At 39.0% G+C, this 61,395-nt stretch overlaps 2 protein-coding genes and 1 long non-coding RNA gene across 3 annotated transcripts; 2 read left to right on the top strand and 1 right to left on the bottom strand.

The window, feature by feature from the left end:
• Positions 1–6,361: 6,361 nt before the first annotated feature.
• barhl1b (BarH-like homeobox 1b) lies at positions 6,362–11,863 on the top strand. Its single transcript, XM_077232925.1, has 3 exons — positions 6,362–7,589; positions 9,139–9,361; positions 10,423–11,863. Exons 1-3 carry the CDS (start codon positions 7,136–7,138, stop codon positions 10,712–10,714), a joined length of 969 nt encoding a protein of 322 aa, XP_077089040.1. The 5' UTR covers positions 6,362–7,135; the 3' UTR covers positions 10,715–11,863.
• A 14,217-nt stretch (positions 11,864–26,080) lies between these two features.
• On the bottom strand, positions 26,081–28,758 carry LOC143740684 (uncharacterized). Its single transcript, XR_013204873.1, has 3 exons — positions 28,345–28,758; positions 27,999–28,139; positions 26,081–26,492 (listed from the first exon to the last, which is right to left on the bottom strand). It is a non-coding gene; the product is annotated as an uncharacterized LOC143740684 (long non-coding RNA).
• Positions 28,759–42,514: 13,756 nt separating this feature from the next.
• Positions 42,515–51,825, top strand: gtf3c4 (general transcription factor IIIC, polypeptide 4). The gene is made up of 5 exons (XM_077232912.1): positions 42,515–42,890; positions 43,915–45,657; positions 46,194–46,324; positions 47,233–47,321; positions 49,626–51,825. Exons 1-5 carry the CDS (start codon positions 42,585–42,587, stop codon positions 49,688–49,690), a joined length of 2,334 nt encoding a protein of 777 aa, XP_077089027.1. The 5' UTR covers positions 42,515–42,584; the 3' UTR covers positions 49,691–51,825.
• The last annotated feature ends 9,570 nt before the right edge of the window (positions 51,826–61,395 follow it).

The raw sequence follows: 61,395 nt of genomic DNA, 5'->3' as shown, positions 1-61,395 counted from the left end.
AAGTGGTTTTTATTTCAAGGTAGAGAAGTTGATCTTGGATGCTGCTGAGAGGAGACTCTGGGTGCTTCTTTATGGTCTCTGTTCCCACTCTGTAGATCACAGTGATAATCTCTGCTTGGTGAGTGAAAGGCGAATGTGCTCTAAAACATGTGGCGTTCACTAATGAAGCAATAAAAGTCACAGTAGGGGGTGGGTGTACTGGTGAGGGGGGCTCTGGGAACCAGTCCTAACAATGACAGGTGTGATAATTATGACGTTCTGACCTCGCATATTACCTGCACATCCGATAAGATATAAACCAGATTAAATTTGAGGACTTTGGCGTGTGGATGATGCACTGCGCTTGTACATGTGTGCATTAGTACCGGAATACATCATTATGATAACAAGACCGGCCATGCGTACAGCCATCATGTCATCTTCATGAACATGTGTCATGTCCAATGACCGAGAGATTGTCAAAGTCACAATTATGCAACCACAATGCTGACTGGGAATGAGCTCCATATAAATGTAAAATAGGTCTGCTCTAACTCCGACCTCTTCCCTGTGTCTTTGGCAGGCTGACCAGACCACCTTCACGCTACATTCCCTATGTCACTCCTGTTTCCATCCAGTTTCCCCAATGGCTTCATAATAACATTTAACAATGATTTATCGACCTGTGAAAACCCTCCCAAATGCCCTGACAGAGTGGATAAGGATGAGGGGCAGTGCACTCTGACACCCCCTGGAGGCTGGGGTATATGGGGCATTTTTACCTCTGTCCAACAGCTTGTGTGTGTCTCCCAGTGGCAGCTGGATGGGACCACCAGCCACAGCAATGCCCACCCACCCCATTATTCTGTAATGGCTGTGCAATGGTCTAACATTGAACTCTGAACCCTTAATGAAAAACCACCTTGGCTCTGTCCCTACTCTACATTTAATTGGCCTTAAAAAAAGAACTCGCCGCAACGGCAAAGAGGCAGCAATTATAAGTGATTATGATTATTTTTCTAGAGGAAAAAGCAACAAGTTAATGCTAATTGGCTTAATGCAGTATTTATTGACTATTGACTATTGAATAATTACAATTTAAAATAACTGTTTTCTATTTTAATATATGACAAAGCTGACTTTTAGCGTCATTACTCCAGTCTTCAGTGTTACGTGGTCCTTCAGAATTTTTTCTGATATGTTGATTTACTACTCAAGAAACATTTCTTATTACTATCAGTGTTAAAAACCATTAAAGTACTGCTTAATGTTTTGTTTCGTGACAGAAACATTTTCATGACTCTTTGATTAAAAGAAAGTCAAATAGAACAGTTTTTTAATAGACATCTTTTTAATATTATAAATGTCTTCACTGTCATTTTGATTAAGTTAATGCATTCTTGCGCAATAAAAGTATTATTTTTTTTACTTTTAAGTGTATCTCACTGACCCCACATTTTTTGAATGGTTACATACTGTATATTTTCTTATTGTGATCCAATGAAAATAAGTTTAAATTTTTTTCAAGTTTTTCTTTAGAAGACATATATGATAACGTATGACTTTTAAGATATGTGAAAAAGAAGATTTAAAAGCTATAGATGGCACCAAGGTGACCGACAAGCTCCTGTGCCTCTTTGTTGGCTCCTCACCACTATTTTTTTATCTCCTTCTTATAGCAGATGTCTTCCTTGAAATCTGTCAAGAGTTATAAACCACTGACCTATTGATGAACTTGGACATGGAGGGAGGATAGTGAGAGAGAGAAGTCAGGAGTCTTCACCTTCAGTTTATGTGCAATTTGTAAGTAGTTCTTTCCTTGGTCTTAACTAATCGAGTTTTTAGAGGAAACAACAAAATATTGCAAGGCACCCGCGTGGTTAAGCGTAAAAAGTCATTAAAACATTAAAAGTGTTGATCAACGCATTAAAGAATGCTTGTGTGAACAATGGATATGGATCCTGAATAAAGACAGAAACTGGTTTCGCAACACTTTAGATGTTTTAATGACTTAGACCATTTTATTAAAGGATTTTTATGGTTAACCATGTGCCTTGGAATATTTTGTTGTTTCATCTGATTTTTGCCTCTCATGTATCCAATGAGCACCAGTGGCTATGTGTTTATACCTCTGTAGCAAACCCAGTTGCCTTGTTTTGGGCGAGTTTTTTAGATATTGTACATTTTAATGTGATATTTTAAAGCTCAATCAAATTTTCCATACTCTCCAATCTGTTGGTTTCGAAATTAGCAATATATGCTCCATTAAAACTAACAAGCCTCACCACTCGAAGTATCCAGTTGTTTGTTTATACCCTGCATAGCAAACAAATACAGCATTTTCACATGAAGAGAAATCAGTTTGCTGAATACCGTGATTTCAGTTTGGTGGTGTAGAATGTGATTCCACCTGCAGAGATGAGAGGCAGAAAGGTTTTTTTGTACTTGGTGAGGTGGTTGTAGCAGAAGTCAGGTAGGGTCAGCTCTTCTTCTGCTTCATTCTCTGAGGAATCACCATATCAATATCTCTCTGAGCGTGCATTTTTGAGAAGAAACACTCGAAGTGATGAGTGCTGAACAGCCTTTGGGCCTCTAGAGACCAAATCAAACTCTGTGTTTCCTGTAACCTCAGCACCATGGGAAGTGACCACACACACACACACACACACAGAATAACGACGACCTGCTCCCCTCTATCTGCCGATGTGAGCCACTGCTCCGGGTGGTTTTACACAAAGTGAGGATTTTTTTGTCAAACAACCCTTCGATACACATACATATCCTGGTTTTTCCCTGAAGCAATCCACAACCCCCAACCCGTTCAGTCCTAGCCCACTATGGCTAGGCCTCCAATTAAATCAAAAGTGGTTTGTTTTTATTGGTGTTTTGCGCTGACAAGTGGGCTATCATCCTGACGACTCTACCTGTCAGTGAGCGACTGAAAATCCTCAGTTGACAATGCCCAATGCTTCCAATTAGGAGAGAATCAGACTCCTGGCGTGCTAGCGATCTTTCCACCCTCCCCCAAGGCCCTTCCTTACACCCCCCCTCCCCACCTCTGGCACCCGCATCTTTCGGCACTCGCCCCACCAGCTTCTGCCATTTCACTCTCTCATTCTTGCTCCCTTCATAATTTTCCCCTTCTTTTTTTTCAAGGTAGGTGTATCTCCTCTGCAAATTACTGACACAAAACGGGGTGGCGCACCGGCGGTCCCGAGCCTGAGTGCTGGCGGTCCCGAACCCCCTGTCAGCTTTAATGAGCCAATAAAGGTATATTTCTCCAGCGTGAATGCGCTAAAGTCTTTCTTGTGTGACAGCTGACTGGGAAATGTGAGTGTTAACCTTATAAAAGATTCAGCGGTTCTCATTATTTTCTGTCAAATCTCACACCTGATGGCTTTAAGGTGCATCATTTGCATTGCTGACTGGTCCAGGGTGTGCCCTTTTTTTTTCGTACAATGTTTGTTTGTTGACTGAAGTCAACATTTCATTCCTTTTACACATCTTTTTTTTTATCCAAGGCATGTTTTACTCAATGTTTCAAAATGACAGCGATGCCAAAGTTTATCCAGGAACGACGTACCATTTTCCTGAACATATCCAAATATATATTTAACAAACATGGAACAGAATAAATAAATGAAATTCAAAACATTGTTTTCACCTGAGGTGAGGAAAGATCAAACGTCTTTGAAGCCTCTTGCCACCCATCTCTTCTGCCTCTTCCTCAAATCTTCAAACAATCAGAGGATTTACATTAAATACAAGTGTTTGAGTGACAGATTTTTCGAGGATGTTTATGTGCATCTCCATTTGGTGTGTCAGGTTCCTGAATTTCTGTCCTCTATATTAATGGTATACTTACAACAAATTGTCCAACTTGTGAGATTTACTCCAGTTCCAGGATTCCAGGATTTCTGTGAAAGGTTTGGTATGGTAATGGTATTAAGTCAATCACTAAAGCTTTATCAATGTTATAAGTCATATAAAATAATTTACAATTTGGTATGACTTTTTTCAGAATTGTGTGTGTGTGTGTGTGTGTGTGTGTGTGTGTGTGTGTGTGTGTGTGTGTGTGTGTGTGTGTGTGTGTGTGTGTGTGTGTGTGTGTGTGTGTGTGTGTGTGTGTTTTACCTAATATTTATAGCTTTTACTTACTATACAAACATCTTGGTAACACTTTGGTAAAACAATTGGAGTCATTTTTAAATTTAATAAATTTAATAACATGCAAAACAACATCAACAACAAAAAAACTCAAGTAAATACCAGGGCATAGTGCTTTAAATGAAAAGAGTTTTTGAGCCATTATGTGACAATTGAAGAAAAACCAATGCAAAGCAGAAATGTGCCTTACACCAAGGCAGCCATTAAGCGCTTTATCTTTATTGGTTAACTGATAAAAGATAAAGATTCGTTTTTATTAAACATTTTAAGTTAAAAACAAATATTAAGTCTTATTGCACCTGTTGTCACTGCACTAAGAGGTCTGGATTTTATTTATCTAACAAAAAAAGCCAAAAACATTCCACAGATAGGCTAGATATCTCCTGTCATGGTCTGCCACAGAGACTTAAAAACAGAAAGAAAAGAAAGATTGCCATCACACGCAGTGGGCATCCTTATGAGACTCTGAACTAAAGTGAGTGCGCTTGCACCCCGCCTCATCGTGACAGCTTGCAGCCGCGTTGACACCCCTTGGGAGCGGGGAGCGGATTCACTAACCTGCCGTTGTCTGCGGCCGAATAGCGCTTCCAATCTGCTGTTCTGATGGGGGGCTCGATTATTGGGACCTGTCGAAAAAACACGAGGGGCTAACTGTTTGAGAGAAAGACGTGAAAGGCAGGACAATAGTTTTTCATGCATGTTAGAGTTTTATGTCACGCTGGGCTTTCAGAAAGAGTAGTCGCCCTCATTATTGCTCATTAACATTGCATAAATTAGATAGTTGTTATGAACTAAACGACACGGTTGTTCGATAATCGTGTTTTGTGGATTGGAAAAAGAAAAGAACACTAACGTAACGAGCGAATCCAACAAACAGCCCTGTGTTATGGTATTAAAGCACAAAATACAACTCGTATTCTGATCTTGACGATTAATGATAGAATTAAGCACTAGTAGTGGCTTAATAGCCTGTAAATAATTAGACCTATTACCCGACTTTTTTTCTTTCTTTTTTTACACCACTTATTAGGCTACTATGGGTTGTTGTTTTGTTGACAGTAGTGTTTCTACAGTTTACACAATTTAAACACAAGAAAGCCGTTCCGATAGGCTATAAGTATCAAATTATATAAATAATATATCAAGTGTGTAAAAAAATATGCTAGGCTACTAAAATAGTTTCCTTAATACACTTGAGTGTAAACAACATAATTATTTTTATAAACAATTTTTTAAATGGCCAATAATACATTATGCAGTTTTGCATTATATCAAGAATTTAATCCATTCGACCAGGATAAAATATTTATGTGAAAATGTGAAATTATTAAAACTTCAATAATTAAAACAGTCAGGGTTCTCTCTGTTTTATGATGTCACGTGACACCAAAATGGCTTCCATGTTGGTTATGCCAGACTAACTTTGATTTATATGTTAAAACATGCATAGCATCTCTGCTTATTTATTTTTGCAAAACTTTGTATGCTAACATTTCTACCCCCCCCCCCCCCCTTTTTAAATTCAGCTTTTTAAACGAGAATTGTTTTGTTACATTCTCACTTACAATCAGATATTTGATACTTTAATCGCTCGATATAAATAAAATGACTTTAATACAGAGACTGAAAACATGTTTATCTTAACAAAAGTGTATTTATGTCATTTCGGGTATGAATTGGATTTCTTTGTGTAGCCTATTTTTGAATAAGAATGAGGGTCACGTAATTGGCTTTTTTATCTAGATGCCTTCAGGCCAGAATTTTATGTTAGAAGTGTCTTAAAATATTATAATTAGAATTAAATAACATCAATGCTTAAATTCAACTTTTAGTAGAAACTATAAGGGAATTATATAAGAAAAATGGGAATTGTGAGAAAGTGGTCAAGACGTGACTCCACGCGCGCTATGAGCAGAGGAGAGAAAGAATCTCCACACTCCTCATAATAACCCCATTATAAGGCTCATCAATGATGTAATGAAAGCAAACAGTGTTGAAAATTGCCTGTAAACAGTTGGATCCCAGACTCCTAATGAATTCAGTGTCTCTTTTAATCAAAGTGGGCGACCTGTGGGGAGGGGTTTATTGGGCGTGGGGGGGTCCAGTTTCATCTTACTGAGCAAGTCAACACCCCAAAACACCTCCTAACCAATGGAAGCGAGTCGCTGGGGACTCACGTGGAAGGGGTGCTCTTAAAACCTAGCCACTGAGTTGTGCACAAGTTCATTTGTTAAGCTTTATCTGGCTTTCCGTTCCCCAATGTGTGTATTTAACCTGCATTACCTCATTTGTGCTTCTGTCTTCTCGCAACGTTTTTCCCTGCGCTCTACCGTCCAACGATTTCGCATTGCATCACCTGCGCTGGCACAGAATGCCCTTACCTTTTCCATCCGGATTCCACTCTACAACTCGCCACAGCGAACTACCTTTGAACTGATGAACATTTCAGCTGCTCAATAGCGCGAGGCTCGAGTTGCTGCAGTTTGCTTCTGTCCGTGGTGCTGAAATGCGCGCGCCCTCTAAGTAGGCTACCTTGTGGTTTAACACTAACACTGTTACTTCAGAACAGCTTTTTGAAATAATTTGATAAATAATTCAAAGCCACCATCGATGCGTCTCGTGTCTTCAAAAAATACCGGGATTGAAAAAAATAATTAAATTTATCAGCCTAGAGTATATTTAGGCTGTATCGATTTTTTTTAAAGGAGTGAGTGAGGAGCTTAAGAAAAAAAAGAGGCAGGGTCTGTGTAGCCTACTTCATACAGAACCTCCTCAATAAACCTCCTTTTTCTTTTTAAACTTAAACTAAAAGTCCTCAAGGAAGAAGAAAGTTTTTTTCCAGACAGGGGATGCATATTTCTCATTTCCGATTCCGCATTGGATTTTTCTCCTGGATAGATCGCTATTAAATCGAGCGCCATTCACGCAGAACTTGGTTAAATACAGATGATAATCTGAACAGAAGCTTCACGCAAGCAGCAGTGTGGAGATGGAAGCGTCCACCAACGGCTCCAGTTTTGGAATCGACTCCCTGCTATCCCACAGGCCAGGAAGCCCAGTCATCGCTAAGGGGGACAGTTTGGTAGGTGAATGCCGGTCCCCGCTGGAGTTCAGCCCCAGGTCAGACTTAGAGAGCGGTTGTTCTTCTCCTCCGTCTCCGAGGCGGGAGTGCGGTGAGGATGCGGCGCAGAGACAGGGTCACCCGCTCGTGCTCGCGTCCCATTTACAGCACGGCCCGATCTCTGCTGGATCTCAACCTCGGACTGTCACTTCATCCTTCCTAATAAGAGATATTCTGGCTGACTGTAAACCCTTAGCGGCGTGTGCCCCATACTCCAGTAACGGCCAGCCGACACAGGAGACAGGGAGACTGGCATCTAAAATCGCAGACGACTTCATTGAAAAGATCCACAGTAACTCATCGTCAGACAGTGAATACAAAGGTAAAAAAAAAAATAACAGCTCGTTTTTAATGGTGTTTTAATATATAGCACATTAATTATAACTTGACATATTTATATAGCAAAGAGTTCAAACAGGCTGGCTTGCTGACTATCCTTGGCTATGTTTTTAAAGTAATTTAGAGGTAGAAATAAAAATAATTTTCATGATTCTTTTATTCATTTCATTCGTTCAATTATAGACAGTTTTGCTATAAAAAAGCAGCTTATATGATAGATAGATAGATTGATAGAAAGCACGACATACTCCTTTTATAAACAAAAAACATTTACAAGCAACTATCGTAATATTCATATAAAATATGTTTACTGATATTGTATTGTATATTGAATAGATTTTTGTGGCTACAGTGCATTCAATTTTGTTTATGTGGTTATTCGCTATTTGCAAGTGTATGTTATTGTACATTTTAACGTGCTTATTAGTTTAAAGTTTATTTTGAGGAGCAGGGAAAAGGAAGGTGAACAAAGAAACATAATCAGCTAGATTAATTAAGGATTTGTCCAGGTGAAATTACATCTGAGGAAAAACAGAGTGAAAGACCGTTTCATATCATTAGGTTGATTCCATGATGCAAACACAAAGGCCAGCACTGTTGATAAATGTAGGGAAATGTCAGGACGTTTTTTTTATTAGGCCTATTATTTAATATTATTATTACAAATAATATTATTGTTATTATATATTTATTTTGTTATATGAGCATTATGGTTTGCACGTGTTTATGATTGTTGATGTTCATGTATTTGGCCTATGGACTGGTGTTGTCGCTAGATTCTGATCATTTTGTTAAAGTGTTATCACAATCTTGCTCTCTTTGTGGAAGTAGAGCATGACGGGTATCATCTATTCTCCTGTACCTTCAGCTATATGATTACAAATATATTTCTACTCTCACATCAAGAAATGATTAGCTTGGCAAGTCTATAGGCGCGGTGATCAAAATTAATGCTCTACAAATCAAAGCCATTCCATCTCCAGAGCGCTTGTAAAGAGTGTGCGCGCTGCTTTGATTTTGGCCTTTTCTACCCCCTTATATTTCAGGGATTTTATGCAATTTGTCCCAGTGCTAATCAGATTTGTAACGCACGGGGTCGGCCCGCTCTTTATTTCGCTCTTATCCCCGTCCCTGTGAAGTTTCTCCGGTCTCGGTTGAAAGGTTTCCATCCCTTGTGGCTCAATTAGCCGGATTATTGTGCTTCTTGAGATACGACTCAACTACTCGACTGGCAAGGTCTCTCGCGTCGTGTCCCTCTCTTTCTGGGTTCAGAGAGAAACGAGTTTGGTTTAGATAGGAGATATTGGTAAATTAAATATCACAGCCCTCGTGTATTCAAATTCTGAAAATAAAAATCTGAAAACTGCTTGAAAGAATTACAGGCACGCACGAGAACATCAAGGGTTTAGCATAGGATATGTGGAAACCTTTGACACCATAACGACTTGCCAATACTGAAACACATGGACTGGCTAACTAACTCGTGTTAAAGTGGATTAAGCAATGCCCTTCCGTTCTATGTGATGTTTCAGTGAAAGAGGAGGGCGACAGGGAGATCTCGAGCAGCAGAGACAGCCCGCAGGTTCGCCTGAAGAAGCCTCGGAAAGCGCGGACCGCCTTCACTGACCATCAGCTCGCCCAGCTGGAGCGCAGTTTTGAGCGTCAGAAGTACCTGAGCGTGCAGGACAGAATGGAGCTGGCAGCTTCTCTCAACCTGACCGACACGCAGGTCAAAACCTGGTACCAGAACAGGAGGTGAGCATGTGGTCAGCTGGAAACAGAAATAAATGCATTGCACACATCCCAGAAACATTCAAATAATAATAACAATAAGGCGGCAGAAATTACATTGTAATTATTCTTATATCAATGTCTAGGTAATTTTCTAGTATTGACGAAAATGTGCTTCTTGGGTATATAGGCCTATATCATATTATTTTCTCGTTGGTTGTGGAGTCTCCTGCCAAAAACAATAATCAGGTGACGTCGTTGCATCAGTTTTTCTCCACTAAAACGAAATGAAATGCTGCAGAATTATTATCCACATTTAAATAAAATATTCTAATTCTAACTTTTTCAGGTTTGAAGAGGCTCTAACAGTCACATAAGTCTTATTTTATAGCTTTAGTAAGAACTACAAAATGGAACCAAAAATAAAATTCGAAAAAAGAGGAGAAAATTACAGTAGCAACAATCAAAATACACCAATAGATATATGTACATCTACAAGTGGTTTGTTTGCACATTTTTCCATTCTCGCACCATCTAATTTCGTGCCAAGCTAATAGATTTGAAATATACACATTTTGAACCACGAATGATGCATGACTAATAAAATAAAATGACCAATTATTGTTCAAATTAATTACTTAAATATGTGTAATTCGATGCCTTTTACCTTATATACACAATTAATGTGAATTAAATGTCAACATACTTGAAGAAACTTTCCCATAACTCTCAGCACTTATGTCCCCTCATATGGAGAGGCATTTAATCTAATTTCACTTTTATCAACCTTTTAGATGTAAAAGACTCTGTTTTCTTTTCTTTTTTTTCTTTCTTTTTTGTCCTTTCTCTCCTTAACGTTGAATTGTGTCGTTAAAATTGATATTCATACAGATACTTAGAAATAGGAGATAAATCACAGAGAATTCCGTTTTTATTTCTCCGAACTCTGGGTTTTATGTTTCGCTTGGGAATAGTACGGTGATATTTCTTTTGAACGTCACATATTTGTATGAGTATATTAAACACTAGTCATTGAATATTTTTTTCTATACTGACATTATTCTCTTTCCTCTTGGAAAAAAAAGGACGAAGTGGAAGAGGCAAACGGCGGTCGGACTGGAATTGTTAGCGGAGGCTGGAAATTATTCTGCGCTACAAAGGATGTTCCCCTCGCCGTATTTCTACCCTCAAAGCCTGGTGTCGAATCTGGACCCTGGAGCAGCGCTGTACTTATACAGGGGCCCCTCGGCGCCCCCGCCGGCGTTGCAGCGTCCTCTCGTTCCCCGGATTCTCCTGCACGGTCTCCAGGGCGCCAACGAGCCGCCGCCTCTGCCCCCCCTCTCCGGTGTGCTGTCCAGACCAACGCCACCGCGATGAACGCCGCGATTCGGACTCGGTGCAATACATGGCAGCTCTGAACTTCACCATCAAAGAACAATTTTACTGGTGACAAAATATTCGAAATATATTACAAAGCCACAAAAACAAGCGGAGACACAAAAAGTGGTTGGATACATTTTTTCAAATTTATTTAATTATTTATATTCGGTTTTTTTTAACTTATATGTTTTTGTTTACCCTAAATGTTAAATCTGGAGAAAACAAATACAAACAGTGAGGCTACTTAACGCAATAATAGCGGGACATGCCTACTTACAGGGACGCTTCGTTTCACAAATTATTGTTATTATTACTTTATCTAGCCAATAATACAAATGTGAATTGTTGGTGAATCCCTGACGCAAAGAATATTTAAATGTTAGATTCATATTTAATTATCCTGAGATCAAATCCAGGTCACACGTTAATAAGTCGTGGGCTTTGTAGTAACCCTCTAAAATGTATAAAGGAAAAGAAGTGTAAATAAGAATATTTTGTTTTATGTTGAAAGACAAATCTCGAATTTTCTCTTTTTGTATCATATTTCCAAGCCTTACGTTAACAGGTGAGATTGACGTGAGCAGCACATTAGAAATGAAAAACGTCTCTACAAAATGAAAAAGCAACTTAAATGAAGAAGTGCCACTTTTCTATTTGGCAAACAGTTTAATGGTATACGGAGTTCCATACCTAAACAGAACAAGCAGGTGGATTGGACGAGATGGATTATTAATCGACTATCAATCGATTATTTTTTGTGCTGCTTTTTTCGTTTCTGTAATCCTGCACAACTGCCAGCAGTATCACTTTGATGTTGATGGGAAAACGCCAAGTCCTCGTTTCAGATCACTTTGTGGTCAATACGACGTCAAGGAAATGAAGTGTTCGCCCAGGCATTGTGCAATAACTCTGTATAAAACCGTTGAAATATCTTGTCATTCTTTTTGGTGAAGCTGTATATTGAGAATAATGATTTGTGAAGTAATGATTCTCGTAATCCCAAATTATTTTCGTTCGTGCCCCGTGTGCTTAGCGGTGTGAACTTCTGGAAAACTCTTAAAACTGCTGGATGTGCGGGGGAGGGTGGTCTTTACGCAAGGAGAATTACTTTTATAAATGTGCTAATAAAGATCTTTCATTAATTTACCACTGACTGAGAATTTGGAGGTAGCCTATACAAATACTGGATAAATATACACTCGTGTTCTCACAGACAATTCAATTACACTAAATCAACAGCCAAAATAAAAGGTATGCCGGTGCATAATGCGCGTGCCAAACCTGAACACTGCCACATAAAAATGTATGAATTAAGAAAAATCATATTGCAAAACTTACCTCTGCACTTTGCAACAAGGAAAATAACTTGCAACCATTGTATGTGCCATTATGAACATAATATGTGCTGCGACCAATTAAGTTCATTTGACGTTGACGTTTGCTACGTGAAATTAAAAAAAAACTAAAACAAATGCATAATCATTCTTATTTTTTAACTTGAATGATAATTCTAAACAATCTCAGGAGCAATCTTTAAGTAATTCCATGATGAAATATTACATATTATGTATACCTGGAATAAGTACCAACACAAAATTATAATTTTTTAATTTATTTAATTTTATACACTTTATATTTTGGAGGATAAAATAAATGGAACAGATAGTCATTAAAATAATGATTTATTTGTACCTCCATATCTGAAATCCAAAGACTTCATGAATAGCATAAATTGTCTTTGGGTTTTAATTTTGAAAGTTATAAAGGACTAAGTCTCAGCATGAAACACAAACACACACACACACACACACGCACACACACACACACACACACACACACACACACACACACACACACACACACACACACACACACACACACACACACACACACACACACACACACACACACACACACACACACACACACACACACACACACACACAGATTAAGACCAAAAAGGTAAAACCAATAAAATGCGCATATTAGTTGCACTGCTTAGCCTACGTCAAGTCATTGCTTTTGAAATGTATCTGTATTTTTACATAGTAATTTAATGAAAAGGAAAAGTTTGCTTATGAAAATAAACGTAAACAGCGCCAGTGACAGCAATATCATAAAATTCGAACTCAAAGAACTCTATTACTGGCAAATGTGTTTGAATAATTTTAAACATGACTGTCAGACATTTTGCTCAAACCCCACACTATTTGGTTAGCATCGTGGATTTAATTTGTCGAACCTATACCGAAAAAAAAAGTTAATAAAAATGTCCCACCCAAGTAAGCGAACGTTCAACAACCTAACCTTTCAGAAACGCCTGGAGATTTAGGGAACTTAATTCTACCTTCATATTTTAAAGTTAGACGCGACTACCTATTAACTATTAGTAGGTCATACTTTAAATATGGTTTTGATCATGAATCATATGAGCCAGTTTCAATACAATTTTAAACGATGTTACTTTTAATGGCAGAATGATAAAAGAGGAAATACTGAGAGATTGGGCATTGGGCATCTCGTTCTCTCTCACGCACACACTCAACACTTGTCAGCCTCCATTGTCTTGCTTCTACACGAGTAAAGTGACAGACTTCTTTGCACTCTTATAACAGCATCATCACCATGTCGTTTCATTTAGTTTTCATAAACAATATGTGGATGAAATATTAATGGTCACCTAAGTGTGTAATTGTTTAAGTGCCCTAAATGATCCCATTTGGAAATGGATTCTTTCCATAGCCTTTCTTGAGAGTGTTGGTTTGCTGCTCTTTGCCAAACGCTCCCAACAGCTGGTCACCGGGCAGTGCTGACTGCGGCTCGGATCAGCAAGGGGACATCTGGTCAGCGGCATGACGGGACCCCCCTTCATCCCCCCTCCGTGAGCCTAAGACTGACTTTAACCCAACCACGAGACCGGTCCATAGAGCTCAGGGTTTAGGGGCTGCTCTGACAGGGCGACTGAATGGGAAATTAACGAGCAGACAAAAGACCTTAATAGCTTTTAATTGAACGTCGATAACGTGTGATCAGTCTGGCTCCTGCAGCAAACTTTCGCATAGCACATGTCATTCTGCGGGGCTCCTGCCCACGAATCACTCAAGGAGAGAGAAAGAGAGAGAAAACATTTTCAACATCATTTCACTACATGTTTATTGAGGTTGGGAAATTCAAAAAAATCATTTACAATACATTTAAAAAAGCACAATTTTAAAAATTATTTTTAGCATGCTTAGCTATTTTGCGTATAATATTGCAAAACCATCAAAAATGGAAATAATGTTAATAAAATAATTGCAATAATAATATAAAATACAAGATAATCAAATAAAATGTTCAGCAAATTTAAGATCACAGGCTTAGTTCACAAACGGGGGAAAAAAACATATCAATTCAGATCAAACATTTAAATTATCACATGGATCTGCACATGATCCAAAGGAGGCTGATGACCCCCCTCAATATTTATGAAAAGGGTTATTCTTGCGAAGTGCGCAGCTGATTGCAAGAAAAGCTCCTCCGTCTTGTTAATAGACGCAGAGATTTTTGCATGTGAAAGGATAGTGGTAAATCCCTCGGCTCTTACTGAGGATTGTCCCGGGCTCAGGGTTAATGAAGTGCGGATAGAGTCTCGCTGATCTCCCGACAAACAAAAACACAACACGGAGGGCTTAGAGCCGCAGGATCAGTGACTCTGATTAAGCTCATTGACTCAGAATAAAAACCAAACAAAACAGCCTTCAGATGAAATTAAGAGTCAATCAAAGTGCAATTTGCATCGTGATTTGGGCGACTGTCTTTTCCCATGTTTTTTTGACGATTGCCATTTTTTGTCACGTAGCTTTGTCAAATAAATTCAATAGGCTATAAGAAAAAGGAACATCTGCATCCTTTTCTATTTATCTATGTTTCTTTTCTGGACATTAAAACAAACCTTAATAATAATATAAATAATTATATATATATATATATATATATATATATATAATGTTATTTTATTATTTATTATTAAAATAATTAATTAAATAAATATATATAGCCTATATATACAAATATATATATATATATACAAATATATATTATGTTTTTGCTATTTTTATCATTTATTATTATAAATAATTATTACGCTAATAAATTGTACTTATATATATATATATATATAAATGTTTCTCTAAAAAAGAGGTATGGAAATATGGAACAGGTAGTTATTTATAGCCAAAATATAATATTAGCTTGGTTTTTATATTTTATTTCCATTCACTCAAATGTTTTATTTAATTTAAAAGAATATTATATGTAATGATAATAATCATGATTGCACTTTATGTTAAAAATCTTCATAATCATATTCAGGTGTGGGAAGAGATCTGGGAAACTGGGACAGTGATTGGGCAAGGAGATCAGTGGCACCTGCTGCAGGGTCACGACACCCATGACCCTCAGGGGAAGGTGGTCGGGACACTGTCACTGTGTTACCCTACTCACATTTGTCCTCTGCATAAACTTAGTTGATCAGAGAGATAAGGGGAAATGCTGGAAAAACAGTTTGAGTAAAAAAAAGAAAAAAAGAAAACTGATTAAGCAAAACTCAGACACATTTAGGAAATGGGGGGTACAGCGAAACAAAAGAAAGAGATAGAAAGCAGACAGCGAGCGGTTCCCAAGGTACTGTCCTGGGTATCAAATCCAATTCTTGCCTGAAGGTATACTAAGGGTGGAGGTATAAAGGTCTCCGAGTGAGGTAGCAAGATAACTCAGTAATCATTCCTCCAATAAAACCCAAAGCATTTCTAAACTCGGGTCAGGGGCAAAAGGATTGACATACCAATCTTGTCAAATAATGAAAACACTCTTCCTGTAGTCCGAAAGAGGAAGAAGCAGGAAAGAGCGATAGAAAAGAATAGTGGACATAAAAGGTGCTTGTTGCAGGAATCCCCTGCTGTCAGCAATAACAGTCATGTTCGTCCCAGCAGGGAACAATGTAAAGAACACTGGTATTAGGTAACAGGCTGATTATCTAATCAATAAGGGTGGACTGTCTGTCGTAGAGCCGGTAACCCCCTGCCTGCACTGTTCTATCACACACATGAGTGAACAAGCGGAGAACTGTCCCATGGGAATGTTCGCTACCCTGCGGATGTAGACAGCGCTAACAACATCCAACCCCGGGCCTAGCAGAGGGCACTAACAACATCTCTCTCCATCACCCCCATGCTCTATACTGCCACCCAATGGCTGGGAGAAAAACAGCCCTGTGGATAAATAAATATTTACTTAACAGCAGCATTAAACAATAGTTTATTACAACTCGGTGCAATTGCACAAGCCATTCGGCTGGCATTTGTCAAAGATGTCTATTATGCATTAGAATATTAAAAATAACAAGTTTAATAATTAATATTGTTGGTCTCTTTACTAATAAAGCCTCGTGGATTTTGACTACTGTAACACTGTCACAATTCCATGTAGCCTACATATGAAGTAGTTATTCTGTGTTTGGGCTCATTTAAAGTGGATTAGGTTTGAGAAAGAGGAAGTTTCTGGAGAACCTTTGTCAACCCCTGGGTCAGAACGGTGGACCTAGTGAGCCCTCGAGTCTCATAAACATAAAGGAAGGAATAGGTATGAATAAAGGATGAGGAAGGGTATACATGTATTTTTAACACCCTTCCGTGTGAAGGCTGACAGGAGAATGCATTTTGGGTTTCTGAGGAGGAAGGGGGCAAGGGGAGGGGTGGCTGGGTGGGCAATGTGTTTTTATTTGTTTTGGTTTCTTTTCTTGTCTTTTGTGTTATTGTGCAGAATACAGGAGTGTGAGATGAACGTGAAATGTAAATATATATATATATATATATATATATATATATATTGTGTGTATATATGTATATATATATATATATATATTATATATATATATATATATATATATATATATACAATACTCAATACAAACAGAAAATAATATAAAATAAACCAAATTTAAAAAGAACAAATGTAATATATATATATATATATATGACAATATATTAAAAATAATATCACTTTTATATTTATAATATATCTATATACAATATTTATATCTATAAAAAAATGTACACACAAACACACATATATAGCCTATATACATATATAAAATGTTTAAAAAAAATTTAATAAAGGCAACAAATAAAGAAATGCATTGTGCGGGAAAGCTTACAGGGAAGAGTCACACAGACATTGCATCTGCTCTTCAAGTCTATTTCCATTCATTTAGGCTACCTCTTTTACAAAAATAAATAAAAGCATGTATTTTATAGCAAAGTACTTTCAGGTACATAACAACGTACAACCTGAAGAGTGACCAAAATCATCTCTGGGCTGTACGGAGAGAAGTGGTGCACAAGAAGGACATGGCGAGAGATATTTATTTGTTTCAAATAGCTCCTAATTGGACATGGGAGTAGAAGGAAAGGACACTACATCCAGTGACCAACCCTTGACTCCTTCACTCACCACTGTGACCCTCAGGACTGGCCTGCAGATACCTTACTGAGCGATGACTTCAGGCCAGGGCAGGGACCAGGGGCTAACAAGGAAATGATGGAGTGCCTGACCAACTGGGAGAGAAAAAGATGGAAAGGAAAGCAGATTAGCCAAGCTAACACTGACAATGACTCTTTTTCCAACAAGTCAACCACGGTTAGAAAAAAACACTAACATTCTGTCTGACAATAGGGGGAAAGCCACTAGCTTGAGTTTTCTATTAACAAACATACATTTGATCATCAGAAAACCTGATATTATAAATATTTACATACATCAGAGAGATGTGGGAATTTGCAGATGATTGTCTGCCAGATCAGAATGCAGAATCTCATGGCTGAGACAGTGAGAAAGAGTCAACGGCAGCTTCTGTCGGAGCGAGAGGCTTCCCACATTTGAAGTCGCAGTTGAGAGTGGCAAATGAAATAAAGACGGAAAAGCGAGATGGCACGTAAGGCTTGGAGACGGGTGGGGGAAAAAAGGCTTCAAATGGTTATCAATAAAATTGCCTGTGCCAGGCGCTGCAGTTTAACCTCTTTGGTGCGTTCGGCTTCTCCTAACGGGGCGGGACGTGTGCTGTGGGTGTAGTCTGCTTCATGCCTGTCTTCACAAAGCTCCTTGTCGGTTTGATGGGTTCACAGCTTCTCCTCACACAGGTGCAAGTTCCTTTGGAGTCCTACAGACTTCTGCACAAGACATGACATAAAACAAGAGCCTCTCACACCCCAGCAGAAGTAAAACAGACAGATGAAAGGGGGCCGAGACTGACTCTCTGACTTCAGGCTTGTTGTTGATTTGATTTGTATCGAGAGAGCAGCACAATGGCCAATGCATCCGATGCGTTTCACGTTCCTCGTTAATTTTATGCATTCATTTTATGCATACTTACTGTATATATATATTAATTATTTATCATGATATATATATATATATATATATATATATATAATTTAAGTTGAAATGACTTAATCATCCAAGTTGATTGTACTTTTTTACAGTGCAAACTTTTTCCAGATTTACACTATTTTCAAGTTTACAGATAAATGTAATGATGAATTATACACACACACACACACACACACACACACACACACACACACACACACACACACACACACACACACACACACACACACACACACACACACACACACACACATGTAGTGTTTCCATGTTTTATGGGGACTTTCCATAGACATAATGATTTTTATACTGTACAAACTGTATATTCTATTCCCTTACACTAACCCTACCCCTAAACCTACCCATTACAGAAAACTTTCTGCATTTTTACATTTTCAAAAAACATCACTTAGTATGATTTATAAGCTGTTTTCCTCATGGGGACCAAAAAATGTCCCCACACGAACAAGGATTTCAGATATTGCCATCCTTATGGGGACATTTTGTCCCCATAACACACACACACACACACACACACACACACACACACACACACACACACACACACACACACACACACACACACACACACACACACACACACACACACACACACACACACACACACACACACACACACACACACACACACACACACGCGCGCACACACACACACGCACGCACACACACACACACACAGATAAATGTCATGATAATATATGTGCACACACATACTATATACTGTATATTAATTATTTATCATGACATATATATCTACAAATATAAATTATATATATATATATATACATTTCTCGCTCTCTCCTATATATATTGCAATGTTTTTTAATAAAAAATAATATCTATTTTTAAATTATAGTTATGGAAAATAATAATGATAATCCATCCTATGCTTATATTAAAGCATTACACTAATAAACAAAAATCTTGTTGTTAGAAGAAAACTTAATCTGTATCGGTCATGAAAAGGCAATATCTGTCAGTCAAAGGTCAATTATTTTTCGATCAGGATCAAGAAAAAAATACCAGCTACACATTTAGATCAATAACTGCACTATGTAAAATGACCGAATCACAACTTTTCTTACAGTTATTTCCTTCTAATAACAAGGAAAAACTCTAGTCTGTTTAATATATGTGAGGTGTTGAGGTATAGAGAGAGTGAAAGAATAAACACAGAAACAGTGGGGGAGAGAAGCATTGTGTTTGCCAGGACTGTGGCATTAGTATCATGGCTGGAGAGTGTGACACAGACTCAGCTCTCTTTGATCCAGCACAGAGGCAGATCTCCACTGACCTGAGTGTGCCAAGACTGAGTGTTCAACCTCCCACAACACTGAGGGTGTGCTGAGCATCCTTTATAATTCACACAAACACACCTGTTCATACAGAAACATGGCGCGCGCACACACACACACACACACACACACACACACACACACACACACACACACACACACACACACACACACACACACACACACACACACACACACACACACACACACACACACACACACACACACTACAAACATATTAGGATGCACACATAGCACAAAAAGCCTGTCGCTTATATGACTGTCATTCAATCTTTAGTTTAAATCCTGTGAAAGCTTCATAAAATATATACAAGAAGTAGTAGTTAATTGGCTGACACCTTGTCTACACTGTGTGTACAAAACTAGATCAGCTCTCGAAGCTGTCTACATTGGATGCGGACGTTGCGGTGCATTGCGACAGCTGACGGACGCCCCGTTTCTATTTTTGACGCTCTACACAACTATTCCTCACACTTTATTGTCCCCGTGTGTCTGAAGTAAAATTATTTTATTTACAAATATCCATATTTATATCTGAATTGAAGAGTATAGATTTATTCTCTATATATCTTCTTGTACATTCCTGAGCAAAAAAACAAAAACTAAAAACAAGGGGCTTAGCCCAAAATGGCTAATCACTAAGTATTTAATTCTAATTGGTCAGGAAATTAGCAAAATTTAAACAAATGTACCACTTAAAAAACAATCGTCTCAGAAAAACATGAAAGACAGATTGATGTTTTTGGCAGAATATGGGACGTTGTGTGTGGAGTGATGAATCACAATGAAACACGAATTGCATGGTGAAGCTCCAGAGCTGTGTCTTCAAAAATCTGGTGAGAAATATAACAATAATATATGCATCATCTCTACCACAGCGAAGCATTGAGGAAGAGTGTCACTGTGCAAAGGAGCCTTTTTAGCTGCTGGTATTTGTGAGCTATTCACTGTGAAAAGTCATTAAATACTTTGGAGTAAAGGGGAATATTGCAGAACGGCTTGCTTCCCACAAATTTACATTTACATTTAACAATTTAGCAGGTGCTTTAATCCAAAGATAGAAACAGATGCAATGAACTCAACAGTAGGGCAACAAAATGCAAGTGCGGTGACAGACATAGCAAGTTTTTTTAAAATGCATAAATATATATAGATTAGTAAGTTTTAGCATTAATGGGTCAAGTTTTGACAAAAAAGATACGTCTTCAGAAGTTTCTTGAAAATGGCTAAAGACTCAGCAGCTCGGGTTGAGATAGGCAGGTCATTCCACCAGCTTGGAACAGTCCAGGTAAAGATCAGTGAAAGTGATTTTATGCCTCTTTGGGATGGCACCACGAGGTGTCGTTAACTTTCAGAACGCACGCTTCTGGAGGGCACGTAGGCGATGTATAGCCTAAGTATAGCGATGCAGAGCCAGTGGTTGTTCTGTAGGCAAACATCAGTGCCTTGAATTTGATGCGAGAGGCAATTGGCAACCAGTATAATTTTATAAGGAGAGGTGTAACATGTGCTCTCTTCGGCTGGTTAAAGACCACTCTAGCTGCAGCACACTGCATCAGTTGCAGAGATTTGACAGTACGTGCTGGAAGGCCTGCCAGGAGAGCATTACAATCCAGTCTGGATAGAACAAGAGCTTGGACAAGGAGTTGTGTAGCATGTTCTGCTAGGAAGGACCTGATCCTCATCATAATGTTCCCTGGTGAAAAGAAAATGCTAGGTATACTTGCAGCCACTAATTATCAGTATACTTCAAGTGTGTTAATTATTAGTTAACTTGGTTATTTGGTCTCACATTCAACTCAAATGAACTGGGAGACATTGAGAGGAACAACACTCTTCTTTGGACTCTTCTTCCTGTAAAAAGCTGTGAGCCAAGTTGCAGAACCTGATTTCACCAAGAGCAACATGTTCCTGAATCAACATCTTTGTTGATCCTGAAGCAACATTCCAATTAACCAATCAGATTTGAGGGACAAGTTTACAGTTTATGTCAAGTTTAGGCTTACAACCAGGGTTAGGTGCTTCTACATCAGTGTTATTCACCTATCATTTCTCTCTGATTTTAGGGATAACGCGTCTAACTCTGCAAAATCAGGGCGTGCGAGGCTATTCCGTGCTATACCTTATCTACAGTATTTGTGCTATTCTTGCTAATTTGCTGACGAGTGATTTGTGATTAAAATGGTTAAGAACATTAAAAGACCACAAAATATTTAGCAGGTTTTGGCTTAGCCCATTTATTTTGCCCAGGAGTGTATATTCAGGTTTCTGGCCTACTCATTTAAATAATCTTTTGATTGTATAGCCTTATGCAGTTTTATAGTGTTTTTTAAGCAGTTGCAGCAATATTAAATGATTCGTATACTATATCATAAAGGCATTCATCTGTTTTACTGTTTCTGAAGTGCAGTCTTGAGTTCAGAGATGATTGGAGCATCCACTGGCAATCTCAAGTTGACCAAGCACTTCCAGTCTAGACAGTGATGAAAAGAGTGATGAAAAAAGAACAGTATTTTAAAATATTGCAAATATTGTTATTGTAAAAATATTATCATGCTAAGTATATTTACATATATACACCACAGTCCAAATGTTTGGGGTCAGTAAGATGGTTTGATTTAAAAAAAGAAAATAAATTAATACTTTTATTCAGCAGAGACACATTCAATTGTTCAAATGTGACAGTAAAGACTTTTACATTGTTACAAAAGATTTCTATTTCAAATATTTTCATTTTGCTGCTCTTTTAAACCTTTTATTCATTAAAAGTCCTGCAAAAAATGATCACGGCACAACTGTTTTCAACATTGATAACAAGAAATGTTTCTTGAGCAACAAGTCAGCCTATTAGAATGATTTCTGAAGGATCATGTGACACTGAAGACTGGAGAAAATGATGATGAAAGTTCAGTTCTGCCATTACAAGAATAAATTACATTTAAAATATATTGAAATAGAAAACAGTCATTTTAAATGGTAATTTATGCAGTGTTACTGTATTTTTGATCAAATAAATGCATCCTTAGCGAACATAAGATACTTTTTAAAAAAACATTAAAAAAGTACATACCCCAAACTTTTGATAAGTAGTATATTTTTAGTTACATTTTTCACATTCATATTTTGTGGGAAAGGGAAATTTTACTACCATCTTGGTCAACCAAAATCCAAACTTAACATGCAAGAACATGCAAATAAAAATAATTATGCAAAGCAATTCGGTCCAGTGAAGAGAAATGTGAAAACATATCAGAATATATTCCTTTTGAATAACTAAACAAATCACAATATCATAATGTAACCCAGATAGCAATATCTTATGGCATTGCCAGTTAGAACAGTGATACGGGCAATATATTCACTGTTAAGACACAGAGCAGATGACCTGATGTGTGGAATAGGGAAAGAACGGAGTGGCAACAGATAGTGAATACAACAGAAGAGCAGTGAAAGTGAGGAGCAGGAGGAGGATAGTAGGGGTAAGATAGACCACAAGATAGAAGATTTGAGTCAAGGTTGAGCAGTATGATAGGTTAGGAAAAAACCCCACGCCTATTCCCTCACTCACATGGAGCAGCAAACAAACACTTGAACAATACACAGTTAAAGCGCTGCTGTGGGTCCTCAGTAATTACTGGCATCTTAAGGAGCCACTGAGGACGCCCATGAGGCCTCTGAGTGAGATAATAGACCCGACCTTCAGACAAAAAAGGCAGAAAGGAGAGCAGGGTGCTCTCCAGTATCTCTATACCTACAGCTGCAAGCTCCATCTCTATCTCTATGACTCTAAGGTTACCCCCACACACACTCATTGTTAGCAGTTATCAGAGTGTCATTTTGGGCATTGTCTGGGTAATGTAGGCCAGGACAGTCCTAAATAATGCTCTAATTTTTCAAATCAATTAGAAGTGCAAATTATGTACATTAAGTCTGCCATTCCAACGCTATCTCATCACCAATTCGTATGAATGAGTACTAGATGGCTAATTCATTCGACCTCCCTCGTACAAATTCGTACGATTTGTCTGAACCCCAGTGATGGGTAGATTGAGGGGCTGGGTCAGGGGTAGGTCATTCGTAGGAATTCATACGAATTGGGCAAATCGTACAAATCCGTACGAGTGAAGTTGTATGAATTCGTATGAATTAGCCACCTCGTAAAATACGTACGAATTGCTGTGAGATCGGGTGGGCCATTTCTACCTGCCCAAACCTCTCTAATAAAGACATAAACCAAAGGAATGTTCTAGAAATATTTCAGCATTGGCTATGACTGGGCCAACAGAAAGTCATTACTGATCATTTTCCTCTCCAGTCAACTGCTACATCAAGAACCGAATCAGTCTGATTCATGAACAAATCCTTCAGCTTTGTGAACTAGTTGAACTGATTCACTTCAAAGATTTGACTCGGAAGAAAGATTCATTCACAAATTGGATCATTTGCCATTCAAGGTTGTGTAAAATCCAAAGTTGAAATTAGCCGCACCCTGCAGGAAGTTGAATTTGAATTTTACGAAGATTGACTCTGATTGATACTTCTCTGTTAAACTCTCATGAACACTCCAAGGAATGCAGCAGAATAGCATTCTTGGCTGAATAAACTGAATAATGCGTTCAACTACTAATTAATATACAAATAATACCATATTTATAAACTTTATATATCTTGTGTGGACCTATGATCAAGAAGGGCTTCATGCTGTCACTCCTCAAAAGATTTAAATGGAAGGGGCAAAGCATTAGCCATGAGCAATACAGCCATAGGGATTTGAGAGACATACACAAGACCTTTTCCCTCACACTCCTCTCTACTGTCTATTTTCAGGGCTCATAAACGCACCAGTGAATTCTGACTCATTAACTATAAGCCACAAAGTTTACCAGAGAGGAAGAATTCATACAAGAGATTCGGAGAGAGAAAAAAAATCAATGAAAGAGAAACTTATTGTATCATATGAGATCCATTCCCTGGGTATTCTGGACAATAATGACTTAATATAACAGTGACGCTGTGGCATTTGCTCTATTTTCCCACTGTTTTCTTTGCTTATGATTGAGCAGACCTATTTTCGCACGTTGTGACAGGTGCTTAAAACCAAGAAAGCTGACGTCTGTTTGATCAAAATTTATGTGAAATTTCTCAAGGCCACTGGGGGAATCTGTGTTTATGAACTGTAATAAAAAGAGTCATTTTGACAATTCGACCTCTGTGCGGTGGATGTGGAGGGGGGGCGGAGGAATTGGTTTCTGTTTGCCAGTGAATAGAGAGGAGAAATATCCTTGTCTTTTACAAGCATTAAAATACAGTACATGAGGGTGGGAGGGCTGTACATTACCGTGTTCTTGAGCAAGGCTTATTGAGCAGTTGAAGTAATTTAAATAAAAGGAGTTTCTTTAATCGTACAGCTTTTCTCAATCGCTTTGGCTCGTTTTTTCCCTCAAAACAATAAATTCAGATTTCTGAACGAGTTTTTTTTTTGTTCTTGTTCACATCAGATTTGAATGTCTTATTTCTAATTTGCATGTTTTGGCACATGTGTGCAAAATTGTCGACAATTTGCACAATAACTAAATGCACAGGGCTTGTTGATCAAAACTGGTGAGTTGATTCAAACTTTGACATGGAATGTTTGAAATGTCTGTTAAATTGGAAAATAACCTGTCATTGTTATGAAATAGGAATCACAGTGTTAATAATCAACCAATCAAGTTTGGAAGCATATATATGGAGTCTGCCCGGCACAATCACAACCATTTTTGAACATGGAGGAACGTCACATCCCTAAAAAGCAGCAGCTACAGCAGTACTAAATAATACATTTGTATTCAGTACATTTATTTTTGTAGAAATGTGTAACATGTAAACTGAAAATTCACAGTTGCTTTCCGTGGAAGAGCAATAGGAAGATATGTAAGAATGTGTGGTGGTGGTGGTGGTGTTAGGGGAAAACATAACAGAGTGTGTAAAAATGAACAGGCAACTGTGAATTGCACTGTATGATGTTCATTTTCCTTCTGTATGCTAACTACAGTATTGACTGTTACTAGTAAACTTTTACCTTCTGTTGTAATCTGTTTCTAAAAAGCTCAGTGTGATACACAAGAGCATTCAGCTAGACAAAACTGACATTCTTTTATAGTATAGAAAGCAGTCAGTGTCAAAACAAAATAAAAGTTGAAAAAACAAGAAATGTGTTATTTCCTGACACAATAACTAGCTTTTGAAGCATGAATTAAAAGTTTTGGGTGAGTCACTACATTTTGCAGACAGCAATAGAGTTCTGACGTTCCAGCAAACAGCTGTGACAGTGGCACTTATAGATCAGAGAATGTGCCATTTTACGAAAAATTTAAAATACAACACAGTAGTCATGAATACTGACATGGAATAAAATTAGTGATGAGAAAAACAAGAGTTAAAAGTGTACGATAATTGCAAGAAAAATCCGGTAGTTAAAAAAAACATTTGATAGAAAATCTAAATTTAATCCTCCAACCCAAAACAGGTGTGCTAAGGAACAGACATGTATAAGATGAACAAAATAAAATTGAATTAAATTAATTTAAATAATCTTTTAATTAAAAAAAAAGTTAAATCATTTAAAAATAAACATAAGATGATTAACTATTTATTTTTAAACTTGAATATAGTTTTTCTTTCAAAACCTAAAAATGTTGTACAGTAAATGGAGGAGAAGTGATCACTGAATGACAGATGACAGTCACTAGATGACAAAGACATTGAATTTGATAATGGAAATGGAAACTCTCAGCACATCTTCAGACTCTCTGTGATTTGTGCTAGAAAACACACATTGCTACATAATCTGCCTCAGGTCATGGAAACTGATGCAGAAATGAGAGAGTGATCCAGCAAGCTTTGCTGTGACAACAGTATTCATGTTCACTACTCTACTCAAACCTGAGGTGTCACAAAATCAATGCAGTCTTCTGTAGATCGCAGTTTGCTGCTGAACAGGAGTATTATAGCATTGCGGGTGAGCTGAAGGCCTGAAAAAAAAAACGATAAATCATTACATCTGTCATGCATTGTATAAAGATCGTGAATTTAGATCATTATGATTACTATAAAATATAATCATTGTCATGCACATAAATGTGAACAAATTCAAGCACATGTTCATAATCATATCTATTACACGCTGCTCACTGGTTATCGACAGCTGTGCACTTGTGAACACATAGCAGGCAGAAAAGAAACACACACACACACACACGCACACACACACACACACACTCACACACACTCAAAGGTGCTCACAAATACACAAAGGGAAAGAGGAAGAGAGCTAGATTATTGAAGTAGTATCATGCAGGAATATTAAAGAAGGCTCTTAAGATTTTAATAAGAATAAAATGAAACAGTAACCACCAAAGGGCCAGCAGGGTTAATCCCTTCAATATTACAGAAAAAAAAAAACAGCGAGGTTGGAGACGGGGAGAAGGGAGGGGGTGGAGAGGCAAGGTGGAGGATACAGGCAAAGCGAGAAAATGCAGTTGCCTGAAAATGCAATAAAAAAGTAATGGTTGCCATGGAATAAACACAGCGCTAGAACCACAGCATAGGTAAACACACACACACACACACACACACACACACACACACACACACACACACACACACACACACACACACACACACACACATACACACACACACACACACACACACACACACACACTTAAACATGGATGACTTGATCTGACATGCATGCATGGATGGATAGATAGAATGATAGATTAAAAGGAAGAGCAGACAGACAGACAGACAGACAGACAGACAGATAGACAGATAGATAGATAGATAGATAAATAGATAGATAGATTAAAAGGTAGAGCAGACAAGGTAGAGCAGACAGATGATAGATAGATAGATAGATAGATAGATAGATAGATAGATAGATAGATAGATAGATAGATAGATAGATAGATAGATAGATAGATTAAAAGGTATAGCAGACAAACATAGATACTGGATGAATAGAATTATAGATTAAAATGTAGAGCAGACATATAGATAGATAGATAGATAGATAGATAGATAGATAGATAGATAGATAGATAGATGTGCACAAACAAACACACACACACACACACACACACACCGGCAGCAGATGGTATGAGACAGTTGGCAGTGGTAAGTGAGCATGAGTATCTGTTTACTAATAACCCTTTAATTACTTCAGCTGGTGGATGGGATAAAACGCCAGACTCAAGCAGGAGAACGTCTTCAGGTGATGAGAGGGCTACATACAACACTGCATCCAAAGACATTTTATGGAAAGAATTCCCACTATGAAAGTAAAACAACTAGATACTTAAAATAAGACGTATCTGAAAGTGTGTGAGAGCACGCCGCCACAGCAAACTTCACATTCAGTAATATAACGTGGGAGATAGCCTATACGGTACCCCGTACAACGATAAATGTCACGAAAAATCCATTCATCTCCCGGGACAACTTTAACCCTCTCCATTTTGTTAGTCTGAACCCACCTTTTGGGCAAATATGTTACAAAGATGTGCTCTCTCTCGCTCTCTCTCTCTGGTTGTGCCGGTCTGCATGGACTCGTCTCTGTTTCAGCTGGAGAACAGGGAGTGCGTCGCGTTCACCGGCTGCCCTTTAGCTCAGCCGTGCTGCAAAAGCATACATTTTAATGATGAGACCTTTTCTTTTAAATAACTCCTCAACAGGAGAAAAATAAATTGCTGTTCAAGAGGAAATATTACACTGGGCATTGTGGGATTGAGAGGGATTGAGCGGAACGGGCCGTGTGACCCATACATCAAAGCCAACCTGTATAAATTAAGATATAAATAGCTTTATAGAGAGAAACTTTACCTTGGGTCCGCTTCCAAAGGAGTGTGTGTCTGCAAAGCCTTGCGCGCAGACGGAAGAGTGTGTTTGTGTGTGTGTGAGGGGTAGAAGGGAGAGAGTGTGTTTGTATGTGTGTATGACACAGAAAATCCCCCTCGGAGTGCTGGGCAAACAGAAAGCAGGCCGTATAAAGGCTGAAAAGACCTCGCTTGGTTATTGTATATTCCTCTCCTGGATCCCCGTAAAGACCCCCATAGCCCTGCACTGTCACCAGGGCCACTGTTTCATCACGGACAGCCGGCTTTAGACGGAGCCCTGGCGAAGGCTCCAAAAGGAAATTAAAAGGGGATTATGGCTGCCTGACTCGCTGAAGGGATTCGCTAGGCCTGGGTTTTATTTAGTTCTCGGTGCTGTACGCTGCCTGAAGTGTGAGGAGGGACCAGGCTAGGTCTGTTCAAAGCCTTCACACTCCGCTCTTGCTTATCTACGAAAACTGATGTAATATTTCAGAACGGCATATATGTGTTAGGCCCACGGGAAAAGCTTGCATTCCATCTCCACCTGCAAGTTTATCGAATCCATCGCTCACAGGAGAAAAGAAATGGCTGTTTAAAAAAACATGTATGTGAATTCCAGCTTCTAGAATTTTGGTTTCATTGACGAAAAAAGACGTAAACACAATGTCAGTTTAAAGCACTACAGCTGAAGAATTAAACTGATGCTCGTTGTTATTATTATCCTTTTGATAAGATGCAAATTCTACTTTGAATGTGCTGCAAATGGATAAAATCAAGTGCAAAATGAATAAATATGAAATATAAAAGATTTCTATTTCTATAGACCTCCCACAGTCTGTTCACTGACCATCTGATGCAAATTGGACACAGAATGGTAGAGACGGTCAAAATAGGCAGTTCCAATCTAACTGGCTGACCTTATGGACTTCCGGGAGAAGGACACACCGGTTTAAAAAAAAATGTAATTAGTCTGACAGGAAACAAAGTCATGTTTACAGAGTATAGGCCTACTAATATACTGATAAATGTGCTTTTGGGGATGAAATAACCACTGGATTTACTGAAATTTGTACGTGTAATGGCATTTAATTTAACCAGACAATTGACAGCACCCAATGTTTTCCACAGTATTTTTATATTTCCTACTGTGGAAGTCAACGGGTGCAGTCTGGCTACCAACATTCTTTAAAACATCTTTTTTTGTGTTCAACACAAGAAATAAACTCATACAGTTTTGGAACACCTTTAGGGGGAGTAAGTAATGACAACATTTTAATTTTGGGGTGAACTATCCCTTTAACTATATCTGCAAGCTGAATTTTATAACTATGTTTTGTCTGTTAAATAGTCTGTTTTAAATTATTTTGGATGGAAAGAAATTATTATCCTAAATACAATAGGGTAGTCTCAGCAAAGAATTAGTTATCTCTACTGTCACTCTGACAGGACGCTTTGGGTCTTCGCGCCTATTTGTGTGTGTGTGTGTGTGTGTGTGTGTGTGTGTGTGGCAGCATTATCAATTATCCAGTGCGCAGTCTCACTCTAGCTCGGTGTTAAATTAAGTTGTCAGTGCTGTCTTCACAATTTCCCCTTCACAGAGGTAGATGCTGATGGGGCCTGACGGCCGCTTGGTGGTTCTCCTCGCCGGCTGCCGGCCCGCATCGTGCCTGCAATTCATCAGCCCACATCCAGAGCACAGTCCACGAGCCAAACTCTGCCAGCCAGCCGGTAGCATGGCCAACCGAGCCCAGCGTACTCTGCTGCCTGCGACGGATGGGAAGAGAATGAGCTAGATCACCTTCCAAAAAACACATAGCAAAGAGGGATTGGAGTTTGGCCTACTCCGGGAGTGTCTAGTCTTTGTGTGCGTGCTTGTCAAAGATGTAACCAACTGTTCAAGATTTGGGGGACCAAATATAAAAGTTGTACATTTTGATTGGATGAGCTCTGTTTCATTGTAAGCTGACTATAATTGCTCTCCGTTTACTGGATAATCTATGTCCAAAAGCTTTATAAATTATAAAGAGGTAGGTTAGGCAACAAGTCACATCCGAAATGCAATATTTGCGTAACATCTTGTCAAATAAGTTGCATTCGTCTGGTTGGCACTGACTATCCCAATATCTTATGTGGTTCAGTGGAAAGAAGGAAAAGGGTGCTTGAGGGATATTTATGAAAATTCCTATCTCTTTTCAAATAGCACCTTATTGAACATTGTGAACGATTCATCCATGCATGTTTAATTTACAGATCTGTCTCCAGCCCATTTAACAACCAATGGACATTTAGGCCTACGCCACTATACAGAAGATCTGTCACTTACCTGGATCTGTCACTATACTTCTGTTTTATAGCAACTTTACCTGACAAGGCAGCAAGGCAGATGCCTAAGGTTTCAGACACCGCCAATAATCAGCAAAGGCAAATAGAATAACTATATGTTTTTATAAAAGTAATAACCCACTTAAAGGTACAGTGTGTGATTTTTTGCGGCATCTAGTTGTGAGGTTACGAATTGCAATCAACAAAAGTTATGGTGGCCGACAGGAAAATATGTCGTAGTCTGAGGCAGCAGAGAGTAGCCAGTTCAGCAATGAGATTTCTTTACATGGATAAATTAAGAAATTATGTTTAATTAATTATTCAGTAAAACTTTGTTATTGTGAATATTATTGTTACTTGTTCATCATTGTGTCAGTGTTTTATTCGCTGAACTAAGCTTGCTTTCTTGCACGAAGAGCAACATAGTAACGAAACCCGTTTGTCCGTTTAGGGTACTATAGAAACATCAAATCAAATCAAATCCTTTTATTGTCACACAACCATATACACAAGTACAACAGTGGGTGAAATTCATAGGTGCAGTTCCGAGCAACATAGCAGTCATGGCACGATGTGACGTAAACAAATTACAGCAAACATCAAAAGCATGTCGGCGAATTTCAATGTAAGGGGACCCGCGGTGTATGTAGATAGAAACTGCTCATTCTAAGGCAAGGGTCTCCAACCCTGCTCCTGGAGAGCTACTGTCCTGCAGAGTTTAGCTCCAACCCCAATCTAACAAACCTGGACCAGCTAATCAAGCTGTTCAGGGTTACTTGATAAAATCAGGCATGTGTGTTGGAACAGGGTTGGAACTGAAGTCTGCAGGACAGTAGCTCTCCAGGAGCAGGGTTGGAGATTCCTGTTCTAAGGTAATACAAATATAACGGTTCATTAAGTAAGGTCTTCATACACCACGGGCAACTTCTTTTTCAAGGTAGTGACGAAACGCGCTCTGTAGCACTGTTTGTCCGCTGTCGGCTACGGTAGAAACATGACGACACAATATGTCGACCTCCATAGAAGGGGCTGCCCGCGGTTATAGAGATATAAATGTCTCATTCAAAGGTAATAAAAACACACCGTTTCATTATGCAAGGTCTTTATACACCACATAGTTGTGGATCTTATATTGTAAATAGATCCTCAGAATATTTCCTCAGAAATATTACACAATGCACCTTTAAGGCAATTACTGTGATTTTACTATAGTTAGGTGGGCACCACACAAGTTTTATTAATTGACAAATAACTTGAATATTGCAGGTGATGTATTCACCCTCAATGGTGCTTGTGCATTTTTCTTCTGCAAAGTCTGTGTTTTCCTGGTTATGTCAGGGAGGTGAATAAAGAGTAAGAAAAATGAGATTTTAGATGTGTATGCATGAGAGAAAGCAAGCAGGAAAGACAGAAAGCGGGCAAAAGAAAAAGAGAGAAGGGGGTATGAGAGCGCAGTTTGTGGACAGCAAAGCCCATGAGACACATAACTTGGCAGCTTACCTGCTTAAAGGGCACTGGCAGGAAAGCTGGACAGGCATATATGTCACCCTCCCTCTCTTTCTCTTGTTCCAGAAGGCTGAAGGACACAGGAAGAGTCTGGGCACAGTGCAGCCAAGCAAGCAGCCAGACGGCCGGGCCGCAGTAATAACGAAGAACTGTATAACAGCGGGGCACTAAGCTCTCTGTGCTTAAGTATTTATTTGTGATGAATAGTAATGACGGCACACTTACAAAGCACTTGTTTAATATGGAATGGCCTAAGGGGCGGGTATCATTTGAGCAAATGAAACTCACTGCGCCTCCCTCAGCTCTCCATAACATGTGCTGGCCCTTTTCACTGTCCCTGCCCCAAAGTTAAATAAAACATTACATGCCATTTTCAGATATTAACCTACTTAATTGAGAAAAAAAGTCAATGATTTATTTCTATTTGGGCTCTGCTGCTACACAGCTGTCATGGTCTAACCTAAATAATCAATTGATGTGCTTTTTGGTCTCTGGAAGTTGATTGGACGCCACTATAAAGGAAAAGAACTTCTATTGCTGTACTTCAAAAAAAGCCCCATAAGCTTCATCACGCCACGGCTGTTAAATATGAGTGTTGTCAACCCCTACTAAGATTTATTACGAGTGCCTCGCAGAAGAACAAACAACCGACAGTTTAGCTAACAGTTTGCGGCACAGTACTGGTACTGCCATGCAAATAAGGATAGATCAGCTTTTCAACAAAAGGCTGTTAAACACCCCGTTCTGTTTACAAGCCCTTCTGATGTGAACACCCATCATCAAAAGGCAGAAAGTCACCAGCTGCGGTTTAGCACTGGCTACTCAAACAGTCATGATCTCGTGTTGTGACACTAAGCCATCATTGGCTCGGCAGGAAGTCTCACATTGGAGTGGTAATGCGCGAAACAGTGCTGATCTGTTTTGTGTTTTTCTCATTGAAGTAGTAGTTCACAGAAAAATGAAGATTCTGTCATCATTTACACAGAACACATTTTCATACAGCAGCCAGTGGGTGTCATGCTTGAAAAAGAACACAAAAAGCACCATAAAATTCTATAAATGTCACCCATGCACTCCATGACACTAATGTTATACTCCAAGTTTCATGAAACCATTCACGTTAGTGTTGTGTGAGGGACGAAACTAAATCTAAAGCGCTGAAAATCTTCCTTCCCCAAAATCCAGATATGCTTAACTCTATTGTTTCTTCCAATGTACCTGATAGGGACACAACACACTTGAATAATCAGAAGCATTAAAGAGATTTGAGCTACAGTGGAAGGAAAGATTATACTACCTATTTATAAAAGTAGAATAGTATAATAGTAGAAAAGAGCCCTTATTCCGCTAAACTTCTCCTACTGCATTCAAACGGAAGAAAAAAGTCATATGGTTTGGGAACAACTTGAGAGTAAATAAATAATCACAGATTTTTAATTTTCAAATGTGATATTGTCCTAAATCAGTGTGAAAACAGAAATCGATGGTGAGATGGTTGACACAGATTACACCCTTTCTCACCTGACTCATTACTGCTACACAGGAGAAAAGCCCCGTGCTTAATCGGCCACTCAAACGTTCCTGGGCCATGTTTAAGAGGTGCCACCTGGCCAAGAGAGAAGAGGGAGCAAAGCAAACAGAGAGACAAGTGGAGAGTAGAGAGGAAATGGAGCAGAGGGTTTCAGTGCCTTCATTTGCCAGTGTTTCTGTCCACCCCCCACTGCTGGGAGAGGATAGAGAGGATAGAGGCAGAGAGAGAGAGAGAGAGAGAGAGAGAGAGAGAGAGAGAGAGAGAGAGAGAGAGAGAGAGAGAGAGAGAGAGAGAGAGAGAGAGAGAGAGAGAGAGAGAGAGAGAGAGAGAGAACTATGCCATGCTGCAGTATGCCCACAGTGTGCCAAGGACAACAGAGCAGAATTAACCCCTGAGTGGAAGCAAGAGAATGTGTGATTCTCTAAAATCTGGTTTAGACACTTTTACTTGGATCAAGCTTGTACTGCTAAATACTGTGCAACATAAGGATGAAAATCTATTGTCTATATTATCTGATATGACCTTTTCGTGGTTAATTAACATTTCAAGTCCTCTAGGATCTGACTTTACCCAACTCAAATATGTTAGATATATGACTAGGTACGTGGGTTAAGTCTATGAATATTTATATCTCAGCACTGCTGAAAGCTTTTGATTGACTGACAAACAAATTTCTTTATAAAACAGATTTAAATTTATTTGAAGCATCATTCAGCTCACGGCCACATTAACATGCATTCATTTCCAATATTTCAGCTGCCTATCGTCAAATATTTCTTACATTTGATGTAGTTAATGTATCAAAGTTTGTAGTTTTACTACATATTAAAGTATTAAAAAATTCACTATTCTGGGTAATGTGCTGCATACTGTAAGCCCCTATAGCTGTAGTTTTCTACATTTCCTGACATTTCAGGTTCACTATACAATTTAAAGGGTAAGTTCACCCAAAAATGAAAATTCGGTCATTAATTATTCACCCCTCATGTCATTCCAAATCCGTAACACTTTAGTTCATCTTCGGAACAAAAATTCTTTAGAAATAAGAAACAAGAAAAAGTTATTTTCTTTGATAAAATCTGAGAGCTTCCTGTCCCTCCATTGACAGCTACGCATCTGAAACTTTGACGCTTCAAAAACTTCATAAAGAGATCTTAAAACTAGTCCATTTGCATCGAGTGGTTTAGTCCAAAATGTTCTGAAGAGATTCAATTGCTTTATATTATGAATAGATTTAATTTAGGCTTTTATTCACAAAAACATTCAACTCACACATCAGTTATTGTAAATGGAAGCTCAAACATGTTCGCTTGACGTGCGAGAACCAATGAGGTTCATTCTCATGTGTTACGCAGCACGTTTGAGCTTCAGCAAGAACCAATGAGGTTCATTCTCGTGTGTTACGCAGCATGTTTGAGCTTCAGCAAGAACCAATGAGGTTCATTCTTGTGTGTTAAGCAGCACGTTTGAGCCTCCGTAAGAGGTTTGTTCTTGCACGCCAAGCATCTTTTGGTTGAGCTTTTGTTAATGTTCACTGATCAATGTTTATATGTGAATAAAAGCCTAAATTCAATCTGTTCATCACAAAGTGATCAAGTCTCTTCAGAAAATTTGGACTAAACTGCTCAATTCATATGGATTAGTTTTACGAGTTCTTTATGAACTTTTTGAAGCGTCAAAGTGTCAGTTGCGCATCTGTCTAAGGAGAGACAGAAATTGCTCAGATTTCATCAAAAAGATCTCCATTTGTGTTCTGAAGATGAACCAAAGTCATACGGGTTTGGAACGACATGAGGGGGAGTAATTAATGACAGAATTTTGAATTTTGAACTAACCTTTAAAGAACACAATTTATTAGATGTTCCCTGGGAATCAAACCCACAGTCTTGGCGTTGCTAGCATCATGCTCCATCAACTGAGCAACAAGTACACCATGTTAAAAGCCTTTCAAACCTAATTTAAGGCGTCAAACTAAGTAAACACATAGTCATATTTCAACCATTTGAATGTCACAAGATGCCCCTTACCTAAACAAGGTCCCTAAAATTTGCCTGCTTAAACTCAACACAATGTGACTACACAGGAAGCTAGAAAGATTCCACATGCCCCAACAACCAGAAATCAATGAATAATTAACAAGGCCCTTTTCAATCCATGTTGCTGTCCATCAAAGATTGTGACAGTTAATCCTTTTCTTATATAAATAGCTCTTTGGTGTGGATGGGTAGTAGCCGCATGGAGCTCTATCCCGTCTGTCCCTGAAGCGGCCGCCAGGATAAGCTGTGTGTGTGTGTGTTGGATTGGCACATGGAGCTGCCCAGGGCCTGCCGCTGAGCTGGCGGCCAGTACAGATGGAGGGCAGGGTAAGGCAATGCCAGCTTGTCAGTCGGATTAAAACGACTCATTTATTCACTGAAGTATCGTGCAAAGCGACGGGGCCAAAGCAGGGTTGCGTGGAGGGGCTGAGCAGGAGCTTTACAGATCGGAGGTGAGTGAGGAGAGTGGCTAGGGGGAGTTAAACTAAGTAAAGGGTGATTCTAAACTAACTGCCCCTTTAGACTTCTCTGTCCATGTCTATCTCCACCACTCACTCTTCATTTTTGCTTATTCTTTTTCTGTCGTGGGATGCCAGAAGCCATTACGGTGGTGTGCGGAAGGGGGCCAGCAGGGTGGCGTCCTCCAGTGCCTGGGTGACAGATTGCTGCTCCGCATTGGTGGCGGAGGAGGCAAGGGCGGTTGGCGATTGGCTCTGATGGTCAGGAAGTGGGCACTGAGGGATGGCAGAGCAGGAGGAGGAAGAGGGAGCAGGGAGACAGAGAGGGTGGGGATGACAAGACCTGGCTGTGTGACCTTTAGCACTAGGTGAGTTACTTAAAGGGCCATGAACTCTGTTTTCTTTATGGCTGGGCCTGGCACCAGAAGGCAGTGACGTGCATCAGGACTTGTGAGGAGGACATGGAGAGGTAAAAGGTTAAGAGCCAACCCACAGCCAGGCATCTTCTCAGGGCATTACATTATTGCCGGTTTCTCCTTTCTCAGGGTTTTCCTGAGTAAATACAACTGGCTATCTTCTGTGGTTGTCAGCAATATTAACTCAAATTATTACAGGACACTTAGTTTAAGTAGTGTCAGGGATTGTCCAACTGGTATAAGCCTCTGAAATTCAGTCCCAAATTACAAACTTGACATCTACTTGGGGACGTCTAGTGTACATGTAAAGTTTAGATTCAGAGAAGGACTAAAAAGTCTTAGGGCGGTATCTCAGACAGGGTCTTAGTGAATCGAACACTTTGAGGGACAATATTTTGTTAGTACGGACAGTATGGACGCAATGACTTTCACCGTATTCCGCTCAATCACCTTGCCAAAAATGGCACAGCTTGACTTGCCAAGTGGCATCATTTCAAGTGCTCATAAAAATCGCACTCTTGCACAAAAATTATGAAAGATTGCAAAAATGTACTTCTTTTGCTGCATTTAATGTAGCTGGAAAGAGTTACAGGTGCAGGTTTAGTGGAGACATAGCTTTATTTTTCTTGTGTCTGGTCTACTGTCTGCCCCTTATAGCCTGTTGAGGATGGCAGTGCCAGAGTAATAAGGGGAGAAGGTGTCAGAGACAGGTTAACGGTGGGATCGGTCAATGCCAGCAACCTTGTGCCTCTCAAATCCCCCTATCTCGTGTCACTGGCAGGCCAAGAGAGAGAGAGTAAGAGCGAGAGAGAGAGAGAGAGCGAGTCAGGGTGGTACACGGGGGGTGAAGCTTGGAAGGGTTTTATCGGGTCTAATTACTCCCGATAGCTGTAATTTACAGGTTGGCAGCAGGGGGAAATCGGCAAGATTCACACTTCTGCGGGTCAGCATCTGTCGCCATTACGGCACTACGCTCGTCGACGGCCGGTCAGCGAGCCGAAGGAACAGTAAACAACAACCCATGTGTGACAGATTAGCGGCGCAGGCTAAAGGACCTTCCACTGACACATCATTTCTCTCACTCCGCGAGTTTGTTTCGCGGCAGCTGTCACCAATAAAACAGAGAGACAGGAGAGAAGGGGGAGGTTGGCTTTTGTTCCAGATCCAGGGAGGTGGGTGGCAGGAGAGGAAGGAGAGTGACCTGTTTAGCAGTCTGGCATGAGCATGAACGGGAATATTCATACAGGAAAATGAGGCACCATTATGTCAAAAGAAAATTTTTGCTGACTTTCTCATAATGATCTACTTTCTTTTTTTAGGGGTTGTAACAAATTGCTACAAGTTCCATTTGTGCACAGTGTGTGTGGTATAATATATAAAAGAAGTGAGCTTGAGCATTTGCTCTGGTCATGTGAACTTGCTGAAGCCTCATCTTGCACTGCTCCACCTGGCTATGTTTTATCCATTAAAACATAGAAAATCGTACAGCAAGCCACAATTTGTGCCAAGTGTACTGATTCTCCCCACTGCAGTCCACTATCTTTTTCCAGCCTTGATCCATATTCTCTCCATTAGCCTCATTGATGGATTCTGGCAAGGAAACTTTTCCTTGAGCTCTCCTTTGAAGGACATTCTGTTGTCCTGCTGGGCATGTACTACCACCCTCAAACCACAACGGACTATACATCATCATCATCACCTTGATTCAGAATAGAGAAGCTTGTTTATTGAACTTTAGAGTCACCTGTTGATCAGACCACACCTTCTAAAAGTGGTCCACAAAGATCTGTTGAGCACCACCAGTCCTCCATTTTAAAAAAATGGGAGTCTGGACCTAGTTCTAATCATCTATTCTGATTACACTTTATATATTTTAGCAGATGTAACCAATGGAAAATGCGTCAACAAAACTTGTCAAGGACACTCTCCAGGCCAGAATTTTCACAGCTGCATCTTTTTGGCTCTGCTCATTGGCGGGTTCACACAGGCCGCTCCAAGTGCTGTCCAATCACCAAACCCATCCATTACTTTGTCCGGCTGTGGGCAGACCCCGGTGAGGACCTGTCCTCTTTAATATCTAACAGCGGAGTGGTGGCTCTCTGTGCCAGCCTCCAGAGTCCCACTGTTCCCACAAGTGACATATGGGCGGCCCGGCCTTATTGCATTAGCACAGGCGAGATAAGCAGGCAGAGGCCCTGGTCCTCCCGGCTCTCCCCAAGCACTGCCACAGGGCATGCCCTGCCCACAACCAGCTGCCAGGACCAGGCAGAGAGACAATCACAGTTCACTATCCGACAGAGGAATAGTCAGGAACCCTTTATAACTTTGCTCTTTTCTTGGACCGTTTTCTGAGGACAGAAAAAAACAGTGTTATAGATGTCGATATAAAGGATACAAACATTTACATGTATTCATTTTCTTAAACTTTTATCCGAAGGAAAGAAGTGAGGAGAGAAGTGCTGATATACAAAGTTCCAAAACTGCTAGAACAGAGTTTCACATTGGGGTAAAACAATATACAATACAAAACAGTATAAATGGCATAGAGCAGCACCCGTAAATAACATTATTTGTGCATAGCAGCCAGGGATGCTACTACACAAAAGAGCGAAGGAGAGGTCAATAAATTACATAATGTGTTCATAAGTCAATGTGTCCTGTTCGCTATAAATAGGCACTTGATTGTACTATATACAGCGCCTCCCCACACCGGCAAGTCTTAGAAAGAAAGAAAAAACAAGCACTTACAGTCCCCAAAGTAAAGATTGCTTGCCACTGGAGATATCTGAACAGGTCTTCCACCTGGTCTGGGGACAGAAGAAGGGAGAGAGTTCAGATGTTCAGATGTTTTGAGGATCGCATGGGAATGTCAGACTGTGTTTCAGCCTGTACCTGCCACAGGACCTGAGGCCTGTTTTAATTAATCATAAAGCACTATGAATTATTAATCTATTATCACTGCGCATACATGTGATCATTCATTTGTCTCTTTTGCTGTTTTTAACACCCTTAAGTCCCTGTTTCTGTTAATATGCTGCAATTCTGGGGAGAACTAAAGGTAGCTTGACCTGACAGCATACTTTAATACAGGACAAGATGCAGTACAAAACTACTTAGATGTTCTTATTTCACAAATTCTCCAGTGAGAGTGTATACAAACACAACAAACAGGTCAACTGATAGATGCGCTAAGGAGTGAACGGCATTGTTGGAAGTATGTGAAACGAGGAGACTCCCAATAAACCCAAATATTACATTTGAAAACATTTACATTTACACAGTACTTCCATTTGCAATGATAAGAATAGTACTCCCAGAAAAACTTGCGATCTCGAAAAGTTTGCAACGCTCAATGACATATGTAAGTAAGGACTCTTCAAGCAGCGCCCATGGTGTTTTTGTGCCACACTGATCAGACATCATTGAGCTCTCATTGAGGAGAGATTTGGCTTTGGCCTGGCTGTGTGGCCTGTGATGATTGACAGTAGGAAGGAAGGTTTTTCCTACCCACAGGCGCCCCATCGAAGCTTCAGCTCAGGAGGACACAACAGATCTGAGCGAGAGCAACACCTGTCAGGTAAGCCTTCGCAGTTGACGGCACATGAGGTATGCAAAACCCTCTGCTCTGACGGCTAATCTCTGGTGAGCCATCGTGCAGGGCACCGCAGGCCTCCACAAGGAGCCACCGGGGGCCAGAGCGCAGCAAACTTGCCTCTTCTGCATCAGACAGCGCTCATATCCTCCCACAAGAGCAGCAAGAGGCAGAGGAAAAGAGAGAGAGGGAGGCATTGATGTGCTCTAAATACATTTCATTATCATCATTATGATTATATCACTGAATGTGTGTTTTTTGTAATGCGCCGCAGCACGTCTCCCCAGGGTGCTGTCTGCACAGCTGAATAATTAAAACAAGTATGATGAACAATCCATCACAGTTTCCCATAAGAGTTCGGGCAGGATATGTGCAAATGGCTCAGTTGAGGAGAGGTCTGCAATTGAAACAATAAAAATGCTCAGGTTAGAATCTACTAATGCAGATCTGATTGCAAATAATTTAGTACAAGCAGTAAAACAAAATGATGATGCAAGCACACTGTTTTACTGTATACTAACGATCATTGTTTTAATTTCAGAAAAATAAGAAGTTTTCATTATAAAATAATTATTATTAATCATAGGTCCTCAATGTGCATGCTAAAACAATGAGGTTTCCTGAATTAACAAATACTGTCATTAATTTAATACAGTATACAGATCATATTTGCTAGCTGTAATCATATTACAGCAACTTACCAAGTGCATTTTGGAGAAAGCAAATCTCATACTGTTAGCAAAGACAAAACAGCACATCCAATCAGACAGGAACAAACAAGATGAGGCACATTGTGTTCTGATATGCCAAGCAACCCTGTAGGACTAGACCTGCTTAAATACATAAAGTGAATCTAAGAGACAAGTACGGATGAATGTTTAATCCAACAATCCCACAAACCGGTGTCAAAACCCCTTTGTCAAAACCCAGAAAATGATGCACAGCAGGTCACTGAAATATTCATACTATACATGGTTCATTAAGACTGAAATACACAAAGGCCCCGCATTCAAATTATTATTGAAACAAATGACAGATAGATGGAGGGAAGAGTAAAATATTACTGCCACAATTACATGTTTGTTTCATAGATTTGTACCGATTTGTTTTATTACAGGGGAAACCTCCACATTGCTAAATACTTTTGACAACTCAGTTACTTTGCGTCTTGTGAGTGGAGTCTCTGCCAAAGTCTGCATTCGGATATAGAGGACACACTGCTCCTTTTCAACCTTTCCAGGTGGGAATACTAGAAAGATCAAAGCATGTGTCTGTTAATTACACATATCCTGCAACTTGGTCACGCAGTTAGGGCTCCTGACCGTTCTCATATGCTCCCAACCAATTAATGATCTTTCTCCTGTCCCTCTGACATCAGATGAATAGTGTCTGAGTTTTCAGCTGATTGATTATGTCAGCTTATCAAATGACAAATGCTTTACAATTTAGATTAATATCTGTAATTTAAACACTTAGCACAGCTGAGACTGGCTCGCTGCCCAATATTAAGAACATTAAAAATCATTAAGGGGATGATATACCTACAGTATATTATTCAAAAAGAGGTTCGCTGGGGATACCGGATGTGTTGTACCACATTTTGTTTAAACAAACCTGTAACTTAAATAATATTCTCAAATTTATCTGCTATAAATTATTGAATTTTACAATGATCACATCATTTTATTAATTCATTTCATTATTATCACCCATCACCACTACCCTCCCTCATTTAATTTTAAGCTTCATTTTAATGAAAAATGGTAAACACATATTGTGGCAATGTGGTAACATACAGGATATTTTAATTGTAAAGCAACTAAAATTGGATACAAGATTATATACATAAAACATAGTCCAACAGCTCTAAAACAATGTGAGATTTGCCAACTGTGGCAAATGTAAGCCATTTTGTGCAATCTTTGTTGGTCCGGCAGACACACAAAGTGAAAAAGTATAACCCTCCTTGTCTGATTCGTTTCTAGATAAAAAAAAAAAAGTCATGTAGATTAAAAAGCTTGTGTGGATGTTATATATCAAAATGAAACAACAAACACTAATGGTGTTACAACTGCATCTTTCCCACAACACATGTAGGCCTACTGACTGACACTTATTGGGGACTTCAGTGATGTATGAAATATTAAATTTAGTTAAATGTAATAATAATAATAATATAGTGTGATATAATAATAACAACATAGTGTGATATAATAGTATAATACATATAGTTTTTATTATTATTATATAAACAAACAAACAACCACCAATTGTTTCCATAGTGACTATCGTCAATCTGGCAACCCAGCCAATGCCTCGCTCGTGAAATCCCTCCTCCTCCGGCACCGTAACTTCCTGGAGACGGGCTTTATTTTTATACAGAAAAATGGCGGCGTTGGGCTCAGATAGTAACTCTGAGAAGGCAGACACAGCGTCTGAAGTCCAGTCGGGACAGGACAATGATTTTTGGGCTGGACAGGGTCCTGTGGTGCTGCGCGATCCACCGATTAAACTGCTGAGTCCAGTTAGCGGGCTGGAGCCCCTGTCGTGGGCAGAGGATCATAGACTGGCGGCCTCCAGCACTAACAGCGTGTCTCTCGTGGAGCTGGTGTGTGACATACATAGTCTCAGTCAAAATCTGGTGCTGCATCGCACTCACATCCCCGTGCCGGACACCGCTTGCGAGCTCAAGGTAACTGCTGTGTGCGCGCGTTCTCGTACCAACTCATGTGCACTGTTTCAACCATGTTGCCAAGCCTAAGCCATGTTTTGACCTATGGTTTTGACGTGACATGACATCTCAAAATGTGCAAAATAAGCGTTAATCATCTGTGAGGAAGAATAGTCCTATTTAACACCTAATTTTCCCAGCACAAAATATCAAAAATCAAAATATTTTGTGCAACACTGCATTTTACTCATAACAACTGGGGAACTAAACAAATTATTATAACATTCAGGAGCATAATTGATTTTTCCCCCGGTCAATTGTACTGTGGAGTGATAATCCAAGACAAAAATGAATATTTATTTTTACGTTTACTTAAATTAAATAAAAATTTTAATATTTATTATATTTAAAACATCACATATTTTATAATATGAATCAATCAATTAGTTCTATTTTAAATAAGCTTCTGTTTTTTCCCACTGGTCACAATTGTTATCACTGACATATTTATGTGTCCTGTGATCATGATCTATGAGACTTTTTAAATTTTACATGTACTAAATATGGTAGTGGAATCTGGATTATGAGGTATTTTAAATGCTTATTTTTATGGAGCTTTGAAACAGATATCTTTCAGAGGGGCAAACTGGAATTAAACAGCTCGGGTCATGTGACTATACCAGACATGTGAAAATCTGCGTCTTTCATTTATAGTTGACCATTCTGTGTAAATACATCAACAAATCCCAGTAAATTTTGTTGACCCCAGTTTGTTTACAAATGTTACTGGTTGGATTATTCCACCAAAAACATTTGTGACCAAAATGTACTAAAAAGAGTTGATGTGTTTTACACACTGTTTTGAACTATAAATGAAAATAAGACTTGATTTCATGTGACGATTTTTACTAATCATATGAACAGATTGTAATCCCTCCTTGATTTTATATGAATAAAAGACTCTATAAAATGATGTTTTCAAACTTATTTCTATGTGTTGAAATATATGTTATTCCTTTAATGTCTTCTTGATATTTTGTTACAGGTGGGCCCAGAAAAGGAGGTGCAGACTGTTAAAGAAAACTTTGCAAAGAGTAAAGATCCAGTTGTAAGCCAAATGATAATGACAGACCGAGTCATCCATCCTCAATGTGGACGCCTCCATGGCGTGAAGTACACCAGCTGGTCACCATTAGGCTGCGACAAATACGGCCGCTGTCTTCTTGCTTTCTTAACACTGGACAATCGTCTCACAATCCACAGCAGTCATTTGCGTTTGCAGTGGAGGCCTCTCATGGACCTTACAGAACTTTATGGGGAAATGTTAAAATCCAGGAACTACTCTGCTCAGAGCGACGGCTCACCTCCGAGCTCCATTAAAGACTTGGATGAACTGCAGCGGCGGTATAGCATGCAGACGCCAATGCGCATGGAGTGGTCTGGTCTGTGCAATATGCAGCAAGTTCAGACCGATAATGTATGTAAAGATGTTAGCACTGTGCTTCTTGCTGTACTTATGGAGAATGGAGATGTGGTGGTGTGGCAGTTCAGCTTGCCCCTGCAGGGAAAGGATTCGGTGGTGTCTTGCAACACCATAAAATCTGGAGTGTCTTCACCAAGCGTGCTCACCTGGTGGGAATATGAGCATAGTGGGCGGAAAATGAGCGGACTTATCGTCGGCAGCTCAGTTGGACCTGTAAAGATCCTTCCAGTCAACCTCAAGGCAGTGAAGGGTTACTTCACCCTCAGGCAACCTGTGGTTTTGTGGCAGGATAAGGACCAGATACCCGTACACAACATCAAATGCATTACGCTCTTCCATCCGCACCAGAAATGCAACTGCAGCCTAGTGGTTGCTGCACGAGGTCCTTATGTATTCTGGTGCTTGTTGCTGATCTCCAAAGCTGGTCTAAACGTTCACAATTCCCATGTCACAGGTCTTCATTCCACCTCTATCATATCCATGACAGTCAGTCATAACACCGGGAACATTTTCACCTGCTCACTAGATGGTAAGGTAAAGAAGCTCAGGGCTGTTTTCACGGATGTTGCTGTTGAGTTTAAACAAGAGGAGATTGTTCTGCCAGAGGGAGTTGCAGGTCGACGGATACATGGCATATGCGTCAGTCCAAACGGTGCCTACTTGTCTCTCATCTCGAATGAGGGCATGATCAATGGACTCCACCCCATCAATCGCACCTACCAGGTGCAGTTTATCACCCTTAAGACTCCAGATGAAGCGGCCGCTGAGCTGCTTGAGTCTCAGATGCACAATCTCTTCAGAAAGACTGACTTGCTGGACTTGCTTCGATGGCGGATACTGAAGGACAAAAGCATCCCTTCGGTCCTCCAGAACAATCTAGACGAAAAGCTCCAAACCTCAGGGTCTACCTATTTATGGCGTTTTAAGCTTTTCCTCCTCAGAGTGCTCTACAAGTCCATGCAGAAAAGCCCTTCAGAGGCCCTGTGGCGGCCGACCCATAGGGATAGTAAAGTGTTTGTTGTGGATGAGGATGCAGGTGGAGGTGATGAAGGCGAGATGGCGGAGATCTCTGCTTTAGAGGAGCTCAGGCAGGGGGATGCCGAAAGGCAGTCCAGTGAGGAACAAAGGAGGGAAATCAGCAGCAGGATCGAAGAGGTGGAGTCCCAATTGATTCGTGAGAACATGAAGAAGGTGCTGGGCGAGGTATACCTGCACACCTGTGTCACTCAGAACACATGTATACCTACCAAAGGTGTGTGTGACTTCCTCACAAATGACCCTGCAAATGAAGACCGTGCGGCTAAGGTACAAATATAGTTGCTTTATGCACTAGCGGTCAAAAGTTTGGGACAATTAAGATTTTTAAATGCTTTTGAAAGAAGTCTCTTGTGCTTACCAAGGCTGCATTTATTTGATCAAAATACAGTAAAAACAGTAATATTGTGAAATATTATTACAATCTAAAATAACTGTTTTCAATTTCAAATTCAATACATTTTTAGATCCTTTGCTTCAGTCTTCACTGTATTTTTGTACTGTACTGTATCTCTTTATTTTTGATCAAATAAATTCAGCCCTGGTGAGCATAAGAGACTTCTTTCAAAAACATGAAAGCATTTATTTTATTCAAAATTATTCCAAACTTTTGGAAGCATTTGTATTTCAGGTTGAAACTGGATGATCAAGGTGTAAAAATGTGGGTGTTGTTGTGCTCGTTTTAATTGGTAAATAAAAATATTCGTGCAATGAATGAACTCTGTGCTTTTTCGAAATACACCATAAAAGTATATTACCCTGTATGTCAAAATTTTTTTTTCCTATTTGATGTGTGACCTTCACAGGTGCTGATAGGTCATATCATGAATAAGATGAACAAACAGACATTTCCAGAGCACTGCAGCCTCTGTAAAGAAGTTCTGCCTTTCACGGACTGCAAACGGGCAGAGTGTAAAAATGGGCACAGATGGCTAAGGTATGTAACCATAAATATGTTGTGATACGTATGTCATGTTATTATAAAATCCTAACTTTTTACAGCTGGTTTCATAACACTTAAAGGAATAGTTCACTTAAAAATGAAAATTCTGTCATTTACTCACCCCTCAAGTTGTATCAAACCTGTATTAATTTCTTTCTTCTGTTGAACACAAAGGTTGTAACTTCTGTTGTAACCAGACAGTTGATGGACCCCATTGACTTCCAAAGTGGGAAACAAAATACTATGGAAGTCAATGGGGTCCATCAACTGTATGGTTACTGACCTTCTTCAAAATATCTTCTTTTGTGTTCAGCAGAACAACTTGAGGGTGAGTAAATGACGACAGAATTTCTTTTTAAGTGAACTATTCCTTTAAGCTATATTTTGCAATGCTTGGTGAAGTGACACTTTTCTTGGCTCAAGTCCGACAGATTTCACACTTTGATGAACAGATTCATTTTTGATAATTTGTGTAATTTTAAGTATTATTCAATATTCTGCTCTTAATCCTTATGAATACCAGAATGTAAAGCCCAAACAAGAGCCTAGAAGACTATAAATACTTTGTAGGTCTAGATTAACGTGCCATGAACGGACATAAAAAGGGTGGAAATTTCACCAGTGGTATAAAATCACCTTTTCTGCATTGGACTATACAGTTTGTAGTTGTTAAACAGGTTTTGTGTAGATTTGACCCACTTTTAAGCCCCTTGTGTGACATTTCATCCATTGGCATGACTGAAAGGAGATTACTGCCCCTAATGGCCTATCAGGGAAATAGTTGCTTCATTGCTGTCATTCTGATCTCTGCCAAGTACTGATCTAAACCTTTCCGTGCCGTTTCTGTTCATGTGTCTTACTGTCTATTTTCCTCTTTCGTTCTTTCCTTCTTCCTCCCTAAGGTGTGCGCTGTCATATCAGGCCTGTCAGGGTGTGACATACCGCCGCTGTCTATTGCAGGACAGTATTGCCTCAGTAGCAGAGCCCCAGGGTGAGCCATACTGCTGTATCATATCTCCATTCAGAACCACATCGCACCACACACTTACACTTTTACTTGCACACACACAAAACAAGAACTCTGCTGCCCCTCAGCAGTGCAAGCTTAGGATGTCAAATGTACTGCGATTCCGGTACCAAGTCGATACAAAAATGAAATGTTAATAGTATTTCTTCTTTTTTGCACTTGTACCAACTCTATTCTGACTGTCAGGTATGAAGGTAAAAGAGTAGCAAAACTCGAGAGCATGTAGATGCGAATTTGAGAACTTGTACGCTAAAATTTACACTCACAGCTCCAATGTGAAAACCTGTAAAATAAAAATCTATATAAAAGTTGAATGTTGAAATTTGCACTCGCAGACAATAGTCACAAAACCTGTATTCTGAATTTGAAGCTGCAGACAAGTAGTCATAAATATGTAAAATGCCATTCACAAAAATACAATGACAGACACAAAATTGTAGTACATAGTTGCACTTATTCTTACATTCACATTCGCAGTACAACCTCAATTAGGCTGTTGCAACTTCTCAAATCTGTCACTGCAATTTCAAATTTCGCGCCTTGACTTTTGCTAGTCTTTTCGCGATATATAAGATGCAAAACTAACTTGTGCACTTGCAACTCAGTGGCGGCGAGAGAGAAAGGGGGGCGGGAGCGGGGGTGATCAAAGGAGCCGTTTTATTGGTTGGTGCCTAGCCAATGAAATGGGACTTCTATTGTAGTGATAATGTCACGAAACCCCCATCCTCTGGGACGTTCTGAAACGCTAACATGGCTTAATGCATTAGACTGATATTAAAAAAAATAAATTATATTTTTAAACTAAGTAAACACCATACTAATTAAGCATAGCCTACTATGTACAGAAAAAGCAGATGAGCACATATGACGAAAGAAAGCAAATTTGTGTTCAGTGCAAATAAACCTGCTGCCTGTGTTTTATTAATAATGTATAAAGAATTGTATGTTTTTTATAATTTTATAACTGTTGGTCCATTAAGCCTCATTAGGCGTTTTCTTGGTTTTCTATGGGAGGAAAATGCTTAACATACAATTAAATGCATTGCTTTTATATTATGTGCTCATTTGCTTTTCTATACATAGTAGGCTATGCATTATTAGTATGGTGTTTACTGAGTTTGATCATATAATTTATTTATTTCAATATCAGTCTAATGCATTAAGCCATGTTAGCGTTTCAGAACGTTAAGAAAAGTTCTTGAGTTTTGCTACTCTTTTACCTTCATTGGCAGGTGGCCTGTTTCAAACAATTACGTGTACTTTTTGGTCAAAATGCCCATCTTGGTGTGGCATTAATATAAAAAAAGTGAATGTAAAGTAGTGCTGGGCAACTATTAATCGCAATTAATCGCATCCAAAATTAAAGTTTGTGTTTACATAATATATGTGTATAATTATTTTGTATATATAAATACACACATATGCATGTATATACAGTATTTACATTTACAAGGGGCAAATTTGGCAAGGATGCCGGGGGCTACATCCCTACTCTTTTTCGAAGGACATCCTGGGATTTTTAATGACCAAAGAGAGTCCGGACCTCGGTTTAACGTCTCATCCGAAGGACGGTGCTCTTTGACAGTATAGTGTCCCCGTCACTATACTGGGGCCTTAGGACCCACACAGACCACAGGGTGAGTGCCCCCTGCTGGCCTCACTAACACCTCTTCCAGCAGCAACCTGCTCTCGGGAGGTCTCCCATCCAGGTACTGACCAGGCTCAACCCTGCTTAGCTTCAGTGGGCAACCAGTCTTGGGCTACAGGGTGATATGGCTGCCGGCTAATACAAAATAATTATACACCGTACACACACACATATATATTATGTAAACACAAACTTTTATTTTGGATGCGATTAATAATCGGCTCTAGTAAAAAGGCTAGACAAAAATGTGTCAAAATATTGGACTTTATGCACTTGGCCTTGTAGTTTAATACTGATCAGATAACAATATTAAGAAAAAAATCGATTACTTTTTACTTGAGTAATTACTTGGAAAAACTTTTTCTCAATATTTATATTAATATTGAGCTTTTTTAAATGAATGTTGTTTTTTGCTGTTTTTTTCCATTGTTATTTATATCTATTACTTACAATTTGCTAACTTGACAAGTTGACAATCCTGTTGCATTATAATGTTTTCCAAATGTATCATATTGCAGAATATGGGGAATGATAGACAGGCCATTATGTAGAAAACCACCTTAATTCGACGTACATGTAAATGATAATGCATAATAACAGAAAACTTCTCGCCTTTTCAGATTCAGACTGGATCAAGAAAATACTCCAAGGTCCCTGCATCTTTTGCGACTCCCCTCTCTACTAAAGCAGTCAGGCTAAAGATGACAAAAAAAAAAACAGCTGAGTACTGGATTCCTTTCGTGGCCTACATCCCACATAAATGACTAAAATGCCTTTTAATTCTTGAAAGAGAAAGTCTATAAAATAGTCACAAATTATTTTGTAATATAAGACATTTTCCTATTAACAGATCTTTATTTTAAAGCCAAGCTTTAGCTAAAAAGAGATGTGTAATCTTTCATTTTCACTGTGACTATAAGTGTTAATAAATTATTCTAGTGTATTTATTTGCTGCATATTTTTAATTTGTTAATGTTATGCTGCATTGACTTCCTACTTTGGCTTTAAAAATGCATGCTCTTCTTGTGGCTGATTTTAATTGGTTTAAATAAATCCATTTCCTAATTGGCTTTGGGAACATTTCTATGTATCCGCAAACACCAACTCCCCCATCTCCAAATAATGACTTTTCCTTGGCCTGAAGGAAGAGAAGACGACTGTACAAGGAAATGAAAAACAGGGAGACAGAGAGAAAACTGTTTTAAAACTGATCCAGCCCCTCCAAAGGGCCGAACTCTAATGAGATACAACAGTAATGAGGAATGGATCCCAGCCGCATATGTGATACCCATTTTAATTAAGATAGCGAGCTTGAGTGCATATTGTTAAATAAAGTTAGCCCCTTTTTTGTGGGTCGCTGGGAAGACACATGCAGGCCATGTACTCTGACGTCCATGTTGCTAACATATAGGGGTCAATGGCGATCAAAGATGGACTTGGCTAGTTGGACCCTCAGAATGCTCTCCGCCATGTCCATTCTTATCAATGGTACATCTTGTCGCCTTGCCCTGCGATCTCTCTCTCTCTCTCTCTAGTGTCACTGAAGATGATAGCTCGCCTCAGGGCTAGTCGGCAGCCCTGTCTTAGGTTTCTGATGGTGTCCCGAGATAAAGATGCCCTGATAATTACACACAATTCCACTCCCCATCTCTCATTCAGTATCACTGAAAGCATTCAGTACTGTCAGAGGCCTTAAAAGTAAAGTAATCAGAGTGTTTATTTAGTTGTTCTAGGTTTTATTATTCATAGAGAGGGCCTCCTTCATTACGATGCGTTCTGAAATGTTGCCATATAATTACAATTGGTAATGCAACATGTAAGGGGTGTTTGATTATGAGGTAATAACGTGCATTATGTATTAATCAAAGAGCGACTAGAACACAAAGGCAGTGCTCAGAACCTCAAATGCCGTCTGCTGCATGTCACGGCAAATTTGTTCACTGACATATTGCGATAAGCATCTAATAACATGGATTTGAAAGCTGTTTTTAAATGATTTACTAGGAAAATGAAAAGATATTTGGATTTCAATTGTACACATAATATACAGTGCATATTAATAGTCGCAGGTGCTAAATGTCAGAGATTAGATTATAACTGCAAACGTGATTGAAATTCCAACTTTTTTTCCCCCTGCCGTGTATTTTCTTTCCTAGATATTTGATTGTCAAATGGATCTTGGCCTTTTGGTTTGAGTGCTAGCTTTGTTGATAGGTGGAGACTTCTCCTGTTGAAGAGGTTAGCTCTGTTTGGCAGAACCTCCTACTTCTTTAATATAACGATCTGTCAAAAAACATTTCGATAATAATTACGGCCCCCTCCTCTTTCCTCTTTGTGTGTGCTCTTTCAAGACTTCAAAAGGAGGTTTCGTTCTTTTCTCTGTATGAAATATTCATAACTTCTGTGTTCGTGGCTTTGTGCTTTAAACAGATAACAGACAGATCTTTATATTATTTAGTCTTATTTTCTTTTGGTAGTTAACATATTTTGATATACATCACCTATCGTTAAACGCCTAATTTGTTGAGCCCAAACAAAACGTTAAAAGTCATTCGCTCTTGCACTGAAGCTTTTGTCTTTTTTTGTGCAACAATTTTTCAGTTTTATTTATGGACCTTTTTCTTGCTTGAAGTTATTCTTGTTTTTACAATCAAAAAGTGTGTGTAAATTTGATTTGTTAGAAAAGTCACTCTGTATTTAATGTACAGCATTCCAGAGCTCTTTGTGTACATAGTTATAATAAACTAGATTTTTACAGTTCAAATCCTTGTTTCTCTTTCATGTGTATATATCTATAAATAAACTTATAAACTTTTGAAATACATTTGAGTTTTTTCTACATTTTTCAGCATATCTGATAATTGATGTTATCTGTTCAACTATCTATAGTGTGAATGTTGCATAACACCGTACCACAATATAATTGCATTTGTAATATGTATTAACTAATGTATTTTTTTTTAATTGTGACCTTTTTTTAGATCAATTATATTTTATTTATTCATTTATTTAGAAAATAATATATTTCCAATTATGCATAAATAACTATTGTGATTCATATTTATCCATTTTTTTTTTTTTTTTACATTTTATGGTTTTAGTAGCAAACGTGAAAATAATTTCGATTTAGTTTAGGAGTTACAAGTGAATAAATGCATGAATTACTTGAAATAATAATTGAAGGAGAAATTACATTTTTCCCCCCAAAAAAGGCAAAGCAAATATAGACCGTTAGAACATAATTTATAAAACACGGGGTTAAATATGTTTAATATAATGTACAGTATATATAGGTCTGACTTTAGGCCCAAAAATAATTTGTCTTCATTTGTATTCCTCTTAGCAATGTTTTCTGACACCAAAAAGTTATTCACAATATAATCTGCATGAAAATATGCATATACATGTATGTATATGTATGTGTGATTATGAGTCATACTGGGGGAAAAGAAAATAGCTTTGAAAGCCGTAGATTTTCTGATGTGGCTTCACCTCCGTAGTGTATATACATCAATTTTCCCATCTGAATATATTTCGTCTCAAGTATGCTTTGTAGAAGTGTTCCCTCAGACTTCAGTAATTCATCAGTAATTAAGTCTGTCTGGGGGCTGTCTAGGGACCCCTGGCTTTTCCTGCAGACTCTGAAATCAGGCTGTTAACACGGCCCTTTAACGGGTACATGGACCCGCTGGGATGGAGTCAGTGACCCGTGACTGGCTGATATGAGCGTATGAGAGAGTGTGAGATGTCAATAGTCAGTCTTTCTGCTTGTTCTATGGTGTGGAGCAGCTCAGGTGGAACTAATGCAGAACCTCACGAAGGCTGTGACCAGAGCTCTGCTTTACTGCAACATTAATTAAAGAGTCATCCGCTACTCACTGAACACACGACCACGGATAAGCGGAAGTGCCAAGGGAGTGTGTGTCTATATATTAATGTCCCTATATATTTATGTTCCTGTGTGTAATGTGATGATTAAAAAAATATAGAAGGATGAAAGTTGCCAGATTGTTAAACAGATTTGCAAATACGCAAGAAAAAAAGTCCTCTTAAATCTCCAGATTTTTACATTAGCAACTTTAAAAAAGTGAAATGAAAACTGACAATAACAGCACAGCAGAAAATGTTTTAGCACATGGCACTTGCATCATGCACCTGCACATCTCTACAATAAAACTAAAATAATAGTTCAGATCTACATAGATGATTCTGTTAAATCCAATGATCATTCCAAAAATGAACAAATTATAAATGTCTAATAATAATCATCATCCAGTGGCAAAGCCACATCTGATCCTGTCTGAGTGTGGGTGTTATATGTCAGACTCAAAAGGCTTACATAAAAAGAGCTCTGTTTTATTGAATAAAAGCCATGAAAGAACAGCCATTGGGCGTTTGCATTTCACACCATTTCGGCGGCTCACTTCCCCTCTGAAGATTCTCCCACTCTTTCCGAATCCTTTCATGTTGGCTTTCACCACAGAGACACAAGGAAGCCCTTATTTTGAAGACTGCTTAAAAATACTGTACGTCTCCCAAAGATCAGACAATGTCAAGATTAACCTGCCCTGCACAGAAGTCCCAGAAATGGTCGAAATGAGCAATCCAAACGGCAGGAACTGGAGACTTAACGTGACATGACAATGGAAGCGGTTAGCAGTCAGTCATTCATATGTTTTCGTGTTTAATCTGACAGGAGGTGGAAGCAGCCAGTCCAAATCTACAGCATGAGAGGAGCGGAGACAGATGGGACCCAGTCAGGATACAAACTCACGCGGATGCATTCAACTCCAACTCCAAGCATATGTCATTAGGACAGTTTCCGCATAAATTACCTGAAATTTCAAGCGACGTACCTGCAGGTAGAGGATTAAAAGGCCTTTAGATGTGATTTTAGCATCGTAAAAAGACCTTAAATATGATAATATGCTAAAAGTTAATAACTGTTCTTGAGAATAAAATGCATAACTCAGTGGTGTGTCTCTAAAGAGGCACAGCAGCAGCTCGAAGAAATAACTTGTGTGTGAACTGTAAATTCATTTGTCTCCTCTTCAAGCAATGGTACAAAGCACTCGCTGCGAGGGAGTGAGTGTGTGCGTTTCAGTATATCGGCACTTGTAATTATTTCAGGGAAAGAGTATGAAGAATTTATAATGAGTATTTTTGTTTTTTAAAAAGAAATACCGGTAATAACTACTATGCAAAGCTATTGGAATGAATATTTATGACCTTTGCTATGAAATATTCATAAAGTCAGTGTAAAAAAAGAACACAAAGGGAGAAAATGGGGAAAACGATGCGTGAGTGAGAAAAGTCATGGGAATGGAGCCACTGCCTGGAATTCACAGGAAGAGCGACCGATAAAACCTTTGGATCGTATATCTGACATTTATTAACAAAAGCGCCAGCAACATCCTCCTGGTTTTTTTAACCAACCACCCTTTCATCCCCAAGGTGATGCGAGTTTCTTTCGTTCATACGATCCTCCCCTCTCTGTCGCTCTGGTTCTCTCACTCATCCCCAACCTCTCTCTCTTTCTCTTCCTCTCCGTTCCATCTACCCAAATTAAGAAATTAATGAGGGATAGATTCTTTACCGACTGCCCCTGCAATGTTTACCACTGATGAAATTATAATGCTGCCTCAGCTGTATAATTTATAAGCCAATTAGAGGAAGTGTTACTTGATTTGATGGGGAGCCGACACACAAAGTACATTTAACTAATAGAGAGCAAGAGAGTAACTTGAGGAAAGAGATCCGGAGAGAGGGAGGGAGGACAGCTGAGGCTGACGAGTCCTTGCGCCACTCTAGGATTACGTGGCTAATTGCCCTGCTTTATCTGTCTGTCACGGATAGCCATGCATATTTCAGTGTTCCCAAAGACTTTGATTGTTTGCACTCGTGTTGGGCCTGTAACAAGCAGAGCAGTGGCCAACGTGGAGAGTAGTTAAAGACTGGCACCAGGAAGAGGTGGAAGAGGGAGGAGGGAAGCGAAGGGATGGGTTCCGACTACAACTGACGGATGAATATTAGTGGAGAGTGAGTGAACGAGAGCACCACCAGAAAGATGAATGCAAACAGAAGAACCGTCTGGTGTACTATAATTACAGCAAATTTAGGAGCGGCAGTTTGCTTTGTAGCCAAAACAAATGCATTTGCCTGAAATCTCTCAGAAAGAAAAAAGTTTAATCAGTGTTGTTGTCTTGTTTTCCAACACAACTTTTGAAACATCTTTATAACTATTTCTTGAGAAGCAAAATTGTGTAAGATTATCTTTATTCAGAGCATAAATCTCAAATTAAGTTTATTTTTATGCTTTATTTGCTTATTATTTTCTTTTTAATCCAGAAAAACAAAAAAATGGGATAAGAAATTAACTTTAACTGAACTTAACTTGAACAGATTTTTATTAATATCTAATGCAAACTTGTTTTACGTTTTAGATTAGTCTATGGAAAACTAGAATAAAACAAATCAAATACAATAAGAAAGATAAAAATACTGTTGTTTACCTAGTGCTTAGCCAACCGAGTCACCCACTGTTGATTCAATAATCATGAAGTTCACAGAACTTATTACGTCTAAACAATCTTTAGCTGTTACACATAAATATTAAAATACACATTTTCCATAACTGGAGTTTATATGCCACACATACATCAAACGCTTAAAAATCACGAGCACTGAGCAAGACTGGAGATTTCCAATGACAGAACAAAAAATAAACAATGGAATATGTTATCTATACATGATGAAGATCAGAAAGATCATCCTGCAAATGTTTTCTTTGCTCAGCCACCCTGCCGGAGCGCTTCAGAGAGCCCGCAGAAGGACAGGCGTTCCGTTATCAGCCTCTGAAAACTGATCAGACATTTATGCAAAAGAGAGAAACTGGAGCGAAGGCATCCTCAATTATCTGATGAGGCAAGTTTATCTGAACGGCTCCCTTTTCTTTTCCTTTTTTGCCTGCGCGAGGATCAAATAGCAGCTCTTTACATAACAAAAGAGCTTCCTGCCTGACCTGCTTCGTTCAGCCTACTTTCTGATGCAGCTGGACTTTCCATAAGTAGAAGGACCTTTCTACTGTAAAATGCTGACTTATTCTAAAAAAAGAAACTCCTTCATTTAGATTCAGAGCTAATAGCACTACTGACATGCACAGATTATGCAAACCATTCCTGTTTGGGCCATTAAAACATAAAATCCATCATCAACCACACATGGTCCTATAAGAAGTTAAGAACACACCACAATTTTCGCCATATTTTAGCAGCTTAACAGTACAGAAAGACTTTGCCATCCAGTGTTACAGACCTTTTTTTCCCTCTCGGCTGAAGACCAATATGCTGCTTCACCAAACATGTTACTAATTCATCTCTTTTAAAGCCTGTGTAACTGGATAGCTGTTAATTAATATAGCTGTCAGTTAAAGGTCTTCTGCTGGACCAGTGGTAACATTAGCTTGACCTGCTAGTCACACTAGGCCTCTATCTGCAGCTCAATTAAGCTAATGCTATGCAAAAAAGGTCTCCAGCCATTAGTTCTCACACCAGGGCCCATTAATGGCATAATTGGGCCATTCCAAAGGGCAATTAATATGGAAGCACGCTATGATCTCTTCCCCATCGGAAGCTTAAAATGCTCCTAATATGCACAACAGCAGGTTTGAGGGTCCGCGGGACGACATGGTTCTAAGATGCATGTCCCTCAAGAGCATTGCCACAGGCCTAGCAAGTTAAATAACACAAAAAAAATTTCAACGACAGATGTTTTTCCTCTATACAGATGAAAACATTATCAAAATGATTCCCGTTCACACACATCCGCGGACATGACTAAAAACACTATTATGCGTGCCGGACAACTGATTGGCAATGTCACTTTGTAAAGAAAGACTACGCACCCGCGCACATTCGCATTCAAACATGCATGCCTATAGACTAAACGTATGTGACCGTTTTCACAGATTCACGTTTTTGAAGTTTACACGGTGATGATAACGGTATGGCTTCCAAAACTTGTTTTCAAAAACTTGCACTTTGAAACCTACTTTAAAGTTTGCATTCTTAGGCCACCAAAACACTGTTGTCATGTAAATGAACAGCCAGAACGCATTCAAAGTTTTCTGTTTTTAGTTGAAAACGCTGTTGTGTAAGTTAATAACTAATGATTTTTACAACGGAAATGAATCAATTAAAAACGTACTTAACCTAGACAATGAATTTCTTCTACAGTAGATCTTTGTTGCATTCATTTCCTATTATCACTGTAAAGCTGCTTGGAAATAATCTAAAAAAAAGCGCTATATAAATGGTGACTTGACATGAGAAATAGGGAACTTAACAAAATTTCTACAATTTGATTTGTCACTGCACAAATTTTACTTGCATGTTTAAATTAATTTAAATAAATTGATAATTATGGTCATTCAGATTTAATGATAGATGGTGGTTATACTAATACTAAGTGAAAATAATATATTTTCTTAGTGATAGAAGCTATTAAGAACTAAGTACAAAATAGAGATAGCTGCTATTTACACTAAGTGAAAATAGCAATAGATTATATTTACATTAAGTAAAAATAGCAGTATTTTCTTTGCAATACGTGTAAATAGTAGTTAGATGCTAATGGCAGATACTATTTGCACCTCAGTGTCGTTGTACATTAAGTGGTATGCAATAATAACAGTGTATATTATTTAATTTATTAAAATTATAAATGGCCGCCTTTCTGGGACAATAAAGCCCTCCCTACACCTAACCCTAACTGATAAACACTTTATTATTAAACACACGTTAGACACTTTATTTCCACTTTTCGAATATTTTCTTAATTTTTACTGAAAATAAATGCCTGTCCGATCTGATAAGTGATGGGAAAAGGGAGTAGAGCGAGTTTGGCAAAAGGCGAATTCAAACTAGAGTCGATTTGTGTGAAAACTCTCTACCACGCTCCTTAACTCTACACTATTGCTATTGTTGACAATCCAGCGTCTTCTGTAATGTTTTCCTGGCCCAACCAGACGTCAGTGGGCGGAGTTAGTGTAAATAGCCTCTGCAAACAAGGTGGACTATTTACACGTAAATATTCACACCGTTAAGGATATTGTGTTTAATGTAGATTTAAGTGCAAAATGAAATCAAAGTTGATCCTATTTACTTTCATTATAAACATTAGGTTATTGTACACGATTCATCATAGCATGTTATTAAAAAAATAAGTAAATAAATTAGAGCAACTTTTTTCAATCCAATCAATTTTAAAAGTATAACAGATTTAGATCTCTTTCAATTTCCTGTCGACTGTAAATAAATCATTTTCTAGTGTGTCTGAAATTCCAAATATAAAATATATGATAAGCTACATCAATGATATAAACTGAAAAAAACACCTCAGGACATTAACATCAAAATTTCATTGTACTTGAATTTGGAGTGTTTTCTGATTAAACCTATAGATTTATCTGACTTCCTATCTAAGTTTTATTCCAGTGCAAATCAGCCCAAGTATTGACTGACTGCTTTTCATCCCTCTTATGGAAACCGCCTGCGTTTGTATGTGTATGCGTGTGTGCTTGCGAAAAGCTCTGTGGGAATTTTAACAGTCGAGCCCCACTAAATCTTACTGTTTCTACAGCAGAACGTCGATAAAATAAATATCCTGTGTGTTTCTTTTCTCTCCTCCAATGCCCACCCAAACGTCCTCAACCAGCGGGGCAGAGAATTTCACTCACACCTCAGGCAATCTTTAAAATAATCCCTGTTTTTTTGCCAGTAAATGGCCAAGATCTCAGGTGTGGCTTTTAAACAGGCAGAGAAAAACTAATGTTAACATAGGCTGTGAGTGCCAATAGCTCAGGCTCCAGCATCGACCAGTACGGTGTGTGATTAGGGTAGTGAAGCTAAGCTGATCCCAGACACCGATCGATCTTGTACACTTTCAATATGGATGCAACCCTGCTCACAGCAGCCACGTCTAGCTGCTTACATTGATTTTTTCCTCAATTATATAATGGTTGCTCTGTCCAGGATTTGAGCTAAATCACACATTGAAGGGCTGGCATCTCTCAAAATTAAGCTTTTTTTCTCCTTCTCATATCTAATTGTATTTTATTGCCAATGTTTGTCAATCTCTCCAGAAATCTCTCAGTGAGCGTGTGTGCGTCACCGCACGTCCCTACAGTTTTATTAAACACAAACGTGTGTGGTTGCTCTATTTAAGCCCCTGCCATCTGAAGCATCATGGACAGATTTATCATGTATGTTTCTTGTGATTTTTTTAAAGACTTATGATATTAATAGACCACAACAGTAACCACTCAATTTTTTAGCAGCTATGGTTTCTGGAAGCATCTTTCCCATTCTTTTTCTCCATAGGGATTTGAAAAATAGTTTAATAATCAACCAGTTCTTATAGAAATATTACGAATGACAAACATTACAAATTTTAATCTGAAGCAACAAGGTATTTGAAAACTGGAAAAAGATAAAGACTTCTCTTAAAAACATCAGTATAAGGATAGAAACCTATAAACAAATCAGTGATGTTTTGCATTGTTCGAGCATGGTACAATATAAAAATATTGACTATTGTCATTTATTATGTGAAAAACTATAAAGTTTATTGCTCTTTTGCGGCATTTTCCATAGCAATGACCTCTCTCACTGGTGGATTTTGGTTAGCGTGGTTTTTATGATATGATACACTGATTGTAGCTTCTACAGAACCATGTATCATTGCCTATTAATATATGTGTTGATATATTATCATTAAAAAATCTCTATAGAGAAACTGATTTCTAGTTTTATGTCCAGAACCAAAATGTTGTGTGTAAACAGGGAAGTTGATGGATAGAGAGAAGTCAACCGATTAATGGTATTGGGAAATTATACAGGCTGACTTAAACCTGTGTAGTTCAAATGTGCCTTACACACGTGCACTCCTCACTCATTATGTATACTATTAATGCTGTATAACAGCACTGTAGTGTCGCTTTCTACAGTACAGGCACAGAAAAGGAGGGTACCGGGGTCATTTTGGTAACAGTAAGCCATGCAACTGTATATGGGCCGGTGTGTATGTACAAATGCACGTAAGCTATACTGCACATGTAAGGTAAGTCCCAGCATAGCTGAAAGGGACGTAGTGTTCACGTCTAGATGATGGTTTGTGCAAAAGCATGGATACAGTGGAAAGTTTCTTCCTATTTTATAAATGCCACAAAAAACACAACTTCTTAACACTGACCAAAAAATAATGAGCCCACCAAGACCTCTGCTATCAGACAAACCATCTTAATTAACAATCCAGCTTGATTCAAAGACCCACAAACCCAGTTCACTGACGCACTGACCAACAAGTCCAGTTCACGCACACAATCTCGACCCCATTTCAGTTCACACAACGTTCTTCAGCTAGAGGAACAAGATAATCAGCCCATGCCATCAGACACCCTCGAGCCGAGAGGAGAGGGAGCAGGTCAGGGTGTAATCGGAGTGGAGATGTTAATCTGTCCGTGTGGGTATTGGAAGGATAATTGTTGCAATGCTCAGCTCAGGTGATTGATGCCACTGATCTGGAGAAGTTAAGCCAAGATTTACAATCGTGATGCTCTGCCTTCACTCTCTCTCTCTCTCTTGCTCAAGCTTCCTTTGATTCTTTCCACTTCCTGCTTTCAAACTCTCCTTCCTTTTGCCTTTCATGCGCTCTCCATGTTTGTGTCAGCCCTTTCAAGCCTCCCTAACTCTCTCTCTCTTTCTCCCCCGGGGTAAGTATGAATATTCTCTGGCACGTCTAAACCAGAGGCAGTGCGGGGCCGGGGGAAGGGTCCGCGGAATAGCTTTAGCTGGAGTAATGAGGACTAATCCCCCGCTGACTGGGTCCTGTTTAAACAGCTCCTGCCTGAGCCACCCAGTAATAGAGTAATTAACCTCTGTGCCCTCTCCTGCCCACCTGCACTGTGCCACTACACTCCACTTTACTTACTACGCCAGACAATCCGTCCTTTCCATTTGGCCCTCCAATTGCCACAAACAAGAAAAGGGAGAGGGAGATGGAGATCAGAAGGTGGGAGAGATGACTAGAACAAAACAACACAACATGATCGTCTAAAAGACTAGAAGTTACTAAAATGAGTCAGGAAACTACTCAAACAGGTGTCAAGTTGCCAACGCTATACAACCTGTGATGTGTGTATGGAAGTGAACGTTCACCCAAAAATGAACGTTCACCCTTCATCTCGCTCCAAACCTGTATAACTAACTTTCTTCAGTGGAACAAAATGTCCTATATCTATGCCTTTAAATGAAAGTGGAATCTGATTGGTCAATCAATAATTTAATCAATCAATCAGTCATCTATCTATCTATCTATCTATCTAGCTGCATT

Source organism: Siphateles boraxobius, unplaced genomic scaffold (genome assembly GCF_051911475.1).
Source record: "Siphateles boraxobius isolate OS27281-9 unplaced genomic scaffold, OSU_SipBor_1 18, whole genome shotgun sequence".
In the NCBI taxonomy this organism is placed as follows: Eukaryota; Metazoa; Chordata; class Actinopteri; order Cypriniformes; family Leuciscidae; genus Siphateles; species Siphateles boraxobius.
This window is presented reverse-complemented; position numbering and strand designations above follow the sequence as displayed.

Bases quoted from the DNA above. Each gene is read 5' to 3' on its own strand.
- barhl1b (XM_077232925.1), top strand. From the start codon at position 7,136: ATGGAAGCGTCCACCAACGGCTCCAGTTTTGGAATCGACTCCCTGCTA. The intron at 7,590-9,138 runs GTAAAAAAAAAA...GTGATGTTTCAG, and splicing joins GTCAGACAGTGAATACAAAG to TGAAAGAGGAGGGCGACAGG. The intron at 9,362-10,422 runs GTGAGCATGTGG...TGGAAAAAAAAG, and splicing joins ACCTGGTACCAGAACAGGAG to GACGAAGTGGAAGAGGCAAA.
- gtf3c4 (XM_077232912.1), top strand. From the start codon at position 42,585: ATGGCGGCGTTGGGCTCAGATAGTAACTCTGAGAAGGCAGACACAGCG. The intron at 42,891-43,914 runs GTAACTGCTGTG...ATTTTGTTACAG, and splicing joins ACACCGCTTGCGAGCTCAAG to GTGGGCCCAGAAAAGGAGGT. The intron at 47,322-49,625 runs GTGAGCCATACT...TCGCCTTTTCAG, and splicing joins CTCAGTAGCAGAGCCCCAGG to ATTCAGACTGGATCAAGAAA.